This window comes from Myxocyprinus asiaticus, chromosome 32, assembly GCF_019703515.2.
Source record: "Myxocyprinus asiaticus isolate MX2 ecotype Aquarium Trade chromosome 32, UBuf_Myxa_2, whole genome shotgun sequence".
In the NCBI taxonomy this organism is placed as follows: domain Eukaryota; kingdom Metazoa; phylum Chordata; class Actinopteri; order Cypriniformes; family Catostomidae; genus Myxocyprinus; species Myxocyprinus asiaticus.
The window spans coordinates 4885212-4941834 of record NC_059375.1 but is presented as its reverse complement, the minus strand read 5'-3'; the positions used below and the strand labels follow the sequence as shown (position 1 = coordinate 4941834).

The window sequence follows — 56623 nt, the reverse complement described above, 5'->3', positions numbered from 1 at the left end:
CAGGATCACTCAGCAGAACCCATTTCTTCATGATACAGTGACCTGAGTTCAGAAAAAAATATCAATGATCAATATAAAAAGTAAAATGTGTTGAATATGTTGTGATTGTCTGAAAATTACCTGGTTCATCGTAGATGTAGCCAATATCAGGCTAGAAAGAGAAAGATTTATTCAAAAGATCATCTTTAATACATGAAGGTTCTGATAGGACAGAAGATTGAATTTGCAAATACCTTGAATTCACCCATTAGACTGTCTGCTCTGAAAGAAGAGGAATTATACACCTGTGGGAAATAAGAAAAATATAACATACCCAGTTTAAGCATGGTACATTTCTGGAACTAATATATCATTAATACAGCTTTGGTCTCTGAGGGTTAAAAGAATATTCCAGGTTCAATACAAGTTAAGCTCAATCGACAGCACTTGTGGCATAATGTTGATTACCTCAAAAAAGAATTTTGACTCGTACCTCCTTTTCTTAAAAAAAAAAAAAAAAAAAAAAAAAGCAGTTTCAGTGAGACACAATGGAAGTGGAACGTGGCAAATTTTTGGAGGGTTTGAACACAGAAATGTGAAGCTTACAATTTTATAAAAGTATATTAAAGCATTAATTCTTCTGTTAAAACTTGTGTATTATTTGAGCTGTACAGTTGTTCAAATCATTTTTACAGTCGTTTTAGTAAAACGTTATGGTAACGAAGTTGTAAAATTGCCTATAACTTTACACGGAAAAGGCGAATAAGTGATTTTATCACACTAAAATCATTTTTACACACATATACTTTATGTCTTGTGGTTATACTTTTGAAAAAGTGAGTATTTTAACGTTAAAAATTTGGTCCCCATTCACTTCCATTGTAAGTGTCTCACTGGAACCTTGATTTTTGCTTTTTGTAAAGAGGTACGAGTTGAAATAAAATTTTGTGTTAATCAACATTATGCCACAAATGCTTTCGATTGAGCTTAACTTGTATTGAACCCAGAACATTCCTTTAACATTTTCAGTAGATGGCAGTAAATTAACTGTTTTCATACCTTTTCCAGCAATGAGCAATTTTTTCTATGGTGTAGCGTGACAAAACGTTTCATCACTCCTTTGTAATATTATTGCACAGGCAGCTTTACAACCAAAGAAATTGAGGAAATAATCAAACTTGTCCACCATAAATATCCACGCTCTTGGAAAGTCCAATTAATTTTAAAGTTTAAGTTCACCCAAATATGAAAATTGTTTCATTATTTACTCACCCTCATGCCATCCCAGATGTGTATGGCTTTCTTTCTTCTGCAGAATACAAACGAAAATTTTTAGAAAAATATCTCAGCTCTGTAAGTCCATACAATGCAAGTGAATGGTGGCCAGAACTTTGAAGATCCAAAAAGCATATAAAGGCATCATAAAAGTAATCCATATGACTCCTGTGGTTAAATCCATATCTTCATAAGCAATATGATAGATGTGGGTGAAAAACAGATCAATATTTAAATCATAATTTACCATAAATCTACACTTTCACTACAACAATCTTCTTGTTTTTGGTGATTTCAGAATCAGAAACAGAATCAGAATCAGCTTTATTGCCAAGTATGCTTACACATACAAGGAATTTGACAGGAGCTTCCAGTGTACAAAAATACAAAAACAGCAGCAAGACATAGATAATAATAAAAAATAAAAAATAGTTATACACATACACACACACACACACACACACACACACACACACACACACACACACACACACACATGTAGTGCAATCTAATACAAATCTGTTATGTACAGTGCAAATGTTTTTTTTTTTGTTTGTTTTTTTCAGAGGAATGAAATGGCAGAAGAGGTTGGATGTGTTGGATAAATATAAAAAAAGACTAAACTGTGTATTGCACATGTTGCACAAACTGTTCCTGTGCCTGACGGTTCTGGTGCTCAGAGCTCTGAAGCATTGGCCAAACCAGACAGTTACTGAAGTGCAGAGGACAGACTCAAAGACCGCTGAGTAGAACTGTATCAGCAGCGCCTGTAGCAGGTTGAACTTCCTCAGCTGGCGAAGGAAGTACAACCTCTGCTGGGCCTTTTTCACAATGGAGTCAGTGTGTGTCTCCCACTTCAGGTCCTGTGAGATGGTAGTGCCCAGGAACCTGAATGACTCCACTGCTGCCACAGTGCTGTTTAGAATGGTGAAGGGGGTCAGTGTTGGGGTGTTCCTCCTAAAGTTCACAATCATCTCCACCGTTTTGAACGTGTTCAGCTCAAGGTTGTTTTGACTGCACCAGACAGCCAGCTGTTCAACCTCCCTTCTGTATGCAGACTCATCGTCATCTCGGATGAGGCCGATGACAGTGGTGTCATCTGCAAACTTCAGGAGCTTGACAGAGGGGTCCTTGGCGATGCAGTCATTGGTGTAGAGGGAGAAGAGTAGTGGGGAGAGCACGTAACCCTGGGGGACACCAGTGCTGATTGTACAGGTGCTGGAAGTGAGTTTCCTTTGTCTCACAAGCTGCTGCCTGTCCATCAGAAAGCTGGTAATCCACTGACAGATAGACATGGGAACAGAGAGTTGGTGTAATTTATTCTGGAGTATAGCTGGGATGATGGTGTTGAAAGCCGAACTGAAGTCCACAAAAAGGATCCTTGCATATGTCCCTGGTCTGTCCAGATGTTGCAGGATATGATGCAATCCCATGTTGACTGCATCATCCACAGACCTGTTTGTTCGATAAGCAGATTGAAGGGGATCTAGAAAGGGTCCAGTGATGTTCTTCAGGTGGGCCAACTCCAGTCTCTCAAATGATTTCATGACCACAGACGTCAGGGCGACAGGTCTGTAGTCATTAAATCCTGTGATTTTTGGTTTCTTTGGGACAGGAATAATGATTGAGAGTTTGAAGCAGCATGGGACTTCACACAGATCCAGTGATCTATTGAAGATCCGTATGAAGATGGGGGCCAGCTGGTTAGTACAGGATCGAAGACACGCTGGTGAGACGCCATGTGGGCCTGAAGCTTTCCTCGTCTTTTGTTTCCAAAAGACGCTGCTCACATCATCTTCACAGATATTAAGTGCAGGTTGAGTAGCAGGAGGGGGGAGGAGGGGGGTTGCTGGAGGTGTTGGTTTTTGTGTGAAGTGAAGGTCAGAGTGGGTGTGGGGTGTGAGATTGGGCCTTTCAAATCTGCAGTAGAACACACTCAGGTCGTCAACCAATAGTTGGTCCACCACAGGGTTGGGGGTAGGAGTCCTGTAATTTGTGAGTTGTTTCATGCCACTCCACACTGATGCAGGGTCGTTAGCTGAAAACTTGTTTTTCAGCTTCTCAGAGTATCTTCTTTTAGCCACTCTGATTTCCTTGTTCAGTGTGTTCCTGGCCTGATTGTACAAGACTATATCCCCACCCCTGTAAGCATCCTCTTTGGCCTGAAGAAGCTGCCTGAGCTCTGCTGTAAACCACAGTTTGTCATTGTTGAACTTTAAATAAGTCCTAGTAGGAATGCACATATCCTCACAGAAACTGATATATGATGTAACAGTATCTGTGAGCTCATCCGGGTCTGTGGCTGCAGCCTCAAAAACACTCCAATCCGTGCAATCGAAGCAGGCTTGTAGTTCCCGCTCTGCTTCATTGGTCCATCGCTTTACAGTCCTTGCTACTGGCTTGGTTGATTTTAATTTCTGCCTGTAGGTTGGAAGAAGTTGAACCAGACAGTGATCAGAGAGTCCCAAAGCTGCTGTAGGGACAGAGCGATATACATCCTTTTTTGTTGTGTAGCAATGATCCAGTATGTTCCTGTCTCTGGTTGGGCATGTAATGTGCTGTTTGTATTAGGGCAGTTCACGTGTAAGATTTGCTTTGTTAAATTCCCCAAGAATAATAATAACTGAGTCCGGATATTGTTGTTCCATGTCTGTGATTTGATCAGCCAGCTGTTGCAGCGCCGCATTCAAACACGCGTTTGGCGCAATATACACACTCACCAGAATAAACTAGGAAAACTCCCGCGGCGAGTAGAAAGGCTTACAGTTAATAAAGAGCGCTTCCAAATTAGGACAGCACATCCTCTTTAACGTTGTTACATCTGTACACCAACTTTCATTGATGTAAAAGCACGTTCCACCGCCTCTCGTTTCCCCGTTAACTCCGCGATGTGATCCGCTCTGAACAGCTGGAAGCCCGGCAGATGTAACGCGCTGTCCGGAATGGCTTCACTCAGCCAGGTTTCTGTGAAGCACAAGGCAGCAGAGGTTGAAAAGTCCTTGTTTGTGCGGGTGAGGAGATGTAGTTCATCCATTTTGTTAGGTAGAGAGTGGAGATTCGCAAGATGAATGCTCAGCGGCGTTGTTCGAAAGCCCCGCCGACGGAGTTTGACCAGCGCACTTGCTCGTCTTCCTCGCCTGCATCTCCTGAACAACAAAGCCGCGCCTCAAACTAAAATGTCTAGTAAAACGTCTGAATATTCAAAAACTGGGAAAAGACTGTCTGGTATAAGCTGTCGAATGTTCAGCAGTTCGTCTCTGGTAAAACTGACTGGAAAAAGATTACTAAACACAGGACAAACAAACAAAAACTACAAAACAATAGGAGCGCTCCACACCGAGGCGGCCATCCGCGGCGCCATCATGATGTATAATAAATGATTTGCATTCTTTGTGCATCTCGCCACAGGTCTACTGGGCTGGGAGTAGAATTTATAGTAAAAACAGACTTAAGTATTGATCTGTTTCTCACCCAAACCAATCATATCGCTTCTGAATATATGGATTGCTTTTATGCTGCCTTTATGTGCTTTTTGGTCCTTTGAAGTTCTGATCACCATTAGCTTGCATTGTATGGACCTACAGAGCTGAGATATTCTTCTAAAAATCCTCATTTGTGTTCTGCAGAAGAAAGTCATACACATCTGGGATTGTATGAGGGTGAGTAAATGATAAAAGAATTTTCATTTTTGGGTGAACTATTCCTTTAAAACATCGGTTCGTGAATGGGGTTTTAAAAAATGATTAACACAAAAATATTTATTTAAACATTTTTTGTAGCAATATCAAATTATATTTTAATATTTATTACTACAAATTAAGAAAATAATATAATATTTAGTCAAATGCTGCTGTTTATCAATATGATTAACTTATAAATTATGGCATTTTCTAGTTTTATAAGTAATGTTTATTCTGTTAAAATGCTTTTACTCAATCAAAATACTCATTGTTTTTGTGCCAGATCAATATTGCTCTGATTGCAAGAATGATCTTGTGGATAGCTTTGTTGAACAATGGTTGGATGCAGGGGCGTCACTTTGTTTTAAAAAGTGGTGGGGCCGGTTGAATATTAATTAGGTGATGTGCAGATAATGTCAAATAATCTTTTACTATTTTGATAAATAGTCATTCTTGATCACCAATTCAAGCACTCGAATAAATATCTAACACTGTCAGCACTGAATGAATTTGTTAGGCAGTTGATAAATGCATGGATCAGTACCCACTGATAAATAATGACTGATTGATTTCATGGTAACGTTTTTGCTCTAGCACAAGGAGTTCCGGAATTGTGCAATAATATAACTGCTTAATTTAATAAACGAAGATTGCATCTGTACGTCGGTGGATGTAAATCATGAGCAGGGGACACATCTATTTGCATTTTGCTTTTCGATTTACCTGAAAATGAGCGCGAGCTACGCAACGTCAGAGCTAGTAGAGCGCGTGTCTGGATGCACGAGAGAACATCAGCGCCCGCTGTCATTTAACACATACGATATAACACACACGAACGAAATGGAAACTCCTGCTCGAGAACTGGATATGTTTCTTCTGCATTAGACACTTACCTGACAATAGTTTATATTTCAAAAAGTGGTGGGGACAAAATTAGCAAAAGTAAAAAGTGGTATGGACATGTCCCACCCCCATTCGTAAATGATGCCTATGGTTGAATGTCCTGCTGAACATGCTCTTCAGTCCAACAATCATATGGTGAAAGGGGTGAGATACTACCTGTAGAGGGTCATTCTTATATATATATATATATATATATATACAGGTGCATCTCAATAAATTAGAATGTCGTGGAAAAGTTAATTTATTTCAGTAATTCAACTCAAATTGTGAAACTCGTGTATTAAATAAATTCAATGCACACAGACTGAAGTAGTGTAAGTCTTTGGTTCTTTTAATTGTGATGATTTTGGCTCACATTTAACAAAAACCCACCAATTCACTATCTCAAAAAATTAGAATACATCATAAGACCAATAAAAAAAACATTTTTAGTGAATTGTTGGCCTTCTGGAATGTATGTTCATTTACTGTATATGTACTCAATACTTGGTAGGGGCTCCTTTTGCTTTAATTACTGCCTCAATTCGGCGTGGCATGGAGGTGATCAGTTTGTGGCACTGCTGAGGTGGTATGGAAGCCCAGGTTTCTTTGACAGTGGCCTTCAGCTCATCTGCATTTTTTGGTCTCTTGTTTCTCATTTTCCTCTTGACAATACCCCATAGATTCTCTATGGGGTTCAGGTCTGGTGAGTTTGCTGGCCAGTCAAGCACACCAACACCATGGTCATTTAACCAACTTTTGGTGCTTTTGGCAGTGTGGGCAGGTGCCAAATCCTGCTGGAAAATGAAATCAGCATCTTTAAAAAGCTGGTCAGCAGAAGGAAGCATGAAGTGCTCCAAAATTTCTTGGTAAACGGGTGCAGTGACTTTGGTTTTCAAAAAACACAATGGACCAACACCAGCAGATGACATTGCACCACAAATCATCGCAGACTGTGGAAACTTAACACTGGACTTCAAGCAACTTGGGCTATGAGCTTCTCCACCCTTCCTCCAGACTCTAGGACCTTGGTTTCCAAATGAAATACAAAACTTGCTCTCATCTGAAAAGAGGACTTTGGACCACTGGGCAACAGTCCAGTTCTTCTTCTCCTTAGCCCAGGTAAGACGCCTCTGACATTGTCTGTGGTTCAGGAGTGGCTTAACAAGAGGAATACGACAGCTGTAGCCAAATTCCTTGACACGTCTGTGTGTGGTGGCTCTTGATGCCTTGACCCCAGCCTCAGTCCATTCCTTGTGAAGTTCACCCAAATTCTTGAATCAATTTTGCTTGACAATCCTCATAAGGCTGCGGTTCTCTCGGTTGGTTGTGCATCTTTTTCTTCCACACTTTTTCCTTCCACTCAACTTTCTGTTAACATGCTTGGATACAGCACTCTGTGAACAGCCAGCTTCTTTGGCAATGAATGTTTGTGGCTTACCCTCCTTGTGAAGGGTGTCAATGATTGTCTTCTGGACAACTGTCAGATCAGCAGTCTTCCCCATGATTGTGTAGCCTAGTGAACCAAACTGAAAGACCATTTTGAAGGCTCAGGAAACCTTTGCAGGTGTTTTGAGTTGATTAGCTGATTGGCATGTCATCATATTCTAATTTTTTGAGATAGTGAATTGGTGGGTTTTTGTTAAATGTGAGCCAAAATCATCACAATTAAAAGAACCAAAGACTTACACTACTTCAGTCTGTGTGCATTGAATTTATTTAATACACGAGTTTCACAATTTGAGTTGAATTACTGAAATAAATTAACTTTTCCACGACATTCTAATTTATTGAGATGCACCTGTATATAATAAAATAAAATAACAGGACCCGCCTTTTTCAGGGATATTGTGTCCTAGACCCTTAATTAAACTACGTTTACAGATCATACCCATGATATAATCTAGGCCACATTGCATATTTTCAATGGCATATTACAAAAGAATTCCTGGCTGAAGTGGAAGTGTAGTGGTTAAAGATCTGGGATGGTGGGAGCTGAAAGGTTTTAAGTTCATAATTGACCTTGAGGCTTAATTTAGTCTATTGTCATCCCAGCCATATTCCAGTATACAATGGATCAAAATATCATTACAACAGTTCTGGGGTACCAATTACAGACAGGACAAAGAAACTTCTGTAAAAAGACACACTATAACGTATAAATATACAAAAACAATAATTATCCATTCTAGAAGATTTACTCAACGAGGACAGGGGGAACCAGGTTTCTTCACCTCAGGTAGGATTTTTAATAATGTAACTTGGGGTTTTTACAGGGTTGCCACAACATGTCAGCTTCACACTTTCACAGTATTCTCTAACTTCACAATACTCTTTAGTTCCACAATACTCTTTAGCTCCACAATACTTTTTAGCGTTACAACACTCTTTAGCTTTACGAAGACCTTCACGACCCAGACTCTCTCTTCAGTCTGCTGGCGGTGTGGCTCTTTTATGCCGCTCTCCCCGTGCTCACTGTAATTAGAGACAGGTGTTAGACATAATTTAGCTCAGGTGCAAGTGCCCTTACCGCTTTCTCTCTCTCCGGATGGACGCTTGACCATGCCCCCACTGCCACATATCCCTACCGCCCGACTCAGGCCGGGGAGGCATCCGGCCTACCTACCACTCCCCCCCATTTCTGGAAAGGAAATCAGCGGCAGCAATCTGCGCTCCCGGTCTGTGGACCACCTTGAATTTAAATGGCTGAAGAGCCAGATACCAACGGGTGATCCGCGCGTTGGTGTCTTTCATGCGGTGGAGCCATTGGAGTTGGGTGTGATCTGAACAGAGGGTGAAGGCCCGCCCCAACAGGTAGTATCGGAGAGTGAGGACCGCCCACTTGATGGCAAGACATTCTTTTTCTACGGTGCTGTACTTAGTTTCCTTCAATGAGAGCTTGCGGCTAATGTACAGCACCGGGGGCTCCTCCCCCTCCACCACCTGTGAGAGTATGTCCCCCAGCCCTCTGTCTGAAGCGTCTGTCTGTAAAACAAAAGGGAGAGAGAAATCGGGTGAATGTAAAAGCGGCCCCCCGCAAAGTGCGGCTTTAACTTGTGTGAACGCCCGCTGACACTGCTCCGTCCACTGGACCGGGTCTGGAGCTCCCTTTTTAGTAAGATCAGTCAGCGGGCTGGTGACGTCCGAATAGTAAGGTACGAATCTTCTATAATAGTCAGCCAGCCCCAGGAACTGTCTCACCCCCTTTTTGGTCTTGGGCCTCGGGCAGGTCGCAATCGCCACGTCTTATCAATTTGGGGACTCATCTGCCCGTGGCCCAAGTGGAACCCCAGATACCGTACCTCCACCCGCCCAATCGCACACTTCTTTGGGTTTGCTGTGAGTCTCGCTCGACGCAGCGATCTCAGAACCGCCCTCAGATGCTGCATGTGCCGCTGCCAATCATTGCTATAAATGATGTCATCTAAATAGGCAGCAGCGTAAGCTGAATGCGGTCTGAGGGTTCGGTCCATGAGACACTGAAACATAGCCAGGACCCCAAACAAACCAAACGGAAGTGTCACAAACTGGTGTAATCCAAACGGTGTGGAGAAGGCTGTTTTTTCACGGGAAATTGGTGTCAAGGGGATCTGCCAATAACCCTTCGTCAAATCCAATGTCGAATAAAATCGAGCAGTGCCCAACCGATCGAGCAACTCATCAATGCGAGGCATTGCGAACGCGTCAAATTTAGACACCGCTTTGACTTTTCTATAATCCACACAGAACCGTACAGGCCCGTCGCTCTTAGGCACTAGAACAACTGGGCTGGACCAGTCGCTGTGGGATTCTTCTATTACCCCCATATCGAGCATTGCATCCAATTCTTCTGAACAACTTTCTTTTTGTGCTCAGGTAATCGGTAGGGGCGGCTACATACCACGACCCCCGGCTCGGTCTCGATGTGGTGCTGAATGAGGTTCGTACGACCCGGTAGAGGGGAGAACACATCCGCAAACTCCTGTTGCAACCTGGCAACCTCCGCGAGTTGACTCGGTGAGAGGTGGTCTCCACAAGTGACCGGGGTGAACTGATTGTGTTTTGAATTCACCTCAGGCCCAAGCTCCGCCCTCTCCGGAACTACTGTAGCCAACGTCACAGGGACCGCCTCCCTCCACAATTTCAGGAGGCTGAGGTGATATATTTGACGTGCGCCCCCTCTATCGGTTCATTTAACCTCATAATCGCGACCCCCCACTCGTCGTGTGACCTCAAAGGGTCCTTGCGACTTGGCGAGTAATTTAGAGCTTGATGTGGGAAGCAATACAAGCACTTTACCTCCCGGTGCAAATTCCCTTAGCTGAGTTCCCCTGTCATACAGTCGGCGCTGTCGTTCTTGAGCTTGGAGCAAATTCTCCTGTGTTAGTTGCCCCAGAGTGTGGAGTTTTGCTCTAAGATCAAGAACATATTGAATTTCATTCTTACTATTTGAAGGTCCCTCCTCCCAGGCTTCTCACAAGACATCAAGCACACCGCATGGGTGCCGCCCGTACAGCAGCTCAAATGGGGAGAAGCCAGTGTAGGCTTGCGGGACCTCTCGTACTGCGAATAACAGGGGGTCGAGCCATTTATTCCAATTTCTACCATCGTCGTGCACGAACTTACGAATCATGTTTTTAAGGGTTTTATTAAATCGTTCCACCAGGCCATCTATTTGTGGATGGTACACGCTGGTGCGAATCGATTTAATGCCTAATAATTCGTACAGCTCGCATAGTGTCTGTGACATAAACGTTGTGCCTTGATCGGTGAGGATTTCTTTTGGAATCCCCACCCGGGAGATTATTTTGAAGAGTGCCTCCGCAACACTGCATGCTGAGATGTTGTGAAGAGGCACTGCTTCCAGATATCGCGTTGCATAGTCCACTAGGGCCAATACAAAGCGATGTCCGCATGCTGAATGCTCTAATGGCCTGATGAGGTCCGTTCCAATTCTTTCAAAGGGGAACTCAATCGACAGAAAGGGGTACAATGGCGCTTTTGGGGTGGCCGGTGGGTTAACCAGCTGACATTCGCGGCATGCCGCACATGACCTGTGGACATCTCCGCCAATGCCCGGCCAATAAAAACAGGCTATTAGACGGTTCAGTGTTTTCCTTTCTCCTAAGTGATCCGCCATGGGATTATAATGAGTCACCTGGAATACCACTTCCCGACGGCTCCGTGGTATCAAAAGCTGAGTTGTATCTTCTTTTGTCTGAGCTTCCTGTGTCACTCTATACAACCGCTCATTTATAATTGCAAAATAGGGATATGAAAGGGCGATGTCCGACTGGAGTTGTTGACCATCGATCACTCTCACTTGGTCGAAGGCATGTTTGAGGGTTTCGTCTCGTGACTGCTCCAAAGGGAAATTCCCCTCAAGGAGTTCACTGGGAAGGGGAGGGGCTACAGCCTCTTCCCCTCTCTCGTCATCATGACGTGGAGCTGTTGAGGACGGCCCTGGCTCCACCTCCCCTGCCAGAGCATCGCATATTTCACATCTCCTTAATTTAGTGCAGGACCCATTCACATAAATTCCCTTCAATAAATTTCTAAAATCAGGCCAATCCGTCCCCAAAATCAGCTGATGGGTGAGGCGGGAACTAACTGCGGCCTCCACTCTATGCTTTTTCCCCCGGAATTTAATCGCAAGTGTCACCACAGGATACTTGTGAATATCCCCGTGCACACACTTCACCCTCACCATTTTAGCTGTGCCGAAAGCCTCAGGTTGAACAAAGCGTTGGTGGATAGTGGTTTGATTACAACCGGTGTCCACCAATGCCTGGTGAGTACCCCCTTGACACTTACCGGTATCCAGTACACTCCGGCCCGGTCGGGGGCAGCCTGCGGGATGTCGGAGACCCATACCACTGTCCCCAGCTCCATCAGAGGGCACTGATCCCGGAAGTGGCCCGGGTCTCTGCACCTCCAACATGCTGGCCCAGGCGCTACGCCCGCACTTGCATCGGCGGGCGCCCCCACCTGAGAGGGAGAGTGGCAGGGCATCGGCGTAGGGGAAAGTGTCGCCTCCCACGCCCGGGGAACTGGTCTCGGTGGTGGAAGTCCTCCTCGCCTGCGCGGGGCAGGAACGGGCCCTGGGGAGATAGCAGAACGAGAGGAGAGATGGGAGGGGGTTGAGACACAGGGGGAGGAGGGAGAGAGCAGGAGGGCTCTACCGCCCTCGGGATCGCCACCATGTGGTCCTCCGCAAGCCGGACGGCTTCCTCCAGCGACGCCTTTTGGTGGCACTGGACCCACTGCGCCATCCCTTTTCGCAGTCGATGTATCAGCTGTTCCAGTACCACCTGGTCCATGATCCACTCGACACCGCGGTCCCTCGCAAGCAGCCATCTCCGGCAGGCATCACGGAGCCGTTGGGCTAAGGCAAACGGGCGGTCGGACTTCTCCAGCTTCAGGCTCCGGAAGAATTGACGATTCTCTTCTGGACTCCGGCCAACCCGTGGCAAGATGGCTTTTTTTTAGGTCACCATAAGCCAGGTGGCTCGTTGCCGGCAGTTGTTGAGCCGCGAGCTGGGCTTCCCCGGACAACAGCGGAATAAGTCGGGCCGCCAACTGGCCGAGCGGCCAGCCCCAGATCTCAGCGGTGCACTCAAAAAGATCGAGGAGCGCTTCTGGGTCGTCCGCCATCCCCATCTTCTGTAATGCGGGCTGGGGCAACGGCGTGCGGGTGTCCGAGGTCATGGCTGGGGCGGCCTCCTGGCTGAGGAGGCTCTGGATCGCATGCCAGTCCTCTGCTTGAGTCCGTAGGAGTTCCAAAAACCGGCAATCTTTGTCTTGCCGGAGCTCAAGCAGGGTTTGCTGGTGGTTCTGATGTAGGCCAGCGAGGGATTGGAGGATCTCCGCCAACTGGGAGGACTCTACGGGGTGACTTCCATCCATCTTCAACCAAGTTCCCGGGTTTCGGCACCAGTGTAGAAGATTTACTCAAGGAGGACACGGGGAACCAGGTTTCTTCACCTCAGGTAGGAGGGTTTTTTAATAACGTAACTTGGGGTTTTTACAGGGTTGCCACAACATGTCAGTTTCACACTTTCACAGTATTCTCTAACTTCACAATACTCTTTAGCTCCACAATAATTTTTAGCGTCACAACACTCTTTAGCTTTACGAAGACCTTCACGACCCAGACTATCTCTCCGGTCTGCTGGCGGTGTGGCTCTTTTATGCCGCTCTCCCCGTGCTCACTGTAATTAGAGACAGGTGTCAGACATAATTTAGATCAGGTGCAAATGCCTTTACCGCTTTCTCTCTATGAAAGTAACACAATTGTGTTTAGAGTAAGAAGCAGAGAAAGGGAAATAGAGAACAAGAGACAAAACTAAATTTTCCCTTTTATATTTTATTCGAATTACAGTTTAACAAGACCATTAAATAAATTTCAATGGGTAGGAGAAACTGTTCAAACAAGACAAGGTTTTATTTAGTTACGAAGCGATAAATCCTTATGGGCTTTACGTTACAGCAGCACATAACAGTATAACATAGGAAAAGGCAACCACACTGTACACTTGAAAAACACCATTTCTTTATTGCTGATGTCCTTGACATTCTTTATGCTTGATAATGCCATGCAGCAGACTTCTGGCTCCTCTCAATGGTCATTTGCTCCAGTCTCTCGGTGTAGAACCCATTAAAGTCCAGCCTATAAAAAGAAGTTGTATTATCATAGTACCATTTTTCTGTCGAAGAGACTGAATTATAACAATGATTGAGAAAGGAAAAAAAATTAAAGTTAGAATTCAAAAGCTTTATTTTGTCACATAATACACTTTTCTTTTGTCACTACTAATGCTGCCTTCATGTGCTATCGGAATTATCCTACTTCTCACTTCTGAAGTGGTAATGACGAGTATGTTACGTTCAAGTGCTTTGTTGTCAGAAAATATTTTCATTCATATATACTTCTTGAGGAACATTTATTGTGACACCATAAAAAACATTACTTAGCTTGCTGACGATAATGTAATTTTGGTCAAATACAAGCTATTTTTATGGTGTAAAAATGTACAACATGCATCAAATAGTTGCGGATATACATAAATGAATATGACCAAAACGGTAAGCGCTAACAATTAGCTGTATTTAGAAAAATGAATAAAACCTGTCATTCACTACAGAAAGTGCATTCTCCTCCACCATGTTGAAAGTTTAGGACTCCTCCCATCTCGGAAACTCGGGCATCAAAATTATCACAGAGTTTCTCAGTAGTAATTACAACTTGATGGGTCGTTCATGTGCAACGTCTGAATGGAAACTCGTATTTAAGATAATTCCAATAGCACGTGAAGGCAGCATAAGGTCATGTTAAAATGGTATTGGGTCAATGACAAATAAGGATGTCCGAGATATTCCAAGTTCTAAAAAGAAGTAATCTTTGTTGTATTTTTTTTACAGGATCATCTACAGGGAGAGATTGTAGCAAGTAGTTAAATTTTGGAATACAATTCATTTTGATAACATTAACCTTCCCAATCATACAGAGAGGAGGTGCACACTCTGACACACTGGTGTCAGGAGCACAACCTCTCCCTCAACGTCAGTAAGACAAAGGAGCTTGTGGTGGACTTCAGAAGAAGAGATAGAGAACACAGTCCCATCACCATCAATGGAGCACCAATGGAGAGAGTCAGCAGCTTCAGGTTCCTGGGTGTCCACATCACTGAGGAACTCACATGGTCCATCCACACTGAAGTCATGTGAAGAAGGCTCATCAGCGCCTCTTCTTCCTGAGACGGCTGAGGAGGTTTGGAATGAACCGCCACATCCTCACACGGTTCTACACCTGCACTGTAGAGAGCATCCTGACTGGCTGCATCTCCGCCTGATACGGCAATAGCACCACCCACAACCGCAAAGCAATGCAAAGGGTGGTGCGAACTGCCAGACACATCATCGGAGGTGAGCTTCCCTCCCTCCAGAAAATATATACCAGGCGGTGTGTGAAAAAAGCTCGGAGGATCATCAGAGACTCCAGCCACCCAAGCCATGGGCTGTTCTCACTGCTACCATCAGGCAGGCGGTATCACAGCATCAGGACCCGCACCAGCCGTCTCCATGACAGCTTCTTCCCCCAAGCACACTTTTGAACTCTTGATCTCCCACGATCAAAATACATCAGCACTGCACTTTATTATTATTACTACTCTTACTCTTATATCTCACACCGGACTGTCATAAATTATATTATTATTATATTATATTCTCTCTTAACAACTTACTATCAACCGACAGCCTGAATGTCAATACAGTACAATACAACCTACTGTACATTCTATATATACTACTATATATACTTTTTTATATATTTTTTATTTTTATTGAATAATGTGTATCTATATTGTGCGTATTGTATACTGTACAGTGTATGTTATTATTTGTATATTGTTGTGTGTAATTATGTGTATATCAGACGTTTAAATTGTGCTGTGTTAATTTGATGTTATTGTAAATTGGTATATGTATATCACCTATGTCTCATCACTGTCACAACTGCTATGTTGATCGGATCTGCACCCAAGAATTTCACACACCATTGCACTTGTGTATATGGCTGTGTGACAATAAAGTGATTTGATTTGATTTGATTTGAGCTACGGCCCCGAATAAATCCCACCTAATCTATATGTATAAGAGATGTCATAACCTTACTTAATCGGTTAGACAATATTTTTACATCTAGTTGGATCAGGGAGATTGGACGGTAACTTTTACACTCACTTGGATCTTTGTCCTTTTTAAGAATCAGACTGATCCGGGCTTGCGTCATGGTTGGAGGGAGCTTTCCGTTCTTTAATGATTCCTTATAAACTTCTAGCAAAAGTGGAGCCAGTTCTGTAGCATAGGATCTAAAAAATTCTGCGGCAAAACCATCTGGCCCCGGAGCTTTGCCAGTAGGTAGGGACATAATTACCTCGTCAAGCTCCTCCAAGGTTATCTCAGAATCAAGAGAGTTTTTTTGCTCAATATTCAATTTAGGAAGATCTAATAGTTCCACAAAGTTTCTAATATCTTCATCAGTAGACGAAGACGTGGAACTATAAAGATCAAGATAGAATTCTTTAAATGCATTATTAATATCAATGGCTGAGGTAAAAATTTCACCACCAGCAGATTTTACTGAGGGAATGATAGAAAGAGACACTCTCTGCTTTATATATCTAGCCAAAAGCTTCCCTGCTTTGTCCCCAGACTCAAAGTATGACTGTCTTGCCCTGAATAACCAAAACTCCACTTTCCGCGACAAAATAGTATTATACCTATATTTCAATCAGGTCAATTCTCTGAGGCCATCAGATGACATACGGCGCTTCAGCTCTGCCTCTGCACTTTTAATATTTCCTTCCAACTCCACAAGTTCTTGTGCTTTGGATTTTTTAATGAATGAGGCATACTGTATGAGCCGACCCCTAAGAACCGCCTTAAGTGCCTCCCAAGCCACGCCCACAGAGGATACTGAGGACCAGTTGGTCTCCATATAAACATTGATTTCAGTCTTTAACATTTGTTGGAAATCAGGATTTTGCAAAAGGGACACATTAAGGCGCCAACTATATGATTTCTTTTTCTCTGGATATGGCAACACCTCTAAACTCACCAGGGCATGATCTGAGACTAAAATGTTTCCAATTGAGCAATCAACAACAGATGAAATGAGGGATCTGGATATAAAAAAAAAATCTATTCTAGAATAAATCTTATGGACTGATGAAAAAAATGTATAGTCCCTCCCAGATGGGTTCAAAAGTCTCCAAATATCCATAAGACCAAGATTTTTACACATCCTGTGAAGCGTAAATGTTGCTCTAGGGGGCTTGCACACTTTTGCTTCACTGTGATCAAGGACTGAATCCATCAAAAGATTAAAGTCTCCTCCCAATATTATATCATGAGGGGTGCCAGCGGCTTGCAGCATCCCTTCAAGGTCTATAAAAAAGTCCTGATCATCAGCGTTAGGTGCGTAAGTATTAGCCAAAATCAACCTTTGCCCTTGAATTTCAGCTAAAACAATAATTACTCTTCCTAATTTATCTTTAATCTGTTTGAGACATTTGAATTGTAAATGTTTATTTACCTATATAATAACTCCCTTGCTCTTACTTGAGCCAGCACTAAAAACACATGTCCACCCCATAGCTTCCCAAATTTTTCAGCTTCCTGCAGGGAGAGATGTGTTTCTTGAAGAAACACAATATCATATTTCTTACGTTTAAGAAAAGTAATAACCTTCCTTCTTTTTATAGAGTGGCCCAACCCATTCACATTCCATGTGGAGAGAGATAGTACATAAAAAAATGTATAAACTGTGTGTTAAAAATACAATTATACAGACCACATTCCCCATTAGTGAAACAATCAAACCCCGAACATCCCCCCGAACAAAACAAACAGAAAAAAGAATAACGTGCGCATTAACAGCGCCAACCGGCGACAGTCCCTCTAAACTCAAAAGGTCCATGAACGCCCACGAGACACCAAAACAACTTTGCCTTCGGATTGCTCAATTTTGCCTCATAAATTTGTGAGGCAAAATTACATAACAGAAAATACTTTGTAAAATAAACCCCAGCAAATAAGAAGAATGAACACAAAGAACATGTAGATTCATTCACAGAACTGTCTCAAAGATGTGATCTTCCACAAAACAAATTCCAGCTGATATAAAACCGTTCAGATTCCTCGGACAGACAAACAAATGATCAGTGAGCCAGCTGTTATGAGTTCAGTGGATTATGTATTCATTCAATGTCCCATAAAAAAACTAAAAACAAACTACAGCCAGCAGGAGGAATTAGCATGAAGAACGAACAGATTAATCCACAGCTGTTCCAAAGGAGTGTTATTCAATAGAACAAGCTCCAGACGCTAGGCGGAGCCAACACAAAAAGAAACAAAATCGGCATCCTGGTTTCCCTGGTGATCGAGTCAATTCACTCGGAGGCCGCACAAAACTATATACCATGACTTACACAATCCGTCAACTTTATAAAAGACATCCTTTGTGTGAGCATGCAGATATTTTGCGGTCATCTGTAGTGTCTATCATCAATCTGTCCGGGAACTTCAATGCAAAAGTTTCTTTAAGGAAAAGTGTAATTCACAAAACGAGCTCCAGCCACACGGTGGAGCCAACGCAAAAAAAAACAAAATGTCACCCAGCTTCCTCAAGAGTAAGTACAGTGAGTCAACCCACTCACATGAGAAATATCCACTGGTTTACTCAGACATTGATTCAATAAAAGACATTGACTGATTTGGACATGTAAATACTTTGCGACTGTTTTCATTTCTATTCTCAGTTTGGCTGGAAACATTAGAGCAAACTAGATCTTTTTCTGATGTAAGAGTTTCTTGCATTCCTTGAACCGATCGCGTTTCTCTCGTCGAACTCGCAAAGTCCGGGAACAAGAAAATATTATGGCTCTTCCAAGAAAGCTTCCCTTTGCTCCTCGCCTGGCGCAACACCAGATCTTTATCGGATGATCTCAGAAATCTTCCCAGAATTGATCGGGGCCTGTCTCCCTCAGCAGATCTCCGAGCCGGGACTCTGTGAGCTTGCTCGATTTCCAGCTTGTGGCCTGTTATGTCGAGCAGACTCGGGAAAAACTCATCTAGGAATTTCACCATATCTCTGCCCTCCTCATGCTCAGGAATTCCAACAATTCAAACGTTATTCCTGCGGCTTCTATTCTCAAGATCTTCAATTTGTCAAGGAGATGTTCCAAATCAACTTTGGTCACGGGCGGATTAGAGGTTAATTCCCTCTCCGAAGATTCCAGAAAATCCTAATGGATCCGAAGGAGACCGCTGAGCAATCCGCATCTTCATCCATTTGCCTGCAGAAGTGAAGATATAAAAGATTTCTCTTCCATCTTCAATCAAGTCGACGTCGCTGATTTCTCCGCAAGCCCGCCGAGAATCAGCATCCGTACCGCCCGCCAACAGAGCGAGGAAACGGACTCCCGTCATCACCCGAGCCGTCCATTGCGTCTTTAAGTGATAAACTAACAGCTGCTTTCTCTCCCACGATCGCGAAACCGGCTTTGGTGCCACCACTTTATTCTCTCTCTCTCGTACTAACCACACACATGCACGCGACCCCTCCCAAACATTCTCACACACAATTTTGGCTAGTAGATAAGGATAAGCCTTTTAACCTTCAACCCTCCTTTCCTCTAACATTTTGGTCCTAGTAACCAATGTCAGGTTCTACTTTGATTTTGTGTTATGACAAAAGAACAACAAAGGATTGTGTTACGATTAATGCTGTGCCTACCAATAACTTGAAATGTTTATGTGTGATGAATGTAGTTAATGTAGATAACTTCGTGATAAAGCTCAGCTTTGTCCCTAAGTTATCGTACAAGCGGAGACACGCGGTAAACTGGCAGACGCCATTTACCAGCTTCTCTCCGCCCACATTTGCGGCCATATTCTCTGGCCGGAAATCTCGCATGACGTACTCTCCACGAGAGTCACGTCCGCCATTTTGTGCGTATCTCTCCTTACACACACACACACATTCTCTCTCTCTCTCTCTCTCACACACACCTTCCTCTCGTGTTATAGGATTATTTTGATTTCCATATCTAATCATGTCACTGTTTTTTTTGTAGTTGTAAGTCAGAAGTTTATTGACTGCATTGTATTGATTATTAATTGATATTACTGCATAAATAAACTTTGTTATATTTCAAAGAGAAGTGTTTTGGTTTGTTTTGCATACACCTGTGTCAAATGCTGACGGGATGTCAGTGCTCGGATTCAAGCCTTCATTGTTTTTTTTCGAAAATCGATATTCTTCAGATGTCGATTTTCCTAAGAGAACAATCTAATATTGAGACTGTTATACTATCTGGTTATTAGTCCCTGATTCCAGGGTGGTGCCCCGGCGATATTAATCCTCATTAATATTCTATTGATTTTTGATAATTGATAATTATCTTTGATGATTATTGAATTTGAAGGATCAATAAGCTAGTGTTAATTTTAATCAATGTTTCATCTATGTTAATAATTAATGATTATCTTTGATAATTGTTGATTTAAAGGATTAAAAAAGCTAACATTGATTCTCATCAATGTTCTATTGATTTTAATCATTAATAATTATCTTTGATAATTATTAATTATTGCTAATAACCAAACCCGCTCTTGAACATAGCACACTACATTTAATGGTGTGCCGTGTGAGGTTTTAATGAAATTTCTATTATTTAATTTAAACATTAATTAATAACTAAAGAAATAATTATTAATTATTTCTGATAGTAACACTGATCTAAACAACCAGTAGAACCTACAATCCGATGATCTGAGTCACTTGCACAGGTCTGTTCATGGGCAATGTGCAGGGCCGAAAGCCGGAATGATCGTCTCCAACATAGAGGTAGGTAGCTGTTTATTTATGCTTACTCTGGTGATGAGATTGGTCGGATTAAATTAACAAGCTCCTCCCGAACTTTGTAATGAAACTCCATTTCATGTGAACACTGGGATGGACACGTCAACCCATCACTAACATCTGACATAGTTGTTTGCCGTGTTTTCAAAACACTTGCGCTTTATCACGGTGGAGAGAGAGAGCTTGCGCGCTCATGGTTGGCAGATTGCGCAACTAAAATATAACAATGGCAGAATATTTGCAAACTGTGTAAGTGTAAAGCTCTGACTGGGGGATTGCCTTCTTGATATCTGGCAACCCCAAATATGTTGAACTCTCTTTCTCATCGGCTAATCGCCATTATTTAAAGTCTGTTATTTATCAAATGTAGATAATTAAACTATTTTACTTAGTCAGGAAGAGACAATTGATCTGAAGAGGATGGTGAGGTGGATGGTGATTTTAAAAGTGGGATGGTTTTTGCCCTTTCTTTTAACAAGGAGAAGGGCATCCCCTAGCTTCCCCTCTCAACTCCACACCTGGGTGACACACAGCCAGTTAAACAACATGTACTATATTGTGTCAACCCTACTAAATGAAAATTATGTCGGAAAGAAGTTGACTGTTTGTTAGCCCCTGGAGCTCCTCTTAAACAGTTTTCTTTTAAAGAAACCAGATGACTCATATCGGTTTTGTACAGATTACCAAAGCATTTGGTCACAGAGTCTGACTGTTATTATCCCCTACCTCGAATTGATGATTGTGTCGATTGTGTTGAGGCAGCCAAGTATGTCACTAAGTTTGTCCTTCTAAAGGGTTACTGGCAAGTGCCATCATGCTCAGGAGTTATCTGTCTTTGTGACACCTGATAATTTTCTTCAGTACAAGGTCATGCCATATGGTGTTCCCAGCCTCCTTTCAATGCCTTGCCAATGCTTTAATTTGAGCATCTTGTATGTTTTTGCCTTCAAAAAGCTAAACTAGCATCAGAGGGCATCCGTTACCATAGAGGAGGCACTCACTTTAGTTCTGGCAGTCCAGCATTTTGAGGTATATTTTGGATCGTCTGCAAATCCCACTATCCTTTATACAGACCATAATCAAATGTTTTGTGGATCGTATGAGAAACCAAAATCAGAGAATCATGCTGAGTGATGTGTAATTTTACATAACTATCACCTCACCATAAGATAATCTAGTGTCAGATGCTCTTTCCTGAGTATAGCCAGTGGTAGTGGTATGGTTTTTCTTTCTCTCTTTTCCTCTTTCCTATTAACTAGGGCCCAGGGAATGGAAAACTGGAGGACTGAGCTGGGACCACCAGAGGTCACTGCTTTTCCTTGGTTCCTTAAAGTAATCTATTTGGGGAAGGATGTGTAATGACCCCTTGTAATGACATCTCTTTCAGCATGGCAGAGGCAGTACCAGTGCTGAGGGAGGTGGCTTAGGATATAATTGTTTCATAACATAAACCTGTGGTGGTATGGACTATTATGCATGGTACCCAGCAATCGCGCTCTCTGGGCACGTTTCAATCAGTTCCCTAGTTCAGTAGGGTACTGACCAGGGAGTTGGCCATTTCTAGTGCTGTCTCATTCTCAAAAATGTTACAGTACACTGAAAAATTTGCTCCTTAAAAAATCCCAGAATGCACCTTAAAAACCAGAAAGCATCATTGCTCACTATGCTCCTTTACCAAAAATGTTGTAATGTCTTCTGAAGTCCCTCAAGTCCTTAGAGGACCAGTGCAATTGTATATTTATGAAGTTAGAGCCTAATTGGGGGCAGTGGTGGCTCAGCAGTTAAGGCTCTGGGTTACTGATCAGAAGGCTGGGGGTTCAAGCCCCAGCACTGCCAAGATGCCACTGTTGTGCCCTTGAGCAAGACCCTTGACCCTATCTGCTCCAGGGGCACCATATCATGGCTGACCCTGCACTCTGAACCCAGCTTAGCTGGGATATGTGAAAACAAAAAAATAATTTCACTGTATATTTGCAAAATGTGTGATAAATAAAATTTAAAAAATTGTCTCTTTAAAAGAGATTTTATTTGTAATTATCTTTCATCCATAATGTGCATGAAAGGGAAACAATCTTTCAAATATTAGAGTTGTTAAAAAATAAGGGTAAAATACACAACTTTGTATTTTTATTTATTTATGCAATTTATCATTCATAATAGCGCTGTACATTTTAATATTTACATTGAAAATGCACAATAGCGTCTTTAAAATAGCAATGCTGTTGATTAATGCCAGCTGCACTCATCGTAATCATATTGCAAGTAATTGAGTCATAAGCGTCCTAATGTACAGTGAATGAACACCCTTGCCACTGTCCGAATTAGTGTTCATAATATACTGATTCATGACATAGGGAGCTAGTGGGTGAGATGAAACGCAGCCTCTCTCTTCTCATCGCATGCTCACACACACTCACACATACACACAGAGCTCCACACTTCACTTACACATAACCACTTTTGTGATGAGGAGGAGGGCGTGGCCGGGGCATGATGGAGCATGGCCGCCGCTGAATCAGCTGATCAGTGGGAGAGTAAGATAAGGGGCAGCCGGAGATGCCAGTTTGTGAGAGAGAGACACACGCAGCTGCGTTGCATATATGTCTGTGTTTACATTTGTTGTAAGTTGGGTTTCTCATTAAAAATTTTATGTTTACTGTTCAGCCGGTTCCTGCCACCTCCTTGCCCATCCTTTATGTGTTACAGTGGTGCTGAAACCCGGGAGGGAGGAGGGATGCGCTGTTGCGGAGTCTTCGCCGCTGCCATCCGCCAGGGGAGCAGCCGCGGCCGTCTGCCTGGGGATGGAGGGTTCGCTGCCAGCCGCTGATAGCCAGAGGAAATGCGGCCATCTGCCAAGAAGGGGAGGAGCGGTTTCATCTGCCAGGGGCCGGAGGACTCACTGATGTCCGCCGGGGGAGGAGCGAGCTGGCGTCCGCCAGAGGGTGGAGGAGTGGTTGAGGACCAGGCAACAACGTGTCCGGGAGCCGGTGATCAAGTTCTTCTCTCTCCCCCCTCTCTCTCTCTGTGTGTCTCCACTCGCCCTTTCCCACGCCTCCCCTCAAACAAAGTTACAAAATTGTAACACATAAAGGAGGCGGGAACCGTCTGAACAGAAAAAAATAAAGTTTAATGGTGAACTTAAAACCAATGTAAACAAATGTGCAGCGCGGCCGCGTGCATCTCTCTCTCTCGAAACGGCGCCTCCGGCTACCCCTTATCTGCTCTCCCGCTGATCAGCTGATTCAGCGGCGGCCATGCTCCATCACGCCCCGGCCACGCCCTCCTCCTCGTCACACTCCTCCCACGCCCAATTCAGGCCAGGGCGCCACAGGTTTGACTAACTCTGCCCTTCCGGCCATTCTGTCAGCCGGTGGGCCGCCCCGCCTTCTGTGAACCTGGGGGGAGAGCAAATAAGGGGCGGCCGGAGGTACCGTTTCGAGAGAGAGATAGAGAGATGCACACGGCCGGGCTGCACATTTGTTTATATTGGTTTTAAGTTCACCATTAAACTTTATTTTTTCTGTTCAGACGGTTCCCGCCTCCTTTATGTGTTACAACTTTGTTTTCCTTTACATTTTGGATCATTTCTTGTCACAATAAATGTTTTCATATTTTGCCTTTTTTAAATGTATTTATTTATTTTATGTTATGGCCTCTGCGAGTCACGATGTAACAGTCCTAATTGGTCCGGTCAACATGCCAGATCTGCTTTTGTGCATTTAATAAAATAAACACCTCCAGTGTTAATACTGTGAAAAATGTGTGTTGCTTCATTCAAACCTCTACAATGTATAGCTCCAAACCACATTGTTAAATCTGATTGATCTAAACAAACAATTGATTTAAAAGATGAGGCTGCATGACAGAAGAGGGACAGATTAAAAAAAAATAAAAAATAAAAAAAAAGATAATATTGATATGTTTTTGGAGAACTTTCGTGGCCCCTCTGGTGTAAACACTTTCAAAAGGATTGCAGTAAAAACATTCAGAACCCCCAGTTTGTTTTAGCTGCCAATGATTGTGTAATAACTATTGTCCATGTGCTTAAGTCATGCTGAAAAGCAGTGAAGCGTGTGTGGGTGTTGCCACGGTTACAGCTTGTGAGTCCCATTAATGGGACATTAAATTAAGACAGTGCTGAACATTCCCAGGATGCTAACATCCAGTGATTGTAGAACTAATGCAGCCTAGTAATACTGTAAACTTTAAAATTATACAACTTTCATAGGTTGAATAAAATCAAGAAACATCTGCAAGAGCAATGTCAGATCAAGAAATGATGCATTCTCACCTCAAAATCATAATTCCCATTGCAGTGAAAAGGTTTTGCAGTTTGTGTCTCTGATAGAGAGAGAGAGAGAGAGAGAGAGAGAGAGAGAGAGAGAGCATGAGACAAGTAGAAACAGAGAGAGCATGAGAGAGAGAGAACAGCACTGTTCCCAACTTCAAATAAAAAGCACCACAAACTCTTGTATGCACAAAATAAAGGTAAGTGATTCATTTTAAATCAGATTCAGACTATTTATAATAATTATTATTATTGATCAGTATCATATAGTCTCACTGATATGCCTTCTTTGCCATGTAGTAAAATCCTTATTTATAAATAAATTATTATCCTGATAACAGCTAAACATTTTAATTGTGTTAAATTGCACCATGATATTTTGAGTTTTCTCAACTCTTCATTTTGTACGGAACAGGAATAGTAAGAAAAGGAGATTTTCTGGAATTATTTTTTTAAAAAGTGAATTAATAAAGTTTAAAAATGTTGTGAATTAATGTTAGAATTGTATATCAGTTTTACTCATTTCTCATTCATTTAGCACCATATATCACATGATTTGTAATAATGAATTCTAAAATCAAGGGTTTGTCTTGTTATATATTTTTTTTGAATGTCCTTGTTTCACAGTAGTTTTTTTTTTTTTCTTCCTTATCTCAAGAAATAACAAAACGAGTGAAATGACCTTTTGGAGAAGGCATTGAAATTCAGACAGACAAGGGTTCGAGCCCAGGAGAAACCACAGTGTGACTATAGAATCATGAACTTCACAGAAGTTCCTCACAGATCCAGCTATGGTTTTCTAAACTCCACGTCTGCAAACTTTACCATCACAGCAGGGGTTCAATGGATTTCGCCAGTGATGGACAAAAGCATCAGTGTGATAACTGTTCTAATACTGTTCATCACTATGGTGTCCATGGGCTGTACCATGGAGATATCAAAGATCAGAGCTCATGTTCTCAGGCCAGAAGGTGTTGCTATCGCAGTGCTGGCTCAGTACGGTATCATGCCACTGACTGCGTTCAGTCTGGCTAAGATATTTAATCTGGGTCCCACTGAAGCGGTTACTGTTCTGCTTTGCGGATGCTGCCCCGGCGGAAACCTGTCCAATATTATTGCACTGGGTCTTCAAGGCGACATGAATCTAAGGTAACCAACTGATAAACATGTATTACTGAAACTTTATTTGGGGTTAACATTATTTTATAAGGATCAGTGTTTGGTTTAATCTAATTACAAAGTAATTACTTTTTAGTACAAAAATTACAGCTGTTTAGCGCATTTCATTTTTTGTATTTATTTTTTTTGTAATCATTTAACTGTTACTGACTTTCAGTTACAGCCCTAATTCCGAAAAAGATGGGACAGTATGAAAAATGCTAATAAAAACAAAAAGGAGTGATCTGTAAATGTTATTCACCCTTTGCTATATTGAAAGCACTACAACTAAACATTATATGATGTTTTACCTTGTGAATTTCATTGTTTTTCATTGCACAGTCATTTCAAATCAGATGATTACAACACACTCCAAAAAATGCGTGAAACATCACCATTTCTTCTAATAGCACTAAGCATTTAGGCACTGAAGGGCTGTTTAAACTATTAAGTTTAAAAAGTGGAATTTTCCCCCATTCATCCATTATGCAGGTCTTCAGCTGCGCAATTGTATGGGGTCTTCGTTGCCGTATTGTGCGCTTCGTAATGCACCACACATTTTCAATTGGACATGGTCAGGACTGCAGCAGGCTAATCTAGCACCCGCACTCTCTGCTTATTCGGCCAGTATGCGTTGTTAAGTTGTCCTGCTGAAAATGCTGGGACATCCCTGGAAAATACGGTGCTGGATGGCAGTATATGCTGCTCCAAAATTTGTACATATCTGTCTGCATTCATGGTGTTCTCACAGATGTGCGAGTGACACCCCTGGCCCATACAAACACTGGCTTTTGGACCTGATGGCTTTTTGGACCTCTTTGGCCCGGAGAACACAGCAGCTGTATTTTTCAAAAACTATTTGAAATGTGGACTCATCGGACCAAAAAACACGGTTCTACTGTTCTGCTTTCCATCCAAGATGAGACTGAGCCCAGAGAAGTCGGCAGCGCCTCTGGACAGTGTTGATGTAGGGCTTCTGCTTTGCATAGTAAAGTCTTAACTTCGGGTGTTGGTGTCACTTTTAGTGGGGGGGTGTCGCTGTCCTTTTCTGCATATCGCTGCCCCCCTTCGGCATATTGCGGCGCCGTTTTGTGGCCCGTTCTGCATAACGCGGCGGCTCATTTCAGCTTAGTCCCAGTCCGCCCCTGATCGGCCCCAAAGTGCGTCGGCCCACCGGAAAAATGCCCGGTATGCCAGATTACCAATCAAGCCCTGGATGCAGCGGCAAATGGTGTTGATTTACAAAAGTTTACTAAAGTAATCCCAAACCCATGTTCATGATATCCATTACAGATGAATGATGTTTTTTAAGACAGTGATGTCTGAGGGATCAGAGATCACATACATTCAGAAGTGGTTTTCGTCTTGCCCTTTACGCACCGAGATTTGACCATATTCCTTGAATCTTTTAACTATATTATGCACTGTAGAGGGTGAAATGCCCAAAATCTGTACAATTCGGGGAACACTGTTCTCAAAGTGCTGGATTATTTGCTGAAACATCTGTTGACAAATTGACAAGTCTCGAATGATCCTTGCTCTTGAAGGACTAGGCTGTTTTTGGAGGATGCTTATATACTATGACATGACTGCCTCACCTGTTTAACATCTCCTGTTTCACATTGCCTTGTTATTTACTGTAACTCATCAAATTGTTATTAGTCTTAAATTGCCCCTGTCTCAACTTTTTTGGAGCTTGTTGCAATCATCTGATTTGAAATTACTGTACATAAAAAATGTTTTTAAAAAAAAAAACAATGAAATTCACAAGGTAAAACATCATATAATGTTTAGTTGTAGTGCTTTCAATATAATTTACAAATCACTCCTTTTTGTTTTTATTAGCATTTTTCATACTGTCTCAACTTTTTTGGAATTGGGGTTTTGGAATTAATAAGTTAATTACTTTTAATTACTTGACACATTTTTTTTAAATAATATTATACTGTACATGTAGAATACATTTAAAACACAAATTATGTCATTTTATGTCAATTTATCTTTTTGCATTTTATGACAGCTGAAGGACATGCGCCTCCTAGCGAGTCAATGAAAGGAAGAAATATAGACATTATTTTGAATTTGTTGAGTCAAAATAACAAAACCTTTTCTGTGAAAAATGTTTAAAGGTGCACTCGGTAACTTTTGTCTTTGTGTCATCTTGGACTTACACTGACACCAAGTGGCTTGGATGCAGCATCATTTAAAATCGATAGTTTTCAGTTTCAGATGCCATTGTAGAAATGTAGTATTCACAGTCAGTCATGATTACTTTAATCAGTGAGTGAAAGTGTCAAATAACAGGACAGTTACTGAGATTAAGCCAGTAGTATTCGGCTGGTCATGTGATTCTAACATAGCAGCCCCCATGTGCGGACCCTCTCCATGTAGAATAAAACAGCTTTTATAAAGTTACTGATACGACTGGAGTCTTCATTTTAATGTGAGTGGTCATGATTTCCTACATATATTGCAAAATTACAATTCATGTCTTTAGGAGGTAAACTGTTGTCTGGAGGAAAATGAGGAAAAAATTAGTGCACCTTTAAGAAACTTAAAAATAATTAGTAATGTGATTACTTTTTCGATTAAGTGATCAGCAAGTACAATTTTAGTGTAGTTATAAGTTATTTGTAGTGAATTACTTTTCTGAGTAACTTAACGCACATGCATTTTTAAAGCACCACTGCAAACTACATATTCTTATGGTTTGTGACCTATTTTTATTCTGCCGTTTTAATGCACTTTTTCTGCATACCCATTTTTGCACTGCAATATCTACCTCAGTGTCTACATATGATCTACTATTGTCAGTATTTATTTTTTATTTGTGAAAATAGTGTTTATTGTGTTAAGTGTCAATCAATGTGTGTAAATTCGAAGTATAAAAAGAAAGTCAATCAGAATGAAATGACTGAAAAATAAACTTCTTTCTCTCTCTTTGGATTCTTTTAGTATTGTGATGACCGCATGCTCTACTGCCCTTGCTCTGGGCATGATGCCCCTACTTCTCTACGTGTACTCTCAGAATTCTACCAGTCTGGGTACTGCCATTCCTTACATGGGCATCATTATTGCCCTCATTATGACCCTGGTACCCTGTGCCATTGGCATAGCCATCAACTACTGGAAGCCACAATATTCTCAAACAATAATTAAAGTGAGTCTGATCTTTGACCTGTATTTACCAGGGCCTAACTTGTTGCAGATATTTACACCAGAGAATTTGCATAAGCAAAAATGTAATTTTCCTGGTATTCAAACATGTTGTCAATGGTATAAACAGAAGTAGTGTTCTAGTAATAGTAGCAGGGTTGTCACTTGAATTCACAGGGCCTGGGATAGTATATATTTTATTGCACTTTAGTGAGGCCTCCTCGTACTTTGACACGAGACAACGTTCCCAGATCCCCCTCCCTGTAATCAGACACCGCTGAATAGTGGCATAAATATTCGTCATTTAGTTTTGTGAACTTTAATGATAGTTGAAGCCTTTGGATTTTGCTTCATTCTTTGGTGGACAATATGCTCTAGTATATTTGACTGACACTGACAAAATGTAAAATATTCAACAGGTTGGTCTGAGCCTCCTGCTTGTTGCTTCTTTGGTGATTGGTGTGTTGTCTGGAATCACAGTTGGGGCAACGGCGTGGATCGTACTGTCTCCTCAACTCATGACAGTGGCCGCACTCATGCCGTTTATAGGCTACCAGCTTGGTTATCTTCTAGCAACAATTTTCAGACAAAATGGACAGTAAGTACAGTATACTTCAATTTAAGACAACTCAGCAAGACAACAATAAAAATGTGAACACTTACTGTTATGTGTACTTTGTATTTATGTACTATTTAGAGTAGGATTCTACAGTCAGATTAGAGGTTCTCTAATGCTGAGTTTGAAACTGCATATTACCAATACTACTCGTACTACTTCTGCCATATCTGTCTATGGTAGAAATAGTAAGAGTAGTATGGTAGTATGCAATTCCGAACTCAGCCTAACCCTGTGCCTCAAATAGCTCCCTGGCTCTAGTGAATCAGTATATTGTGAACATGAATTCGGGTACTGATCAACTGAACATTGTGACACTTATGACTCAATCACCTGTGACACATTAATGAGCTCATGCATTGAAGCGCAGCTGTTATTAATTAGCACCATCCCTGTATAAATGACTATCATTCATTTTCCTTGAAGTTATTCAAACGTATAGTGTTATTATTACAGATAAATGGTATAAATAAATAAATACAAATATATAGGAGTGTTTTTAAAACCTTTTAACAACTCAAATATTTAAAAGATTGTTTCACTTTCATGGTAATTATGAATGAAAGACAAACAACATCTCTTTTAAAGAGAAAATAAGGCTTGGACTTCATAGTTTTACACTTGTGTTTGTCATGTAACCACTTGAGAGACTTCAGAGGACATGACGATGTTTCTGGTAAGGGAATATAGTGAGCAACGATGCTCCTTGGTTTTTACAGTGCATTGTGGGATTTTTTTAGGGAGCAAACGTTTCAGTGCACTGGAACGATTTTCCAAATGAGACAGCCCTAAAATTGGCCGACTCACTGATCAGTGCCCTGACTACTGAACTAGTGAACTGATTGAGATGCACCATAAGTCCATTGTTTGTGTTTCTCTGTCTAGTTTGCCTGTGGTCTTGGACTTTATGCTGACACCTGTAGGTGTGGATGCAGCAAAAGATTTCCGACTTTCTCTGATGCACTGTCGTTTTCTGTTGGGTTTGAGACAAATCAAACAAGCAATGCTGCAAAAGCAGAACGAAACAGTACTATGCACTACCCGGATCAATTGTCAGCACAGCTCACTTTCAGTATGAAATCTACGGCAAGTTTTACACGAGGCCCTTGGTGCATTTACTAGCGGACCAGTCTCAACCACGCAGCATAAATCATTATAAACGGTGCTGTAAAAGGTTGCGGAATTCAGCACTGAATTATTTGTTGAAAACCTCTATGAAACCCCAAATGTGTCCGTGATTAAATTAGTTCAAAATCATATTAAACAGCCACACCATTCTAAACAGAAAACAGAAGAAAACTTCATGGTTACTTGTGTAACCTCCATTCCCTGATGGAGGGAACAAGACTTTGTGTCGATGTAGTGACACTAGGGGTCACTCTTGGGAGCCCGAAACACCTCTGGTCTTTGATAAAAGGCCAATGAAAATTGGCGAGTGGTATTTGCATGCCACTCCCCCAGACATACGGGTATAAAAGGAGCTGGTATGAAACCACTCATTCAGGTTTTATGCTGAGGAGCCAAGACAAGGTCTAGCCATTTCAGCGGGTAGTTCAGCGTTGTGGCAAGAGGGACACAATGTCTCGTTCCCTCCATCAGGGAACGGAGGTTACACAAGTAACCATGATGTTCCCTATCTGTCACTCACTCGACGTTGTGTCGATGTAGTGACACTAGGGGCCCCTATACGAAACGCCACAACTGGCTGAACTGTGTTACGTGAACTGGCGGTGTGTGGTGGGCAGACTGCTGTGTGCCTCATAGCCAGCACACCAGGTCGACACTTAACCTCCCCCAACATAGTTATGAGTGTCAAACGGCCCTTTGGGGACAAATCGACTACCCAAAAGATAGAGACAGGCTAACCCAGTCGTGGCCTCTTTTCCCCTTATTTTTTTCCACTCCCTAAAAAAGAAGGGGGATTATCGGACTGGGCCGCCAGGTCTAGTCGGGGATGTCCCTCCCAAGGGGAAGACACTGCGGAGACCACACCTCGCCCAAAGAGAGGGGGGGGATATTTAAGTGGAAAAATACGTCACATGGTCTTTCTGACTATGTGGAGAGTCTTCAAGGTAGATCCTATCCAATGGGGGAGGATATACTACAAACATGGAGACTGGAGCAGAGGGGCTCTGCCCAAGGAAGATGCAGTTTGCCAACAGGGAAATGAATTAGCGGAAGATATATAAATTGCATAGGGTTAGCCTTACAGGGAACCGCCACATGCAGAGCACCTACCCAGAACAGGACTCTTAGTTAACATATGTACTGGGCTGGCAGCGAGTCTCTCTGAAAACTCGACTACCACAGGGCTCGGAGGAAGTCAACCAGGGAACAAAGTTTGTGAACACTACTGGGAATTAATGGCGCACGTCTTCAGCTCAAAAGGAGGTGGAAGGTGCTATGTACAAGCGATACACCCGGCTGGCTATCCCGGGCTTATTCGCTTGTATTGCGTGCCATTACCTGGGACGAAACCAGTTCCACCTGGTGGTTGTAGAACCTTGCAAAGGTGTTGGGTGTTGCCCAGCCTGCTGCTCTGCAAATGTCTGTTAGAGAGGCACCCCTGGCCAGGGCCCAGGAGACCGCTACACCCCTGGTAGAATGGGCTCGTAGCCCTACCGGGGGCTGCACGTCCTGGGCGTGATATGCCATAGTTATGGCGTCAATGAGCCAGTGGGCGATCCTCTGCTTGGAGACAGCACTTCCTTTCCGCTGTGCACCAAAGCAGACAAAGAGCTGCTCAGAGATCCTAAAGCTCTGCGTGTGATCCAAACAGATGCGTAAAGCGTGCACCGGACACAGCAACGACAGGGCTAGGTCTGCCTCCTCCTGGGGCAGCGCTTGCAGGTTCACCACCTGGTCCCTAAAAGGGGTCGTGGGAACCTTGGGCACATAGCCCAGTCGGGGTCTCAGGATCACATGAGAGTAGCCCATACCGAACTCCAGGCACGTTTCGCTGACAGAGAACGCTTGCAGGTCTCCTACCCTCTTGATGGAAGTGAGCGCAGTCAGGAAGGCAGTCTTCAAGGAGAGTGCCTTAAGCTCGGCTGACTGCAAAGGCTTAAAGAGGGCTCTCTGAAGACCCTGAAGAACTACAGAGAGGTCCCATGAGGGAACGAGGCGCGGTCTGGAGGGATTCAGCCTCCTGGCGCCTCTCAGGAACCTGATGATCAGGTCGTGCTTCCCTAAGGACTTACCGTCGACTGCATCATGGTGTGCTGCTATGGTGGCAACGTACACCTTCAAGGTGGAAGGGAACAGCCTCCCTTCCAACCTCTCCTGCAGGAAGAAAAGCACTGATCTGACTGCGCATCTCTGGGGGTCTTCCCGTCGGGAAGAACACCACTTAGCGAACAGATGCCACTTAAAGGCATACAGGTGCCTCGTAGAGGGGGCCCTAGCCTGAGTGATCGTGCCTACCACCGCAGGTGGTAGACCGCTTAGGTCTTCCACGTCCCATCCAGGGGCCAGACATGGAGATTCCAGAGGTCTGGTCGCAGGTGCCAGATGGTGCCCCGTCCCTGAGAAAGAAGGTCCTTCCTCAGGGGAATTTGCCAGGGGGGGCTGTCGCGAGGAGCGTGAGGTCCGAGAACCACGTCTGGGTGGGCCAGTAGGGTGCTACCAGGACAACCTGCTCCTCGTCCTCCCTGACCTTGCACAGGGTCTGTGCAAGTAGACTCACTGGGGGAAATGCATATTTGCGCATGCCAGGGGGCCTGCTGTGTGCCAGCGCGTTTATGCAAAGGGGGGCCTTGGTCAGGGCGTACCAGAGTGGGCAGTGGGGAGGTGAACAGGTGCACCTGTGCCTGTCCGAATCGACTCCAAATCAGCTGGACCACCTGAGGGTGGAGTCTCCACTCTCCCCTGAGGGTAACCTATCGTGATAGCGCGTCCACTGTAGCGTTGAGATTGCCCGGGATGCGAGTGGTTCGCAGCGACTTGAAGTGCTGCTGACTCCAGAGGAGGAGACAGCGGGCGAATTGTGACATACAACGAGAGCGCAGACCGCCTTGGCGGTTGACATATGCTACCGTTGCCGTGTTGTCTGTCTGAACTAACACGTGCTTGCCCTGGATCAACAGTCGCAGTCGCGGGCCCATTGACTCTGCCCTGGTCCCATGCCCCACGCCCTGTCTCGCCAGGCCATGCCCCACAACTGGTTGCTGTGTGGTCAGTCTCGGCAGCAGGTGCAAGAACAGACAAGGTTGATACTGTCACACAGAGGCATTAGGATTGATAGTCAGTTACAGGAAGAGTCATCTAATTCCTGCTCAGACTGTTCAGTTCATTGGCATAAGACTCAAAATAAGCAAGCTTTTTTGACAGATGTCAGGACCTAGGCAATTATAAAAACAGAAGCAAAGTTTCTAGTGGGCAGATGTCTACTGTATGCAGACGTCCTGCATTTAGCTGGGATGTTGGTAGCAGCAATACCAGTGGTAAGGCTGGGAATGGTGCACCTAAGGCTCAATGTTGGCTGAACTCGCAGAACCTGTCAGCCATGACCCAAAGCAGAACTTTCCTCCTCCGGGGCAGGCCCATGGGTGTCCTCCCTGCAAGGAGGGAGGCTGTGACAACAGACAGCTGGGGAGGTGTTAGGAGACACCTAGAGTGAGGGATCGGTGACAGAGCAAATCACAGCAATTCAACATCCTCAAGATGAAAGATTTGTGGCTAGCACTGCAGCATTTTAAAACCAGCTCAGAACAAGTATGGGCTAGTAAGGACAGACACCCCTCTCCTCCCCATAGTTGTGCCTCTGACTGTCAATATAAGAAGCAAAAACACAACTTTAATTTGCCACTTTATGTTAATTAAATAGCTCCCATTATACTCAACGAGGTTGTCCATGCTGGAAACTTTGTTTGTCCCATCACACCACATCACGGTTTTTTAGAGATCCATTGTACTGTTGTAGATGTCTGGCCCATGGTTTCTTTTTTTTCCCTCCCCTTTCCCCCTCAATTTGGTATGCCCAATTCCCAATGTGCTTTAGGTCCTCGTGGTGGCGTAGTGACTCGCCTCAATCCAAGTTGCGGAGGACGAATCTCAGTTGCCTCCGCATCTGAGACAGTCAATCCACGCATCTTATCATGTGGCTTATTGAGCGCGTTAGTGCGGAGACCTAGCGCGTGTGGAGGCTCACGCTATTCTCTGCAGCATCCACTCACAACTCACGACGTGCCCCACCGAAAGCGAGAATCACATTATAGCAACCACAAGGAGGTTAACCCAAATGTAACTCTACCCACCCAAGCAACCGGGCGAATTGGTTGCTTAGGAAGCCTGACTGGAGTCATTCAGCATGCCCTGGATTCGAACTTGCGACTCCAGGTGTGGTAGTCAGCGTCTTTACTTGCTGAGCTACCCAGGCCCCTGGCCCATGGTTTCTGAACATTCTGAGGTGACATGAAGTTTTCAATAACTATTTTTCCACACAAATTGTCACTTCCGGGGAAATTGGCGCAAACTAAATATAATTATAAATGGAAATGAAAGTCGAAGACAATGTGGAAGCCACTGTGGCTCTTTTAATAAATGTAACGAATTAATAAGGGCTTAGAGCACACAGACAAAATGCTCTAACATACTTGATGTTTGCTTGCGACTGGCAGCAGATGCTTTAAATATGGGAACAAAAGTGTGTCAGAAAGTTCTGGGAGGTAATGTTGGCCAATAATTTTGATGACAGGCTTTGTGTCCCACATTACAGAATGACCAGAGCAACATTTCAGATGCTCTGCGATGAGATTTGTCCACAGGTTAGTCCAGTTATAAACGCAGTTATGACACATGGTAAATGCGTTTCCATTGTAGCTTATGCGCCGCCTTTTCAAATGAAGAAGACGCATCACCTTTTTTCCCCACATTTACTCTAGAATGTGTACATCTTAAGTGGATATGCATTGGAGACGCTCTTCTTTTATTAGATCCAAGGTGAATATAGCCGCAGGGTAGACCAGTCAGAATAGGGTGAGGAGGAACAGTTGATCAGGGAAATACTGAAGCAAACCGATACTACTAAAAAAACAAACAAAAAAAACAGTGATCAAGTCAAAAAGAAACTTTATAGTAAGTTATGCCTAAAGTATTAAAATGCCTAAAAAAAAAAAAACTAAAAAAACATATACTGTACATGTACCAATATAATTAAGCTGAAAAGCATGTGTAATACAAGTCAAGTTGTCCATAGTATTAGCCCCTTTTTTATGGCTTATGTGGAAATATGGTGTGAGGGGCAGGTTGAGGAGAGCAGCCAGGCCGGCATTTCAGAGGAGCAGGTAAGAATTTTAATTTTCTGAAATGGAAGAATATATATAATGTTAATATATTATGATAATATATATGGGCAGCAGGAAGCTAAGAGCATCAGTTTGATGGTTGTCTATTTATCGTGTGAGAGCACCAAAATATCAAATCAAATCCCTTTGTCACTCATCCATATACACAAGTGCAACAGTGGGTGAAAGTCTTGGGTCCAGTTCCAAGCAACATAGCAGTATGTCAATTACAATAAACATCTGATTTACACAACACAGTTTACACATCTGTTACACAACACAATATACAATATACACTTAATAATATACAATATACACAAAATAAGAAGACTGTATACAATAAAAATAAACTGTACCACCCCCGCGCATTAAGTGCCGCACGAACGTCGCTATTAATCCATGGTTTCTGGTAAGGGTAGATCCGTATAGTTTTGGTCGGTACTACATCCTCTATGCACTTCCTGATGAAACACATTACACTATCAGCGTAGTCTTGTAGCATAGAATCTGATTGGTCCGACCAGCACTGGATCGTTCTGAGGGCGGGTGCTTCCTGTTTCAGTTTCTGCCTGTAAGTGGGCAGAAGCAGAATGGAAGAGTGGTCCGATTTGCCAAATGGTGGGTGGGGGAGGGATTTGTAGCCATCTCGGAAGGGAGTGCAGCAATGGTACAAAACCCGGTCCCCTTGTGTGTTGAAACTGATGTGTTGGTAGTATTTCGATGCTATTGACTTGAAGTTGACTTTGTTAAAGTCCCCGGTCACAATGAATGTGGCCTCAGGGTGTGCGGTTTCCTGCTTGCTTATACTCCCTTACAGTTCCTTGAGTGCCCAATCTGTGTCGGCTTGTGGTGGGATGTACACAGCTGTGATAATGATCGCTGTGAATTTGCTCAGTAGCCAGAATGGTTGACACAGAAGCATGAGAAATTCCTGATCAGAAGAGCAGAAAGACTTGATAGAATGTACGTTCCTCTGATCAAACCAGGATTTGTTGATCATAAAACATACACCACCACCTCTGCTTTTACCCGAGAGGTCTTTCACTCTGTCCGCACGGTGCACTGAGGACCCCACGGGTTCAATGGCTGAGTCTGGAACCTCCGCAGACATCCAAGTTTCTGTAAAGCAGATAATGCAGCAGTCCCTCGTCTCTCATTGGAAAGAGATCCACGCTCTCAGAGCTTGTTGTCCAGAGACTGAACATTTGCCAGTAGAATACTGGGTAGCAGGGGGTCGATTTGCACGAAGTCTGACGAGAACTCCAGCTCTCCTTCCCCTTTTCTGCCCAGACAAAGGGCTCTGCTGTCGTGTTTGTAAACAGTGGGTCGGCATTGAGGAATTTAAAGTACGGTTTTCAGTGTGCTATTGCAAAACCAATGTTCAAAAGTGTTTGTCCATCATAGACAATCCAAGACAAAAGAATTGTAGACAGAACATACAAAAAACTGCAACACTGGGTCGGAGCTCGCAACGCAGCAGCCATACTCGGCGCCATCTTGTTCATTTAAGTACCTGTTTAAGTTTAGTGTAACATCAAATTGCATGTTTTTTTATTTTTTTAGATGCTCTGCTACACCATCTCTGATTACAGTGATTTTAGTGTCTCTGTGTGTGTGTGTGTTAGGGCTGAACGACTAATTGAAATAAAATCAAAATCGCGATATGACCCAGTGTGATTTTCAAACCGCGAGGGCTACGATTTCATTAAATAAATAAATAGTCTCAACACGCTGCCTGCTGTGCTGCACCTATGTGCACAGCTGTTTTGTCTGTAGTGTGTAATACTTTGTTAAATACATGTAAACAGGATCATTGTATTACACGTGGTTTCAGAGTGGTTCTGTGCTCCATACACACAAACTCTATCTATCTGGTGACCTGAGTGACAGATGTGCTCTGAGTTCAGTTAGGTGTGCTAACGCGCACCGAGCGCATTAAAGTGCTCCAGATTTATTTAAATTGCACATTTGTGTAATTTCACCTACAGTACCTCTATGTTTGGCTGCTACAATTTACTATACACATTTAAAATAACCCCATGAGAGCGGGTTTTTTTTGACAGCAAGGCAGCATTTCACTGCATTAAAAGGCTGTCAACTCAACTTCAAACAACAAACTTCTGTCCCTTCAGTTTTCAAAATAAAATCTTCCATTGAAATAATGGCTTGAGGGTTTACCAGGACAGCATAGTCAGTTAAGAAATTATTAAAGAAATAAATTACTATTAAATAATAATAATAATAATAAATTATTATAGTAATAATGATCATATTTATTATACAATAATATATTTTGATAACAAAGTCTTAACATTATTATTATTGCAATAATATAAAATTCAAATTGACTGGGTTTAAAAAAATAATAATTATGATGAAAAGTGATTGTGATGCTTCACAACCCAACCCAAGTTTTTTTTTTTTTTTTTTTTTAAAAAGAGGACTCAAGTGTGAACACCCTTTCTAGAACAGTATTTATGGTTGGCAGTAAAGCCTCGGCAAAACATGGATTAATTTTGGTTAAAAGGAATCACACATGTTTTTTGTTTCATGTTTATCATATAGCAGTTCAAATTGCAATCGCAATTTTTTTAAAATAATCACAATTAGTGTGCATGTATGTCTTTAGAAACAAGGGGCGTGGCAAATTCAACAGCTAAAGGCCCAGGTATACTTCACTTTGTGCATTCTATTCCGTCTTGTGCACAGTTGTATGCACACAGCTTTGAAAATATACCTCATGCGGATGAGCGCGAATGGACACGTTGGACACATGCGCAGTAAAATTGCTTTGTTATATGCTACCAGATGTTAAAGGGCAGCACCGAGTTGTGTCATTTACAGGATATCCCCTCTCACGGATAAAGAAGAAAAACTGAGGATCCGCCATTAGAGGAGATTCGTTTTACCTCATAATCGATCTCCCGACTCGCTGTGTGACCTCAAAGGGTCCTTGCAACTTGGAGAGTAATTTAGAGCTGATTTTGATGAGGGGAGTAATACAAGGACTTTGCCTCCCACCGTAAATTCCCATAGCCGAGTACCCCTATTATACAGCTGGCTTTGACGTTCTTAAGCCTGGAGCAAGTTCTCCTGTGTTAATTTCCCCAGTGTGTGGAGTTTTGCTGTTTGAAGGTCCCTCCTCCCAATTTTCCAATAGGATGTTGAGCATGCTGCGAGGTCGATGCCCATACAATAATTCAAATGGGATATTGCATTGCATAGTCCACCAGAACCAACACAAAGCAATGCCCACGTGCCATCCGCTCTAATGGCCCGATGAGGTCCATGCCAAGTCTTTCAAAGGGGACCTCGTTCAATGGAAGGGGCACAATGGCGCTCTTGGGGTGGCCGGCGGATTCACCAGCTGACATTCAAGACATGCTGCACACCACCTGTGAACATCCCCGCGAATGCCCGGCCAATAGAAATGGGCCATTAGATGGTTTATTTTTTTCTCGCCCTAAGTGACCCGCTATCGGATGATAATGAGCCATCAGGAATAACATTTTACCGACAGCTCCACGGTATTAATAATTGGGTTGTATCCTCCCTTAATACTCACAGATATCCGGTACGCTCCTGCTCGTTTGGGGCGGCCAGTGGCACATCGGGTACCCAGACCAGTGTCTCCACACACCAAGGAAATTCCCAGGTTCCCCACAGCTCCTTCAGAATTCACGCCCATACCCCCGTCAGCGGATTCATCAGCCTGTGGGGGAGAACAGAGAGGGTTAGGGGAAACCGGCGGGATAAATGGCCCATGGGACTGGGGAATCGGGTTTGGGGTCGGAATTACCCATTTCCGGGGAATAGGAACAGGATGAGGAGAAGAGGAGGGGGATGGAAGAGAGAGAAAGGGAGAGAGAGAGAGGGGGAGAGAGAGAGAGAGAAGAGGGCTCGCCGGCCCCCAAATACGCCACCATATGGTCCACAGCCAGCTGGACTGCCTCATCCAGCGACGCTGGTTGGTGGCACTGGGCCCACTCTGCTGTCCTTTTCAGTAGCCGGGCGATTAACTGTTCCAGTACCACCAAATCGAGTACCTCCTCAGCGTCGCTATCTTCAGCCAGCAGCCACCTTCGGCAGGTGTCATGGAGCTGTCGAGCGAATGCGAACGGGTGGCTGAGCTCGCCGAGTGTCAACGAGCGGAAGTGTTGGCAATGTTGCTCTGGGCCAACCTGTTGCATGATGTCTTTCTTCAGGTCTTCATACACCAGGTGGCTGGATGCAGGGAGTTGTCGGGCTGAGAGTTGGGCTTAACCGGACAACAGCATCAGGAGGGCTGCCCACTGAGTGCTGGGCCACTTCCATGCTCCAGCTGTCCACTCAAAGAGTTCAAGGAATGCCTCCAGGTAGTCCTGAGCTCCCATTTTCATCAGCATGATGTGCAGCATGTCCATAGGTGGGTCTGGGGTCATGGCTGAAGACCCCTCCTGGTGTACCAAGCTCTGTAGCACCTGCTGGTCCTCTGCTTGAGCTTAGAAGAGACCCTGAAACCGCTGCTCCTGTTCCACACATAGCTCAAGCAGAGCCTGATGTTGGGCTTGGTGGATGCCGGCGAGGGTCTTGATTACTTTGGCCAGTGGCAAGGACTCCATGACGGCATTTTCTTCCTCCAAATCCCGGGTTTCAGCACCACTGTGACATGTATCTTGCCCTCTTTATTAAGGAGGAAGCAGGAGCCGGGTAAACAATCCAACGTGAGTTTTATTTTTAATCACTTTTCAGCATTCACAACTTGCTTTTCAGCACAACATAAAATGTATGGAGACACAGCCAGCATTGTGTGTCTCTCTCTCCCCCTCTGGCAGTCTGGACACCACTTTTATCCCCCTCCAGCTCTCACTGAAACACAGAACAGCTGTTAGAGATAATAGAAGACATTGACTGATCGACTGGAGTCATGTGGATTACTTTTATGCTGCCTAAATATGACTTTTGGACCGTCAAACAGCCAGCAGCATCACGGCACCCATTCACTTTCATTGTATGGACATACAGAGGTGAAATGTGCTTATAAAAATCTTCATTTTGGTTCCTCTGAAGAAGGAAAGACATACACATCTGGGATGGCTTAAAGGTGAGTAAATCATGAGAATTATCATTTTTGGGTGAACTAATCCTTTAAGCATGAGCAAACCCTTGTGACTTAACCATTTTTTAGGGTGGGGAGGGGAGATGGGCAACATTAATTTGGAGAATAATTTCACCAATATTGCATGTTTCTGAGGTTTTGATTTAATTATTTGGCATACAAGCTGTATCTATATAGACCAATCCAAATGTTTACAAAATTTCTGCGCATGCGCAGTTCATGGAGGCAGAAAGCTGATAGACCAATGGTTCTCAATTGCGGTCCTGGGGACCCCCAGCACTGCACATTTTGGATATCTCCCTTATTTGACACACCTAGTACAGTTCATGGAGCTCTCTGCCAATGAGCTCATGTCTAAATCAGGTTTGTCAGATAAAGGAGACATCCAAAATGCTCAGTGCTGGGGGTCCCCAGGACCGGAACTGAGAGCCACTGCGATAGACTGTTGTGTTAGATTTGACAGATTAGAAGATTAAAAGAAAGTATGACACAAAACCATCATAAATACACAAATATTCTCAGCTATACAATTATTATTATACGAGTTAATAACATATCTTAAATAATGTTTGCTGCAAGAGTGAGTTGAAATTATCTCCTCAGTCCAGTCAGCTCTGTTGATGGCTTGAAGCCACAGTAGTCTACGAGAACCCTCAAATAACTTTTAATCAACGGAATCCGATAAAAGTTTTCTGTTTGCTGACGAATTCTGCCACCACTTCTGTATGTGACGTAATGGTGACATTGCCAAAGGATTGGTCTATTATCATTTAGTCATAGTGTAGGGGCATAAAGGATGACAACTGGAGTTTTTGTGGGCCCCTACAATTGTCACAACCTTTCACCCAGAGGTTGCACTAGAAAAAAAATCTTAATCCATCACTCAGACTGAGTTGTAAAATTTCCATCACGGTCTATCCGTCATACTTGTTTTTATTTCAAACGTACTAGGGCTACATTCCGGGGCGTAGCATCCTTTATAATGGTATACATGCAGGGTTGGGAGGGTTACTTTTGAAATGTATTCCACTACAGATTACATAATACATGCCCTAAAATGTAATTTGTAACGTATTCCGTTAGATTACTCAAGGTCAGTAACGTATTCTAAATACTTTGGATTACTTCTTCAGCACTGGTAGATTTTTTCACTTGTTTTGACTATAAATACTCTGCCAGTACAGTAAGACAAAATACACATGTTAAAAATACATTCTCTGAAAAACCTAAATATCTTATGCAGTGTTGTTTTTAAAAAAAGATAAATCAAGGATTTTTAAATATTTTTACAGGAAAACAATACAAAAATGATTATCAAGAATATGATTTTTGCCCTAATATCAAAGGTCTTACTAGAAAAAAAGAAATTATGATCCAACATGAATTTTCTTGATAAAAAAATACTGGTAACATGTGCATGTAAAATCGCTAGAAATAGCATTTTAGCTTAGCGTAAAGCTGACAATTTACACAAGGTGTATTTCTATTTCTTGTGCTCCAAACATACTTCTCTGTCTGCTCGTATGAATGTAACACTTCATAAGAAAGTTTCACCGCTGTTCAAAAACACTTTGGATCGCATCATTTATATGTATAAATGTTTTCTATCTGAAAGGACTAAATATTAAATGAAACAAATGACAATAAAATGCAAAGTAATCTCTTCAGTAATCTAAATACTTTTTGAATGTAACTGTATTCTAATTACCAATTATTTAAATTGTAACTGTAGTGGAATACAGTTACTTATATTTAGTATTTTAAATACGTAATCCTGTTATATGTATTCCGTTACTCCCCAACACTGAACATCAGTATACATAAGAATAAATATGAGCAATAAACAAACATCCATGAAACAAAGAAAAGAAACAGCATCTTACATTGATTGAGCATAAATCACCACGATTCCCAATCTAGACCCTGAGAGTAGCATGCAAACACCATGCACCATGCACCATGCACCATGCACCATACACCATACACCATGCACCATACACCATACACCATGCACCATGCACCATGCACCATACACCATGCACCATACACCATACACCATACACCATGCACCATACACCATACACCATACACCATACACCATACACCATGCACCATACACCATACACCATGCACCATACACCATGCACCATACACCATGCACCATGCTGTTAGCACCAAACACATCTCACTTCTTCTATTACTCCCTTGCTTATATACTGGAGCCAACAGAGTAATACTCCCCCTAGTGTCAGGTAGTAGCATTTTATATATATATATTGTGACAGGCTGTAAAAAGGGATTATTTTCTATCCGTTCCGGAGTGGAACTTCAATAAATTGCCCTCGAAGATCTCTGCGTTGTTCTGTCTTTTCTGAACGCTGAAGTAAAGCAATTATTGTTAATTCACACATTTGATTCCGTTATTCATTTTATCTGACTCCAATTTTATATTAATCTGACTCCAATTTTAAGTTGACCTCTAATTTATATTTAAGCTCTAATTCATTTCTGATCATTCTTTTAATTTAACATTTTTAGGTTATTGATTATTCTAAATCCTCTTCTATCCATTGTCCTTTCGATCTTTGAAGACTTACTAAATTACATAAACCTCCCGAAAATGGATAGCCAGTTCCGTTCTTAGTCAGCGGTTGTAGGGTTAACTAATATCGTCTGGTTTGGCCTGTCTCCTAACCAGACGATACTGCCGCTTAGTCACGTACATACAACTTGCTAAGACGGGCGGTGAGCAGTTACTGAGAGTCTTTAAATGGCTTTCTCCTACCCGGTTGTCCTAGGTGGTTGTCCTACCTGGTTGTCCTGAGTGGATTCTCCTATATTAAAGCTCCAGTATGGTCTACCCTGAGGGGGAAAGACCTCCAGAATTATGCAGTATTTGGCAAAGACCTTATAACTTTGTTACCATTAGTTTTATCAACATGGGAGAGAGACTATTATACCAGTCGCACAGAGACTTCTTAAATGATATCAAACACATACAGCTGCATTCATTGTTTTCATGGTATTTGTTATATTTTTACATATAAATCTTGTGTCTTTGTGTTGGTCCAGAGCTGTTGAAGGGGAGAACGGGGAGAGAGAAGAGGGGGCAGCAAGGTGATTTGCAATTTATCACACTGTGGTGATATTCAGGTGAAGATTTCAGCTTTGCAAAACAATGCAAAGGCGATTTGCAATTTATCACACGTGGTGATATTCCAGTGTAAATTTCAGCTTTTGTGAGAGAGTTCTATGTGCGTGTGTCTTTAAGACCAAGCCAATGCAATCTAGAGGGGGTCCAATAGACTCTATGTAAAATCTTAAATTGCATGAGGTGAACCCTTGCGTCTCTGAATGCAGATTTGACATTTTTTAGAATCCCAGCCCACTCTCCCTCCTCCAATACCAAATTTAGATCTTTCTCCCATAATCTCTTAAGAGAAGTTGAAGTTCCGTCTCCCAGACTCTGAATTAGTAGGGAGTAATACACGATGCCTCATGACCTTTTCCAAAAGCAGTAATCACCTCTCCCAGAGTATCTGCCACTTTAGGAGGGTGTAAAACACTCCCAAAAACAGTACAGAGCAGGTGGCGCAGCTGTAAATACTTATAGAACTGAGATCTAGGAATCCCAAAAAGTTGAACCAAATTTTGAAAGGATCTCAACACTCCATTCTCATACAGGTCACCGAGTGTAGTAACCCCCCTCCCAATCCACTCTGACCAGCAAAAAGGGGACTTGTTGATGCATAGTTTGGGGTTCAGCCATATGCTTGAGGCAACATTTTAAAAAATGTTAGAATTAAACAGTCTGGACACTTTAGTCCATACCGAGTTCAAGTGTGAGATAACGGGATGTAACTTAGCTTCTCCGATTAATTTGATAGAAAGGCTCTGCAGTGGCGAAATAGGGGCAAGAACTTCCTGTTCTATACAGAACCAGGGTGGGGCTCTCTCAGGTGGAAGCGACCAATGAGCCAAATGTCTGAGACCAAATGCATAATAATAAAATAAAATCAGGTAGGCCTAGCCCACCTTTCTCAATCGGCTTATCTAACATATTGAAATGTAATTTGGGACACTTACCATTCCAAATGAAAGACTTTGCTATGCTGTCAAATTGCTTGAAATAAGAGAGGGGGACATCTACAGGGAGAGACTGCAGTAAGTAATTGAATTTTGGAATACAATTAATTTTAATAACATTAACCTTCCCAAACATAGATAAATGTAACGAAGCCCACCTGCCCACATCGCTCGAAAACCGTTTTATTAAGGGGTCAAAATTAACTCTAACTTAATCACACAAATTTGCTGGAAATAAAATACCCAAATACTTAATGCCCTGTTTGGGCCACTGGAAAGCACCCGGCTGGAAAGCCGTTTCTGGGCAGTACGCTGTCAGAGCCAAAGCTTCGGATTTAGACCAATTGACTCTATATCTTGAAAACTTAGAAAAGGAATTAATAATTCTGTGGAGGCAAGGCATAGATCTACAGGGGTCAGAGACAGATAATAAAATATCATCTGCGCAAAGCATGAGTTTATGTGCCATACCTCCTGCCACCACCCCTGAAAAATCATCCTCCTTTCTTATTGCGGTTGCTAATGGTTCCAGGGCAAGAAAGAACAATAATGGGGAAAGAGGGCAACCCTGCCGGGTGCCCCTATCCAAAATAAAATAATCTGAAATTAGTCCATTTGTTTGTACTGCCGCTACTGGGTGTCTATAAAGTAACTTAATCCATCCAATAAACGTGCTCCCGAACCCGTATATTTCCAAAATCTTAAAAAGATAATCCCATTCTACCATATCAAACGCCAACTATATGATTTCTTTTTCTCCATATGTGGCACCACCTCTAAACTCACCAGGGCATGATCTGAGACTAAGATATTTCCAATTGAGCAATCAACAACAGATGAAATGAGGGACTTAGATATCAAAAAAAAAAATCTATTCTAGAATAAATCTTATGGACTAATGAAAAAAATGTATAGTCCCTACCAGATGGGTTCAAAAGTCTCCAAATATCTGTAAGACCAAGATTTTTACACATCCTGTGAAGCGTCAAGGTTGCTCTAGGGGGCTTACACACTTTTGCTTCACTGTGATCAAGGACTGAGTCCATCAACGGATTAAAGTCTCCTCCCAATATTATATCATTAGGGGTGCCAGCGGCTTGCAACATCCCTTCAAGATCTATAAAAAAGCCCTGATCATCAGCATTAGGCGCATAAATATTAGCCAAAATCAACCTTTGCCCTTGAATTTCAGCTAAAACAATAATGACTCTTCCTAATTTATCTTTAATCTGTTTGAGAAATTTGAATTGTAAATGTTTATTTACCAATATAATGACTCCCTTGCTCTTACTTGAGCCAACACTAAAGAAAACATGTCCACCCCATATCTTCCCAAATTTTTCAGCTTCCTGCGGGGGGGGGGGGGCTCTTGAAGAAACACTATATCATATTTCTTACATTTAAGAAAAGTAATAACCTTCCTTCTTTTTATGGGGTGCCCCAAACCATTTACATTCCATGTGGAGAGAGATAGTACAATCATATTAACAACTGACATATTGATATAATAAAAAAAAAAAAACTGTGTGTCAAAAACAAAATTATACAGACCACATTCCCCATTAGTGAAACAATCAAACCCCGAACTTCCCCCCGAAGAAAACAAAAAAAAAAAAGAAAAACATGCGCATTAACCTCACGCACAAAAGCGCCAACCGGCGCCAACCGGCAACGAGCCCCCACGACAACTTTGCCATCGGATTGCTCAAGTTTGCCTCACAAATTTGTGAAGCAAAATTACATAACAGAAAATACTTTGTAAAATAACCCCCAGCCAAAAGGAAGAATGAACACAGAACATGTAGATTAATTCACAGAATAGTTTTAAAGGTGTAATCCTCCACAAAACAAATTTCAGCTGATATAAAACCGTTCAGTTTCATGGACAGACAAAAAAATGTTCAGTGAGCCAGCTGTTATGAGTTCAGCGGATGACGTAATCATTCCAGTGTTCCGTAAATGGCACAAGTTCCAGCCGCTAGGCGGAGCCAACACAAAAAGAAACAAAACCGACATCCCAGTTCCCCGGATGGTCAAGTCAATTCACTCGGAGGCCGCATAAAAGTATATACCATGACTTACTCAATCTGTCAACTTTATAAAAGACATCCTTTGTGTGAGCATGTAGATATTTTGCGGTCATCTATAGTGTCCACTCTCAAACTGTCTGGGAACTTCAATGCAAAAGTAATCTTTCATCAATGCAAAAGCTTCTTTAAGGAAAGTGTTATTCACAAAACAAACTCCAGAAACCAAAATGACGCCCAGCTTCCTCAAAAGCCAGAGTAAGTACAGCGAGTCAGACCCACTCATATGAGAAACATCCAATGGTTTACTCACCCATTGATTCAATAAAAGACATTGCCTGATTGGGACATGTAAATACTTTGCGACCGTTCTTCGTTTCTATTCTCAGTTTGGCCGGAAACATTAGAGCAAAAGTGATCTTTCGCCGATGTAAGAGTTTCTTGCATTCCTTGAACCGATCGCGCTTCTCTCTTGTCGAACTCGCAAAGTCCGGGAACAAGAAAATATTATGATTCCTCCAAGAAAGCTTCCCTTTGCTCCTCACCTGGCGCAACACGAGATCTTTATTGGATGACCTCTGAAATTTGGCCAGAATCGATCGGGACCTGTCTCCCTCAGCAGATCTGTGAGCTGGGACTCTGTGTGCTCACTCGATTTCCAGCTTGTGGCCCGTTATGTCGAGCAGACTCGGGAAGAGCTCGCCTAGGAATTTCACCATATCTCTGCCCTCCTCATGCTCAGGAATTCAAACAATTCTGATGTTATTCCTGTGGTTTCTGTTCTCAAGATCTTCAAGCTTTTCAAGAATACGTTCCAGATCAACTTTGGTCGTGGGCAGATTAGCGGTTAATTCCCTCTCCGAAGACTCCAAATAATCGATTAGTTTCTCAGCATCTGACACTCTTGTAACTAACTCAGAGAATTTTATTTCCATCGCCGTAATCGATCGACATATTACAGCGAGATCCTCCAAGTCAGCAAGAACCTTCGTCATCATCACCGATATGTTGGACAACTGACGCTGGATTCCTTCTCCCGCCACACCATCCAAATCGAGTCCCTGGTCTGTAGGTCTGTCGGGGCTTTCATCCTGAACACGTAAGTGTCTTTTAACGTCTCCAGAGCCCGATGATTTTGACTTCTTTGCCATGTTTTACCTCAAAGAGCAAAAGTGTAACTAGGTGTATCGAATTTCACCAAATTATATCATGAGAATAATAAAAAATTTAGCAAAGTGCGCAGAGCTCGTCGTTCACACGTCTGCTTCTTGCATGGCGTCATGTGACCCAGAATAGGATTATCTTTTAAAGATTTTGGAAATATACGGGTTTGGGAATACTTTTATTGGATGGATTAAGTTACTTTATAGACACCCAGTAGAGGCGGTACAAACAAATGGATTAATTTCAGATTATTTTACTCTGGATTCTCTTTCCCCATTATTGTTCTGTCTTGTCCTGGAACCATTAGCAGCTGCGATAAGAAAGGACGATGATTTTCCAGGGGTGGTGGCGGGAGGTATGGCGCAAAAACTTTTGCTTTACACAGATGATATTTTATTATTCGTCTCTGACCCCACTAGATCTATGCCTTGCCTCCACAGAATTATTAATTCCTTTTCTAAATTCTCAGGATACAATTGGTCAGTTGGTCTAAATCCGAAGCTTTGGCTCTGACAGTGTATTGCCCAGCGATGGCTTTTCAGACGGGCATCTTCCAGTGGCCCAAACAGGGCATTAAGTATTTGGGCATTTTATTCCCAGCAAATTTGTGTGATTTAGTTAGTTAATTTTGACCCCTTAATAAAAAGGTTTTCGAGCAATGTGGGCAGGTGGGCTTCATTACATTTATCTATGATTGGGAAGGTTAATGTTATTAAAATTAATTGTATTCCAAAATTCAATTACTTACTGCAGTCTCTCCCTGTAGATGTCCCCCTCTCTTATTTCAAGCAATTTGATAGCATAGCGAAGTCCTTCATTTGGAATGATAAGTGTCCCAGATTACGTTTCAATAAGTTACATAGGCCAAATGACAAAGGTGGTCTAGGCCTACCCAATATTTTGTTTTATTATTATGCATTCGGTCTCAGACACTTGGCTCATTGGTCACTTCCACCAGAGAGAGCCCCTCCCTGGTTTTGTATTGAACAGGAAGTTCTTGCCCCTATTTTGCCATTGCAAAGCTTTTCTGTCAAACTAATCGGAGAAGTTAAGTTACACCTCGTTATCTCGCATTTGCACTCGGTATGGACAAAAGTGTCCAGACTGTTTAATACTGACATTTATTTAAATGTTGCCTCGAGCATATGGCTGAACCCAAAATTATGTATTAATAAGTCCCCTTTCTGCTGGTCAGAGTGGTTTGTGAGGGAGGTTAATATGCTTGGTGACCTCTATGAGAGTGGATTGTTGAGATCCTTTGAAAATATGGTCCAACATTTCAGGACTCCTAGATCTCAGTTCTTTAGGTATTCACAGCTGTGCCATCTGCTCTGTACTATTTTTGGGAGTAGCATACACCCCACTAAAGCGGCAGATACTCTGGGAGTGGTGATTACTGCTTTTGGAAAAGGTCATGAGGCATCAGTGTATTACTCCCTGCTAATTCAGAGTCTGGGGCTTTAACTTTTATCAAGAGATTATGGGAGTGTGGGCTAGGATTCTGAAGAATGTCAAGTCTGTATCTAGAGATGCAAGGGTGTGCCTTATGCAATTCAAGATTTTACATAGATTCTATTGGACCCCTCTAGATTGGAAAGGCTTGGTGTTAAAGACACACCCACTTGCTGGCGATGTCAATCAGACGATGGAGACACAACCCATGTTTTTTGGGGGTGTGTTAAGGTCCAAGAATTTTGGTTGAAGGTTCAGAGTTTTGTGTGTGACATGTTGGGGACTCGGGTTTCGTTTTGCCCTAGACTCTGTATTTTTGGCGATGGGGCGGTCATCAATATAGGGGATAAACACATAAAAAATTGGGTCCTGACCAGTGTTATGACAGGCAGACAGATTGTTTTAAGGGGATGGAAGTTGGCTGGAGTGCCCTAATTTCAGGAGTGGTGCATGGAGATGGGGAGGGTGGCAGCTTTCGAGGAGGTGTCATGTAGAAGGCTGGGAATCTGGGATTCATTTGAAGAGAAATGGGGCAGTTATTTGGCATTTTTGGGGACTCTCAGGGAGGGGCTGTGGAAAGAGAGGCGATGGGGAGGGTGGCAGCTTTCGAGGAGGTGTCATGTAGAAGGCTGGGATCTGGGATTCATTTGAAGGGAAATGGGGCAGTTATTTGGCATTTTTGGGGACTCTCAGGGAGGGGCTGTGGAGAGAGAGGCACAGTTTTAGATGTGTAGGATTATTATTATCATTTTTTTTGTGTGGGTGTGTGTGTGTGTACTTATGTGTGACCACGGGGATGTTCATTGGGGGTCGGGGTGGGGTTGGTGATTGGGTAGGGGTAGTAGTGGAAGTTAAATGTTGATTCAGTGTATATATGTTTCTTTGTCATCTATATGAATCAATACAATTTTTTTTATCAGAAATGTTGTACAGACCGACAATAATTTCCAAGGGCGCAAACTATTCTCCATTTGGCAAAATTTACTGTTTCAAATTGAAAATATGTCATGTACAGGACGTGATTTGTGAATGTGAAATCTTAAACAGAGTAGTTTTCAGCATATCAGGCTTAAGACAAAGAGTAAATGTGTGTATATTTTAAAGAAATCGAATGAATGTGGTTGTCTGGCAGGCTTTTAAAGTAGCTTTTTAGAAAATTCACTTGACATTGTCTAAAAAAATAAGAAAACACAAAGTACTGCATTATCATCCATAGATTGGAACTAGAACATGGTAAGACCTACGACTTCTGGCTTCAATTGAGTTTTTAGATTGTGGCAAGGATAATGCCATATATTTTTAAATGCAAATATTAGGTGATAATTTACAATCAATTTAAGATTTTCTAAATCATTTCTTTATGTCTTTAATTCATTCTGAATTTTGTACAGCACCTCCTAAGTGTCACAATCATGCCAGGCTCTTCCTTACTCACTCAGCCTTCACACTCACCGGAATACTAATCATGCACATCTGACACTCATCAGCCCTCATCACCAGCACTATAAGAAGAGCACACATACCCCCTGTCATTGTCTGGCCTTGTCTGATGCTACAGACTACTTACCTCGATGCCTACCTGCTACATGCTTCTATTGTATCCTACCAGCATTGTTACCTCGATCCAGTCATTCCAAGTCATCATCCAGTCATCCCTGTCATCATCCAGTCATCCAGCCATCCATGTCATCATCCAGTCTTCCTTTGTCTCCTTATCCTTTCCCTTGTGTTTGTGTGTGTTCTGGAAACCTGTAAGACAAACCCACAGTTACTATCAGACCATCCTGCATTTCAAGAACCTCTCCACTGATCATCTTACCTGTTTAAATACTGTGTTCCAGCCGATTCATTAGTAAACTTGCGTGTATTATATCATCCATCTCTCTATCATCATTGTGTCTAAGCCGGTACGTGACAGAAGGCTAGACCATGACGATGAATCCAGCAGGAACTAATCCTAATGATCCTTTTCAAGAGCTTGTTGATGTTTTACGCAGAACTCTCACCTCTTCTGCTTCTTCACAGTCGCCGAGCACAACCGTCACACTTCCTGGAACCACTTTGTCACCGGTGTTCACCGCCGGTCCCGTGGTGAATCCAGCGCCCTACTCTGGCTCGGTGGAGGACTGCAATGGCTTTCTGCTTCAGTGTTCGCTCGCCCTGGAAATACAGCCGCAGCGCTTCGCTACTGATAGAGCCAAAATAGCCTTCATCCTGTCATTACTTAATGGCAGAGCTCTACAATGGGGAGAATCCTTATGGAATCAAGCTAGTCCCATCATGCAGTCGCTGGATTCATTCATCGCTCACTTCTGTTTTCGGACAATCAGCTGGTGACACCCCCAAGGTAACTCCTCTCCATACATTCCCCCTAAATATTTTTTCGGTGGGGGGGCTCTCCAAGCTCCGGTGGTCGATTTCTCTGCCACAGTCAGCGGTAGCGATCATCGAGGTGACATTTTCTGCGTACGCTGTGAATTATGGCGGGAATCCCGGGCTACAACCTGCGCCCATACCTGCCATGGTTAACGAGCCAGTGCCCATGAATGCCACGGTTAATGAGCCAGCGCCAATGCCTGTAGCTTCGACTGTCCCAGAGCCGATGCCTGTAGCCTCGACCGTCATTATTTACTCACCCTCATTTTGTTTTAAACCCATATGACTTTCTTTTTCAGTACACAAAGGGAGAAATTTTGAAAATATGTTCTGCTCACTGATGTCATACAATGGCAGTGGGTGGATTGTGACCTTCTCTTCAAGCTTCAAAAGGACACAACATATAATTCAGAAGTAAAAAAAAAAATAGGCTACATGCGATTCATGACTTGTTCTAAAGTCATACGATAAGTTTTGGTAAGAAACAAACTGAAATCTAATTGATTATTTAGTGAAAATATTCACCGACCATTGCTCTCCTGTGTGCGTTCATGAGAGTGCATGAGAGCAGCAGTTCATGCATTCCTCGCTCACGAGATGGGGCGTTTAAGTGAGAACTGGCATTTTTGGTGCTATAACCGAAAAGCTACAGAGATATTCACAACAGGGAACACAACATAGCTGCAGAAAAACCAGAGAACCGAATTTACAAAGCATTTCTGAAGAGATAGAATAGAAGAGGCTGAGGAGTATTTGTCCTAACCAGCCGCAGCAAGCAACAGGACATTCTGTCGATTGCTTCTATTTCTCATAACAGTACATTAAAGCCAGCAACTCTGTAGCTGGTTAAAAACAGTTAAAAAAAAAAAAAACACATATGTGACTGAAGACTTCATGTCATGCAAAACATTATTTTAAAAAGTAAAGCGTCCCAGAGCCAATGCCTGAGCCAATGCCTGTGGCCTCGACCGTTCCCGTAAAAACGCTCCCAGCTGTCCGGAAAAGGAGGAGAAGGAAAAGGACACATTCTTCCCAGTCGCTGCCAGTGCTCACGACCACGGAGGTCGATCCCCAGTCGCTGCCAGTGCTCATGACCACGGAGGTCGATCCCCAGTCTCTGCCATTGCTCACAACAATGGGAGTCAGTTCCAAGCCTTCCACGGCTCCTTGCTCCTTGCTCCAAGCCTTCCATGGCTCCTTGCTCCAAGCCTTCCATGGCTCCTTGCTCCAAGCCTTCAACGGCTCTTTGCTCCAAGCCTTCCATGGCTCCGCCCTCAGAGTCTTCCACCTCCTATGGTTCAGCCCGCTCCGCCACTATCTCCACCTTCTGAGTCTCAAATTCCCGATCCTCCTGTGGCTCTACCTGCTCCACCTCTGGTTCCTCCTCTTGAGACCCAAATTCTCCATCCTCCTGTGGCTCTGCCCGACCCCATTCCAATTCTTCCTCCTGAGTGTCCAGTTTTTGATCCTCCAGCAGCTCCTGACTCTCAAACTCCTGCTCTTCCTACAGCTCCGCCCGCTTTTCATCCTCAGACTCCTCCTCCTACTGTTCCGCCCACTCCGTCTCCGGACCCATCTCCAGCTATGCCATTGGGATCTCTAGTGCCTGCTCTTGCTGCTACACCTCTATATCCGCCTATGGGTCCGCCCCCTAAGTTTCCACCTCCTGCGGCCCCCATTCCCTTCCTGGAGCTGCCTCCCAGGCCTCCTGTCCCTGCTCTGTGGCCACCTCCCAGGCCTCCTGACCCTGTTCCTGCCCTGTGGCCACCTCCCTGGCCCTCTGATCATCCACAGACTCCTCCCTGGCCACCTGTTTCCCCCTGCCCGCCTCCATCTTTGGGCGCCAGGAGTCGACCTTTAAAGGGGGGGGGGTAATGTCACGATCACTCCAGGCTCTCCCTCACTCACTCAGCCTTCACACTCACCGGAATACTAATCATGCACATCTGACACTCATCAGCCCTCATCACCAGCACTATAAGAAGAGCACACATACCCCCAGTCATTGTCTGGCCTTGTCTGATGCTACAGACTACTTACCTCAATGCCTACATGCTTCTATTGTATCCTACCAGTGTTGTTACCTTGATCCAGTCATTCCAAGTCATCATCCAGTCATCCATGTCATCATCCAGTCTTCCTTTGTCTCCTCGTCTTCTACCTTGTGTTTGTGTGTGTGTGTGTGTGTGTGTGTGTGTGCTCTGAAAACCTGTAAGACAAACCCACAGTTACTATCAGACCATCCTGCATTTCAAGAACCTCTCCATTGATCATCTTACCTGTTTAAATACTGTGTTCCAGCCGATTCATTAATAAACTTACGTGTATTATATCATCCATCTCTCTATCGTCATTGTGTTTAAGCCGGTACGTGACACTAAGAGTCTTCTTTTATAAGACACCGTTTTCTTATTTTCCTCCTCCCTAAAGGATATCACTGAAATAAGCGTCCTGAGATATCTCACCGGTCTCTGTGACAACACTAGACTGTGTAAACAGCAAACAAAAATGTGACCGCGGGCCGCAGACACATTCTTTGATCAACCAATCAGAAGACTTTGATGTGCTTTCTGCCTGTCAATCATTCACGTTCTCATAATGTAGTAGTTGAAGTGGAACATTCAGGGTTAATATCATCTTTAGATATGTAACAGTTGTCAGCTGAGGGCTGTTGTAGCAAAGACGATGCAATGCTCTACTGTTCGGTGTTGGTCTCAATGCAATTTTTGGAAGGCGGAGTTATGGAAAGAGGGGGCATGTCTAATTCAAAAGCTCAGCCACATGGAAGTTCCAGAACAGTTAAAATCGATTACAGCACCTTTAATTTCCACTGCCCCAACAAAAACCAACAAGCTCCAACATGTCAAATAAAATTTGACTTTTTGATTTAGAATATTGGGAAACATAACTGTCATTTTCACTTAACAAACATCAACAGGGTTAAAGGGATAGTTCACCCAAAAAAATTAAATTCAGTCATTATTTACTCACCCTCATTTTGTTTTAAACCCATATGACTTTCTTTTTCAGTACACAAAGGGAAACATTTTGAAAATATGTTCTGCTCACTGATGTCATACAATGGCAGTGGGTGGATTGTGACCTTCTCTTCAAGCTTCAAAAGGACACAACATATAATTCAGAAGTAAAAAAAAAAATAGGCTACATGCGATTCATGACTTGTTCTAAAGGCATACGATAAGTTTTGGTAAGAAACAAACTGAAATCTAATTGATTATTTAGTGAAAATATTCACCGACCATTGCTCTCCTGTGTGCGTTCATGAGAGTGCATGAGAGCAGCAGTTCATGCATTCCTCGCTCACGAGATGGGGCGTTTAAGTGAGAACTGGCATTTTTGGTGCTATAACCGAAAAGCTACAGAGATATTCACAACAGGGAACACAACATAGCTGCAGAAAAACCAGAGAACCGAATTTACAAAGCATTTCTGAAGAGATAGAATAGAAGAGATAGAAGAGGCTGAGGAGTATTTGTCCTAACCAGCCGCAGCGAGCAACAGGACATTCTGTCGATTGCTTCTATTTCTCATAACAGTACATTAAAACCAGCAACTCTCTAGCTGGTTAAAAACAGTTTAAAAAAAAACAAACAAAAAAAACCACATATGTGACTGAAGACTTCATGTCATGCAAAACATTATTTTAAAAAGTTCTATTCAATTCTTCATTAAAACCTTTTTACAGTGGAAATAATTAGTGAGTATATCTTTAAAAATGGTTAATGCAGTAACTCTCTAACTCCTCTAAGCGTATGTGTGGCATGAGTTCTCTTGTTTATTTTTACTAATGACAGATACAGCTGTACTGATAGCTCTTTCTTTGCTGCAGGTGCAGAAGGACAATCGCTGCTGAGACCGGCTGTCAAAACATTCAACTATGCTCAACCATTCTTAAAGTGACTTTTCCTCCAGAAATTATTGGACCACTCTACCTCTTCCCTTTGGTCTACATTATGTTTCAGTGTGGTGAAGCTTTCCTCTTCATCATCCTCTTCAGATGTTACAAAACTTTCAGACTTTCAGATTGGATTTCCTGATTGTCATGGATATGATATACTTTTTTGTTTTCTGGTCAGTTCAGAACTATCTACAACAGCTAAATTACTAGAGCACTTCTCCATCTGGTCCAGTTTTCAATATCACAAACTCTTTTGGTGCACATGCATATGATGTGGAAGGCCAGCAACTGTTCTGCTGTGGAAGTAAGTTGGCCATAGATAAAACAGAGCCAGGGCTGTTAGCACCAGTGCTAGTGAACTAAAAATTCATTAGCACAGATTAAAATGCATTAGCACACAAAACAGTATTTTCGAAATTGTTTATTGCTATTTTTATTATTTACTACAATATTAATACAATGTCATATTCTTAATGACTTAACTGATTTAATAATAATATATATATATATATATATATATATATATATATATATATATACACATATATTAATCACAAGCTAAATCATGGTGCTGCAACACCCTCGTAATTTCCTTGACTGGCCATATGCACCCAACCCAGTCGCCACCCCCCGCCCGACATAGGCCTGTGTATTTTCTTATTTCCTGCTGGATTTTAAAAAACAAAACAAAAAACAATAATAAAAAAATATTTAAAAATAAATATTAACATATTAATTTTAATGGTTTAAGAACAGACCACTGACAACCCATATTC

The 56623-nt window shown here is 42.7% G+C and overlaps 1 protein-coding gene across 1 annotated transcript; it reads left to right on the top strand.

Annotated features, from left to right (window-relative positions):
• Positions 1-24604: 24604 nt before the first annotated feature.
• Positions 24605-56283, top strand: LOC127423014 (hepatic sodium/bile acid cotransporter-like). The gene is made up of 5 exons (XM_051666984.1): positions 24605-24711; positions 25170-25660; positions 28625-28829; positions 29245-29423; positions 55779-56283. The coding sequence occupies exons 2-5, from the start codon at positions 25269-25271 to the stop codon at positions 55984-55986; spliced, it is 984 nt and encodes a 327-aa protein (XP_051522944.1). The 5' UTR covers positions 24605-24711; positions 25170-25268; the 3' UTR covers positions 55987-56283.
• The last annotated feature ends 340 nt before the right edge of the window (positions 56284-56623 follow it).

Excerpts from the sequence above, each read along its gene's own strand:
- LOC127423014 (XM_051666984.1), top strand. The coding sequence starts at position 25,269 with ATGAACTTCACAGAAGTTCCTCACAGATCCAGCTATGGTTTTCTAAAC. Across the intron at positions 25,661-28,624 it reads CAAGGCGACATGAATCTAAG|TATTGTGATGACCGCATGCT; the intron begins GTAACCAACTGA and ends GGATTCTTTTAG. Across the intron at positions 28,830-29,244 it reads ATTCTCAAACAATAATTAAA|GTTGGTCTGAGCCTCCTGCT; the intron begins GTGAGTCTGATC and ends AATATTCAACAG.